Source organism: Dermochelys coriacea, chromosome 1, assembly GCF_009764565.3.
Source record: "Dermochelys coriacea isolate rDerCor1 chromosome 1, rDerCor1.pri.v4, whole genome shotgun sequence".
NCBI classification, from domain to species: domain Eukaryota; kingdom Metazoa; phylum Chordata; order Testudines; family Dermochelyidae; genus Dermochelys; species Dermochelys coriacea.
In genome coordinates, this window is record NC_050068.2 from 81378149 (window position 1) to 81449559 (window position 71411).

Sequence of the window (71411 nt, forward strand, 5' to 3'; positions counted from 1 at the left end):
ATGAAGTAAAACTTTCCTTCTTTTATAATTTCAACCTAACACAGGACAAGTTTATTACTATTTATGGGTATGTAGGAAGAGATTGCAATTGACATTTTTGAGCAAAAATCACCTGCTACCTCCAAAGCCTGGGGTCCTCTGGCTGCCATTAGTGAATTTTTTCTGGTGAACCCCCTGTAATAGGGGTTCATGAACCCCAGTTTGGGAATCACTGATTTAGTGGAATAACCTCACCCTTCCTTAGAGATCACTGATTTTTAACTCTGAAATGCTTGATTCTTTTGACATCAATTTCATTGTAAACCAGCTTGATAAATGAGTGTTTGTAGAGAAAGAAAGGTCAAAGAACATCAGTGAAGCAATTAAAATATTTTTATTGGTAATTCAGTTTTTTTACACTGTAGCAACCACAAAAGTTGCTATTTTTGTGACCATAAAAAACAAAATATATAATTATTTTACATGGTTAAACACGGCAATAAAGAAAAAAATGATTTTACATTTTCATGCAGGTACACACAACATTCCATTGCTAACCATCTATGTCTTGGTATAGCCAGTACATGTCTATTAAAAGCTGTTTGGGATAGTGAAATACCAACAACATACAATGGAGATTATGTACTAACACTGTATTTGCATTTGATTTTTCCTAAATGCAGTACCAGTGTATCAGTGCATTGACCCAGCATGAAACCCACTTCACTCGCATAAGGCACTATGTGGATGGAGTGCAGAGAAGATGAGGAGGTGAAATCCAACTGCTAACTCATGGCCAAAGCACAAAGCTCCTGCGTAGTTCCCATGGGTGGTTGGTATCAAAGGCCAGGGCAGGCTAAGCTTTCCCATCCCCAGGCCATGGCCCTACCCATGTTCCGCCATGAGGCCCCGCCTTTCTCCCCCTCTCCTCTGAAGCTGGCGGTGGCTCAGCTCTAGCTGGCAGCCTGGAGCTTGGGCTTGCCAGTGGCTGGTGCTCAGGCCAGTGGCTTGGCCCAGCGCTGAGGCTGGCCAGTGGCCTGGGGCTCGGGGTGGCTGGGGTAGGGCTCCTCCAGCCACTGGGGGTGGGAGGGCTTCGGGTCTCTTGCTAGGGAGGGGGTGCCGTGGGCAGAAGGGGTAGGGCTGGTGGCTTAGCCTCCCCGCAGCGGGGTTCACCTGCCACCCATGGTAGCTCCCTCTGAGGCTGTTAATCTAGCCTAGGGATTGAAATAGAGTTTGAAGTCTCTCTGTGGATGTTGCACAGATACCAGTGCTGAGGGATCTGGGATCCTTTCTCTGGCTCTCCGTCATGTTGGCCTGCTATGCCAGGCTGTGCCGGGATAGTGCACAGACCTTTTCCATGGTACCTAATGGTGTACAGGTGCCCCATATGGCTGATAGAGGATACACAAGACTTCTGCTAGCCTAGATCTTTACACCAGAGCTAATTTCACTCCCTTTCACCTCATCGTTAATATAGATAACTCTTCATGCTTGAAAACAAAAATTTGCATTTACTATTTATTCAAGGATGATAGGAAAGGTAGCAAATTGCAGATGGATACTTTAAAAGCTCCAAGTGGTGGCCTAATTGCTCTTACCAAAGCCAATAGATAAACTTTCATTGACTTGCCAACACTGAGCACTCTTGAAAATCCCATCCTTCATATCTTGGTTTCTAGCTAGAACACAGATTCTCTTGTGTTTTCCCTTGTATTTTTTTTAACCCATGTAAGCAGCAGGTTTTGTTATTACAGGGAAAATACAGATGCTGGAAAAAATTACTGCTTTGTAAATACTGGAAGTTACAAAAAGTTTTCTATTAAGTATATATTATTTTCTGAAAAGTAGGCAGTGCACATGCCCTTTGTCTAATACCTAAATGTCTGGGCCTATCAGGGTTCAATTTAACTAGTCCAGGAAAAACAAAAAAACATGTTACACAGTTGTAGAATACAACAGCTACATTTCACACACAAATAAAAATAATATAAATGTACAATATTGTAATGATATAACTTTATGAAAATAACACTGACCAGTATCAAATTTAGGATTTAGTTGGTTACCCATTTTTAATATATGAAATGCATTTCACAGAAATAATTGTTTTTCATTTGCATTGATTCACGTCTCAATGTGAAAACTGATAAAATAAACAGTGTGTTGAACATTCATAATATGTACATGGTATACTAGTCAAATTATTGACTTCTTGTGCACAAGAAAAGGAATTATTTTTACTTTAAAAAAACCTATTTTTCTACTTTAGGAATTGGCAGAACACATCTTGAATGACTTCTTTCTTTGTGTTTCTGTTTAAAGAAACAACCCCCCATGTAGTGCATTCCATTAAATTTATGGTAGTTGGGTTTATGGGCAAAGGGTGATGAAAACAGCTACCTAATGATGGACCCACTCACCCCCCAGATCCTCAGCTGGTGTAAATAGGCATAACTCCAGTAGTTTCCAGTGGAGCAACACCAATTTATACAGGTTGAAGATCTGATCCAAACTGTTTTGATCTTGAGAAGATTTAAGGCACTTTGTGGACAAGGTGCACAAGGAATTCTTATACTTGAAGGTAGGAAAATTCCTGAGTTTGACAAATACTGTATTATAATAAAGTATGGTGTGTGCTGAAAACATTTCTCACTTTCAAAATGCTTTCTGTTGATATTTGTAGGAAGAGCTCATGATTTGCTGCTTGAAATGCGTTAATAAGTTTTTTTGGGGAATCTGTGATAAATCAATTGGAGATGCAAAGCCAAAGAGTAATGCTTTTACTAACCCTAGTATTGGTAACTAGTACTAGCAAAAGATTTAACGCATGAGTTGCTTGGATTAAAATATTTAAAAAGACAAGCATTAGTCTGCTATGCATACACAAAATGTGAACTGCTCCTGGCAATACACATCATGTTTACCACCGACATCATTATCTCTATATTCTTATAGGGTCCTGCCCATATTTTAATATTTTACATTTAATTATACTTCACTAAAATATTTACAGAAGTAGAAACTAATCACACATGTTATTAACACATGGAAAGAAAAATCATTTATAACCATGTCAAGAATTACTGTATGACATAGTACTAGCCTTTTAAGTACAGTTTGTGAATATTTTCTTAAAGACCTAGCAGAACTAAATACAATTAGAACCCAAAATGCTCTGTCTACCTCTGTAACATTTTGTACTATCTGCTATATTAAGGGTTCTTTTCCCCAACCATCATTTAGATTGCTTCTGATTTTTCCCACGAGAAATCAATTTCATTTGTAATCTTTAGAAAAGTAAACTTGGCTAAACTACAGTCAATTACTTAAAGGCCCATTATTTAAAAGGGATGTTGTAAACTTGAGATCTAATCAATTTAAAAAAATCATTAATTTCAGCTACTATGCAGAATTTTTATGGTTCTGCAATCTTATTTTCCTCCATTTAAAAATGTTTTTCTCCTCTATTATGTGAAACACTATATCAAATAACTGGGTAAACAGTGAAATGGACTATTAAAAGTGCTGCCACAAATTCAAGATATAAGCAAACTGTTAAGGGAGAACAATATTTGTCGTAACCTTAAATGTTACTTGTAACAGTAGTAGGTAAAAATATTTAGACAGAACTGTGATTTTTAACTTGACTGTATCCCATTAGTATTGTTCTCAGCTAGTAGTGTAACATTCCTGATAAAAGCACTTTTTTTTTTGTTTAAACTGTGCTATGAAGTAGTTTGGATTTGATTTTTTAAAAAAACAATTTAGACACTCAATCTGCTTTACAAATATAATACGTTGAGTTATATACAATATTGGCTTTGATCCAACAAAAGATATGGTTTGCTATTTAGTAAGAATTGTGACTCCAGTTCCTAAGAAGTTTATAATGAATACAAATGACTGATATACTGGAAGTGAGGACGGTCTGGAATTGCTGACTCCAAAGAAGTTAAGTGCTTTAAGAATTAGTTGTTGTTTCTGCTGCTGTTCTTCGTGTTTTGCAAGTGGCTAATGATACCATGCATAATTATGAATGTTATGTAACTGTGGGGAATCAATTTTTTATTTACTTTTTGTGCAAACAGAAAACTAGATTTTTCAAAAGTTCTACTATCTTAATCTATAACAGCAATTGTCACTCAGACTCAAATAAAGGCACTGAAATTAATTTCACAGGATACACTTTTTTATGATGAACTGTACTTATTACTGGAGCGGAAATGATCATATCCATGATCATCAGCTTTGAACTTAAAGCAGGATTGTTTTTCCTCCAGGGACAGCATGTCTTTGGATTGGCACCAGCAACACAAACATGACTGTTTTAAATAAAAAGAATCATCATTTTATATCTTTCTGTTATGCACATTTTTGCACAATGCATTGAAATATTACCCAGCTCGACTGAGAATTTAGGGGTCATTATAACTGTTGTACAGTAGGAAGAACAATATGCAGCCCCCTGTAAGCCTGGGTTGAATGTGGCCTGCAATTTTTAATGTATCTGGAAATGGAATGAGAGATTTTGTATTTTCATTCTTCCTGTAATCCTTCTTTTAGTTTTATACCTACGGGTGTTATAAGACCTGAGTGCATCTCTCACGCTTGATTGTGATTTTTACCAAAAATTGTGTGATTTCCCCCTTTCTATTTCAATCTAAAGCTAGGAAAGAGAAATTATTCCATTATTCAATCCTTCTGCCAATGCAGGATTGGTCTGTGGGAGTTGGGGACAACTCGTAAACCGTGAAGAATTCGCTGCCTCATGGAATTTTTCTCTCCCACTATCCAGCAGTTTCCAAACCTAGGGCCTGATCCTACAAGTCTGTTCTGATGCTGCATGCTCTTAATTTCAATGGGTGGTCCATTTGTGGGGAGAGCTTTCAGAACTGGGCCATCATTATAGATAGGAACACAAGAAATTTGGAGTCTGACACTAAAATCTCATTAAGACGTAATGACAGTTAATCATAGAATATCAGGGTTGGAAGGGACTTCAGGAGGTCATCTAGTCCAATCCCCTGCTCAAAGCAGGACCAAATCTCCAATTTTTGCCCCAGATCCCTAAATGGCCCCCTCAAGGATTGAACTCACAACGCTGGATTTAGCAGGCCAATGCTCAAACCACTGAGTATCTGACATTATATTCTCTTGAATCAAAGGAGGGAAATGAGACGAGTGAGTTGTAATTTGTTTGACCAAATTAAATTTCATCAAACTAAAATGTTATGAACAAGGTTTTTTGGTCTGAGGGGGCAAGGAGAAGAAAGCAGGGAAAGAACTAGAGACCATGTAAGAAGAGCCAGGTGATGAGGGCACTCACATGGGATGTGGGAAATCCAGTAGCTTGGTAATTAGAGTGCTGACTTGCAGAACAGGGACTGAACCTAGGTCGCCCACATTCCAGGTGAGATGCCCTAACCATGTGGCTATTCTGAGGTGGGTTGCTCTCTTTCACACAAAGTTTTTGAAAGGCTCTGTTTTGTTCCCCATATGACTAAAAACCTTGACGTTTTTCGAAAACTTGAAACTTTTCATGAAACAGAATTGTTTTCTGACCAGCCCTAATAATTTGTCTTTGGACTCATGAAGTTTTAAGGCTCATTCTGTATGACAGGAATAAAGAAAAAAAAGTACACTCCTGAACTGCCCTAAGAAAATTATTTATCATGCATGAAACCCACATCAAACTATTGAGTGAGTTCTTGATCCAGCTCAAAAAGGGCAAATAGACAATAATTTATAGTTCACAAAGGGTGAAATGCAGCACATAAACAAGATGCATCTTGCAGGATCAGGTCCTATGTAGAACGCCTGTACTAGGCCTATGTATTTTTTAAAGTTCCATTTGAATCTGAAGGGGTAAGTCCTTGCTTAAGTGGCACATGTCCCTCTGCATGGAATGAATTTCATGCAAAGAGAATGTGTTTTTCTATGGGGTGAAAAGCAGCCTTAGATGGCCTCTTACCTTAAAGCAGTTTTTGAATCTTTTGCTCACCAAATACAGGGCTATTGGGTTAATGCAGGAATTCAGCGAAGCCATGTTAATACCAATGTAGTCCAATACAAGAAAAAAGCTGTGTGAAAATTAAAGTAAATGTGATTCATACACTACTTCCTAATAATGCTTATTGAAGGGTCACAGTTATAAACATCAGGCTCAACCCTGGCATGATTTACTACTAAGTATGGTAACAGTAATGCTGGCTAACTATGTGAATGGGTTATTCAGAGGAAAATATTGCGCCTCATAGCACATTTTTGGATAGGAGGACTCAGTCTTTGTTATGGTGATTACAAAGGGCCTGATCACCTCAACCAGTCAAAGGGAGATGTGGAGGAGAAAATCTCATGAGGTTTTCTTCATGGAGATTTATTGCCAGTTGTTCTAATGGGAAGAAAAGGGGAGGCAGGGTTTTTGCCTTGCAGAATCAGTAATAAGGCCCACAAATCCTACAGTATAGATTCCACTGGTTAGGGCCATCTGTGTAGAGGCCCTGTGTCCTTGGTGTACCTCTCCACAACCTTAATACACAACTTAATGAAGGTTTCAGAGTAGCAGCCGTGTTAGTCTGTATTCGCAAAAAGAAAAGGAGTACTTGTGGCACCTTAGAGACTAACAAATTTATTAGAGCATAAGCTTTCGTGAGCTACAGCTCACTTCATCGGATGCATCCGATGTAGCTCACGAAAGCTTATGCTCTAATAAATTTGTTAGTCTCTAAGGTGCCACAAGTACTCCTTTTCTTTTAACTTAATGAAGCTGTCCTGTGGGAACTTCTGCAAAAAGTGGACTCCTCTTTGAGGATTCCCCATAAAGGGGGAATTGCACTACTTTCTGCCTTGGACTGCACTAGTTCACCCTCCAGTAGCTCAGGGCAGCAATGAGGGGATGATATGCATCTCCCTGATCCCAAACCCAGCCTACCCTGTCCCTCTGCATGGATCTCTGGACTGACAGAATGCCCTTTGCAGGTTCCTGGGGAAGCAGGTGGGGGAGTGCTGCCACTGAGGCAGACAGACCCCTTCACATATAGATCCTGAGAATGACAGGGTCAGTCTCTAACTATGAAGTAAAGGATTATATTTATCATCAGATCACTGGAGCATTTCTTCTCCTCCCTCCCCTAGAGCCTTCCCGTCTAATGCCGCTGGCCTGGCTGCTTAGTAACAGTGCACTGCACAGTCACGGACAGTGTTCCCTCTAATTTTGCAGAATAATTTTGTTATGTGCACCAATATGAAGGTGATGTGTCACACATCATCTCCATATTGGTGCACATAATAAAATTAATGTGGCAGGGTGGGGCTGATGGGTTTGGAGTGTGGGAGCGTGAGGTCTCCGGCTGGGGGTGTGGGCTCAGGGGTGGGGCCGGGGATGAGGGGCTCAAGCCTGGGGCAGAAGATTGAGGTGCAGGGGGAAGGGGTGAAGGCTCCAGCTGGGGATGTGGGCTCTGGGGTGGGGCTGGGGATGTGGGGCTTGGGGTGCAGGCTGCCCCAGGGCTACAGAGGGGAGAGTCTTCCCCCCAGCTCTCATCTCTTCAGTAGCACTTGGGCTTGGGGGGAGAGGCACCTCTCCCCTGGCTGCAGCAGCTCTTCCCGCCGTGGCAGCTCCAGGGTTGGGGCCACAGGAGAGGTGCCTCCCCCTTAGCAGGTCTGAGCCAGGGCTGGTTTAGGGATGCATGAGAGGCGCCTCTCCCCTGCCTACAGCAGGTCTGGGGCTAGACTGGGGCTGGCTGGGCGTGGCAGGTCCGGCCCAGGTTGGGTTGGGGCTGGGGAAGGTGCCTCGTCTCCGGCTGCGGCAGGTCCAGGGCTGGGCTGGGGCCAGTGGGGAGAGATGCCTCTCCCGCTGCAGCAGGTCTGGGGCTGGGGGAGATGCATCTCTCCCCGCCACTGCCCTGAGCACCTGCATAGCGCTTAATAGGCTGCTCCGCGGCCACACAGCTTAGAGGGAACTTAGGTCATGGGAAAGACCTAGGCTATGTCTACACAAGCACTTTTGCTGGTAAAACTTTTGTTGGTCAGGGATGTGAAAAAAACACGGCTCTGACTGACATAAGTTACACCAAGAGAAGCATTGGTGTGGACAGCGCTATGTCAGTGGGAGATGCTCTCCTGCCAACATAGCTACTGCCATTTGTTGGGGTGGTTTAATTATGCCGGCAGGAGAGCTGTCTCCCATCACCATAGAGCAGCTGTAGGGGAGATCTTGCAGCTGCAGCAGTACAACTGTGCTGCTGTAAGGTCTCTAGTGTAGCCATAGCCCTAGGTTCAAATCCTGGGCCTAGTCTTTTGTTACCCTGAGGGAGGAGGGATTGCTTCATGTTGCTCATGAGTGGCTCCTCTGGCTTTATTCGAGAAATGAGTAAGGCCTCTCAAGGAAGCTCACTGTTGACAACAACTCATGATTTTATTGTGTGTTTCATGATATTTGGCTCTTCTCTTAGAACCCTGGCTCCAGGACTCATGTGAATATATAAGAATCTTGGCTTTCATTTTTTTTTTAAAGGGAAGTTTCTAGTCTTCAGGGTTGTGGAAAAAAACTTGAATATGTGACTCAAGCGTGCCTCAAAGGTTCAAAAACCAGAACACAAATCAACAGAACTGGAAATGTCATGTGTTTATAAAATCCCCTTATTTCTAAGACAGTCATGACTTTGAAGGGACTGGCTCATGATATTTGAAGCCTTGGGGTCAGCAATACTAGAGCTCTCTCCAGTCTTTATAAGCCAGGAAAAAATAGTAATGGCAAAATGTCCAGCGCTTAGGGGTAAAGCAGAGGGATCTTTAGCCACTGAGAGAAAATCCTTTCATCAGGAAAACCAAATACAAAAGCATGCTTAGGGAGAATACATAAAGTTAATACTAGGTGAGTATTTTCCTTACAAGCCTGTTATCTTATTCAGCCATAACAGTCTTACCTCAAAAGTTCACATCTATTGGGGTCTCTTTGATCATATATAGTGAGCTTCAAAATCCTACTTAGGTGAAGAGGGAGCCAACACAGGGCAAAGACAACCACCAGACAGAACACATTTTTGGCCACCTCACGTCTCTGGAAACAAAATTGAAAGGAACTGGGTTAAAGTGTCTCTCTTGATCTTTTATTATTTGCTTCTAAAACCAAAATATATGATACCATAGAAGTGCAAAAATAAATATCAATGTGGTACATAGGTGAAGTTCAGTGTTCCCTCTAATTTTGTACATCCATATGCGGAATGAATTTTGGTATGTGCACCAATATGGAGGTGATGTGTGACACATCACCTCCATATTGGTGCACATAACAAAATTCATGTGGTGGGGTGGGGCCAAGCGCTTCGGAGTGTGGGAGGGGGCTCAGGGCTGGGACAGAGGGTTGGAGTGTGGAGGGATAAGGGCTCTGGGTGCAGGCTCTGGTGTGAGACTGGGGATGAGGAGTTTGGGGTGTAGGATGGGGCTCAGGACTAGGGCAGAGGGTTGAAGTGCAGGGGGGTGTGGACTCTGGGGTGGGGCCAAGGATGAGGGATTTGGGGTGCAGGCTGCTCCGGGGTTGCGGTGTGGAGAGAGGACCCCCTTCCCCCCATCCTCTCTCACCACAGGAGCTCAAGGCTGGGGGAGAGGAGCAGCAGCTCTGGTGAGCCTGGGCCGGGCGAGGGGCTCCTCTCCTCCGGCCGTGGCAAGTCTGGGGCAGGTCCGCACTGGGGCAGGTGGAGTGGGGCACCTCTCCCTGCTGCTGCAGGTCTGCGCTGGGGCAGGTGGGGAGGGGAGCCTCTCCGTGTTGCTGCAGGTACGTCCTGGGGGAGACACACCCCTCCCCACTGGGGTAGGTCCGTGCTGGGGAAGAGGCACCTCTCCCCACCACAGCCATAAGCCTCTGTGCGGGGCTTAATAGGCAGCTGCGAGGCTGCACAGCTTAGAGGGAATTTAGGTGACATTTAGAGCATTGTAATTTTTTAAAATTTTAATTAATTTTGAGATCTTTAACTATTCTAGCTGCTGTTCACAAATTAATCATACCTATAACATATCTGATCATGTTCATGGATCAACTGTGAAAATTCAAGGGGTCAATACATACATTGACTTAAGTTACAGGTGGAAAAGAGGTTAGTTATCCAGTCCATCCCCCTTCAAAGTACAGATTTTTTTCACTTGTATATTATCTAGTGCTTTTCTCTCTGGTCTGCTTTTAAAGATCTCAAGAGACACAAATTACAAATATATTAATATAGGTAAACCTTTCTTATTTACACTAATGACATTGCAATTTAGTGTACAAGCTTACAAACAATTAAAAAAGCAAGGATTTCAAATATATTTTATTTTAAAAATGTAGTTTAGGTTTAGTTATTTATAATTTCTTTATAGTATGCTAGTAAACATTCTGTAATGTATTTTGGAATGAAGGTTTTTGCTAATATGATACCTGACTACCGCATTGCAATGTTGCCAACTCTCACAGTTTTATTATGAGTCCCACAATACTTGGTGTCTTTCTTAAATCCCAACTTCTGGAGTCATGTGAATGCATTGCAATCTCAGCGTTCATATAAAAAAGGTTTTAGCCCTCACAATTGCAGAAAAAAGCTTAAAAATGTGCACCCTACAGGCCCTAACTGCAGAAGACAAAAACAACTCAAAATTGAGTAAAGTCTCAGGATTTTTAAAACAATCTCATAATTTTTGAGGCCTGATTTACAATTTTTGAACAGTTGGGGTTGGCAATATTACTCATAAATGTCTCCTAAGAAGCAAGGTGAAGACTGCAATTTCAGTGTGCACTAATTATGTGGTGCTTGAATTAGTGAAGCTTTATTGTAATCTCATATAAAACTCAGCAGTGTTTTCATGTGCATATTTTTACCTGTTTTAAGTGGTCATTTAAAGCAATCTGCATTCCACTTTTCTTTCTTAACATCTCGCAGGTCATCAGAGTATAAAAAAGTGCTGTGATGGCCAACGGCAAACAGAAATAAAAGCTAAACAGCCACCAATCTTTAGCTGTCTTGTAAAACTAGGGGGGAAACAATAAGAAGTGTTAGGAGTTCAGTTTGTGGTGTAGTAAAGAGAACATTTATACATGAACAATGTGCAGCATTTTGCAAGGCTGAATTAATTATCTGTTAATCCTTCTAACAGCACTAATGAGATATAAGTATTATTGTCCCTTTTTACAGATGAGGAAACAGAGAGATTAAGGAATTTGCCCAAAGCCACACAATAAGTCAGTGACAGAGTTTCTGTACATCCTGCAACTAAACAATGAATTTAATAATTAAGAGAAGTAAAACTTAGTAAGTTTTGTACTTTCAGACTGTTGAGCAAACTAGAGGTATTGTTTAAAAGAAAGGACTTGTTTAAAAGAGAAAATATCTTACCTGCATAAAGGATGTTTTTTGTGTGGGATGAAGCATACAGATTCTAAGATGCTTTCCTTTATAGTCCATAACAATCATATCAAAACCTATAGCTTCAGGAACAGCTAAGACTACTGACATAACCCAGATCAATACAATTTCTACAGCAGTCCATTTTGGCACTCCAATTCCTTTGATGCGGCTCCAGGAAGCAACTGCTCGATACCTAAATATCAACAGTGGACACTTATTACATTAAGGACTAAGTTATGCCCTCTATTCAACTGATATAAACACGTCAATGCTGTCGTATCAGTTGAACAGAGAGCAGAAGTTGGCCTTATGGGTGTATTTCATATTATCTAAATAACTTTAAAAAAAAATAGAGAGTTGGTAACAATGAAACAGGTCTCACCTATCAATACTGAGGGCACACAAACTTAACACAGTGATGCCCACTGATGCCTTTTGAATGAAGGGTACCAGTTTGCACATTTCAACTCCAAAGGGCCAGTCCTTTGCAAGGAGCTGCGAAAAGAAAATACCAGGTATGATTAGCAATTTCAATGTTTATAATTACATTAATGTAACATGAACATTTCTCTGGGATGATTTTCTCTTAGTGTATTTAAGGTTCAATGAGGCCCTTTAGGAAAGGGAACTTATATATTTGGGAATCACTGCCTTAGAATATACCAACAAGATTTGTATGATCATTATGCAACAGTTCTACCAGGCAATCCAAATGGTACATTCTCTTGGCAGTCTTGATAGGAGCTGTGCTTAGTTGGTCTCAACTGAGCGTCTCCTTCTTCTGTTTGAATTAGCATGAATCATCATTGGAGAACTGGGATCAGAGGTGCCGACTCTGTGGGTGCTGCAGGGCTGGAGCACCCATGGGGAAAAAATGGTGGGTGCTGAGCCCCCAACGGCAGCCAGCTCCCCCCGCACTCCCCAGCATCTCCAGCCCACCAGTGGCCCCACCGATCAGCACCTCCCTAGCCCTCCCAGCACCTTCCACCTGCTGCGGAACAGCTCCACAGCATGGATGAGATGCTGCGGGGAGTGCGGAGGAGGAGGGTGCACTCGTGGGAGGGCTGCCTCCTCCCCCGGCAAATTAGAATGTTGGTGCTGCTGACTGGGATGTGCATTGAGGGTTCAGCCCTGACCTACTGGAGCCTCAAGGATCCAAGTCATTATCCTTCTGTTTTAACTTCTCCACCTTCATTTTTAATAGTAACCATCCTGCTGGTGGAGAAGGACCTTGGGATGTTGCTCCTTATTTGGCTTGAGTGTTCATTGCTTTCCCTCTTGCAAACGATCAGGACCAATCCCTATTTGGTAGAAATGCAGGAAATAATCTGAGATGAAACATAACTCAGAAAGTTCTATCACCAGATACAAGTGGTCTTTTGTTGAACATTTCTCCAGTGAGATTGTATATACCATACACCATCTCCAAGAGTATATTTAGAATAAGACAACACAGAGATGGTTTTTGATTTTTGTTTTGGTAGCTTTCCTGGGTCTCACACTTTGATATATTTTAAATTTCCTGCCAGGTCATATTAGAGAGGATTATTTATGTTACATACATCAGTCATAATAAATCTTAGGGGCACATTTAGGGTCATTGGGAAGAACAGGCCTACTACATGAATAAATAGCTTATGGATTCAGAGAGCGTTTTCAACATAGCTGAAATTGATGAGCTATTTGCTGCAACTTTAGTTTAACATGACCCGATGTATCTACTATATCAGTAGTTTTCACCCTTTTTTTCATTTGCGGACCTCTAAAAAATGTCAGATGGAGGTGTGGGCTCCTTTGGAAATCTTACACATAGTCTGTGGACCCCCAGGAATCCATGGACCACAAGTTGAAAAACCACTGTTCTATGGTAATGACAAACTTTTGCAGATCCTTTTTTGTGGACCCCCAGGGGTCTGTGGACCACAGATTGAAAACCACTGTACTATGCTGTAAGATGGACTGATGGCCCAGATTTATGTCATGGCATGAGCCAAATCTTTCAAATCCTCATTGAAGCAAGTCCATCCACAATAGAGGAAATACCAGAAAAGATAGTGACAGATGGTGTACAGGAAAAGAGACTCTTTGAGATTGGGTAAGTAATTGTGTTATTGAATCCTTTCTGAACAGGTCTAATATTCATAACTATCTACAAATGTCTTGTGGGCCTCTTGTAGATTGTGATCTACAAGATACAGAAGCTCAGGAACACGAAGCAGTCACTGCCAACAAGGAATTACATCCCTCCGTTATTTTTTTCTCTCTCAACTGAGTTGCAGAGTTAGGGATGTTTCCTTCAGAATCAGGCTTATAACCAGGGAATAAATCAAGCATTCTAGTTTGTAAATTTTGTGGTAATAGGGGGATCAAATTATTCTTAACTCAAATCCAGAGTAAACATTATTCAGGAAAATAATGTTTGTACATAACAGTATTTATTCTTAGTAAAGTAGAGCCCTATATGTACTTACTCCACTAAAAGTTTTATACTGTAATAAATAAAATGTTAACAAGATTTAAAATGCAATATTTACAAAAGAGAAGACTGTTTTCCTAAAGGAGATTTTCTTCAACAAACAGTTGAATATAGGAAGTATATTCCTGGGAATGGGAAAGAAACAGAAATACAGGGGTCTAAATATTTTCATGAGCCAAACTGAAGTGCAAACAAAAATAATTCATTACATGCCAAGTGGTCTCCACCAGCACTTTATATTCACCCAATTTATGCTGGTGATATTTTGATTGCCACATATTTTTTAAAGAATAAATTAATACCAAAAAAAAAGGAGAGGATGCAATACAGAATGATGTAAATCATACCTAAGAAACCTCGTTCTTTTAAACATGCCTTATTTGTATCTAAAGCGTTAATAGTAAATACATATTCAGAAAGGGTTAGATTGTGTATTTAGGTACAGAACTGAGTAGGGGGGTAATGTGTAAACTGCACAACTCCAGGGAGAGTCCCAACAGGAATTGTGACTCAGAGCCGCTTGTGAGTTATAACTCCTCCCCTGCATCCTCTTTGTTCTGTGTGGGGAGGAGGATGTTAGAAATTTGCTGCTGGTTATGATATCCCATATGTTGGCTCAGGTGTGCTTGCACACAATTAGGGGGTTGGTGCCAAGGCTCCGTCTATTCCTGTCTTCTTTCTCTGGCAGGATGCTAAGCAGATATGTAGTGCCTGCTTGCTCCTATGTACCTAGACCCAAGCTCTGACTAGCCCATGCAGGACTGTATATAGAAGAAATTCTTATTCTTATACAGGTGGGTAGCCAAAGGTACAAACTAACAGTTATTTTGCACTTGCTTTTCAAAACTTCAAAAGCCCAGAGCTATGTGCAAAAAAATGCATGCACCTGTGTGCCGAATTCGTGAACAAAATTGCACCTCACAATCCATGTACATACATAAATCTGAAAAGGCTCATATATTTCCATCTGATGTACTGAATACCAAGATAGACAATGAAGGCAAAGTCTTTCATAGGAAAAAGTGTTTCAAGTTATAGATTTTGCCAATAAACTATTCTTAATGATTGAGATGAGTTACACAATATTTAATTGAAGCACTTGTTTAATATTTTAAGTTTATTAAGATTTATTTAGCTGTTGGAAGCCAGGACTTGCTTTTTAGACATAGATGGGTTTCTTTTTCTCTAACCAAGGTGAGGATGTCTTATTTAGTCTAGCTGATGAGAAATGTAAATCTAGTCATGTTTAGAAAATCATTTCTTTTGTTTTAATTTCATTTTCTCTCTGTTTATAGTTCTTGTTTGTGTTAAGATTATTACTCTAAGGGTAATTACATGCAGACACCCCCAAAGAGAAAAGAACCCCATAAACTATAAGGAGAGGTGTTGAAAGGTAAACAGTTGTGGAACCTACATTCCCCTGGCAGTCTTGGACAAGAAGCATGGATGGATGTGTTGGCTCTCATTGAGTTGTGTTGCCATTAGGCACAAACACAAGAGGAGAAGCCAAAAGGCTAAGCAGGAGATGAGAATTGGTGCTGGTGGTGGTCACAGGCATATATGTAATGAGTGAATAAGTGTACAGATAAGCTGACAAAAACTTTACACTGAATTTACAAAATCTAATGATATTTTACAAATATAAATGACCCAGATTAAGTTCCTTGGAAAATGGCATATACACTGCATGGAGAAATGTCCCAAATCTGATATGTTAGAGACATAGGACCCAATTTTGCATCCACAAATAGGCCTTTGCTACATGGGGAAATTGACCAGAATAATTACTGTGGAATAAATTATTCTGGAATACCTGTTCAAGAACAGCTTCCCATGTGGCTACACTACTCCAGACTAAAGTCATTCTTAGAGCTAATCTACAGTACCACGCTGCACCAGTGCAGCTGCACTGATGTAGCTGCGCTGCTGTAGCACATCTGGTGAAGACATGCTATGCTGACATGAAAGCATCCTCCTATCAGCATAATTACTCCACCTCAGAAGATATGTCAGTGGGAGAGAGTAACTTATGTCACACCGAGGGGTGGCTTTTTCACCCTCCTGAGTGACATAACTAACATTCACTTAAGTGGTAGTGTAAACAAGCCCTTACTCTGGGACAGAGTGTCCATATGGGGGATATTCCAGAATAGCTACTTCAAAATAATTTATTCCACCATAGCTATTCTGGTCAATGTTCCTGCCTAGACCAGGCCACAGGTAAAACCTCCAATGAGCTCATAAAGAAGCCCGGGTTGAGCAGCTACACTTCAAGCCCTTAATTTGCTCTTATGAAAATATCTATATTATAGAGAAAGCAGCATAAAACTGTAGTCTTTGGATGCATAAGTTTTCCATGCTTGGTCTCTGTCTAGAGCTGAGGTTTGCAAAATCTCAACAGAATTGGTGCAGACATTGCAATGAGTGAAAATACTGTACATTTCCCATTATAGAAAAAAATGACAACTTTTTCTACACCTGAAATGACTGGGGGCTAATAGCTAAAATTTGGAATGGTAATAGTCCTCACTAATGAGAAGTACCTTGGCTTAGAGAAGTTAAGAAATGCCAAATTGATTATTGACCAGGCAACCTTAATTTAGGCTCTTTGTGTACATGCATTACGATTTTTAACTACATGATCACATACTAGATTTTCCATATGACCCCTGTGTCTTTCCGTGAACAGACTGGATGAAAATAGGGCTAAATTAAAGTTGCATGGCAACCATAAGCATGGTGTTTCCTATCTTTTGAGTGGTGCTAAAATAATCACAGAAAAGAGGATTATCATATACCAGGCCAGACTGAGCCTCGGCTCACTGGCTTGTGTAGTAAACCTTGTTGCCCCTTAGCTTTCCTGCCCAGGAAGAGCCCCAGAATGTTCTTGTGACTGAAGAGTGGCAATTGTTTTTCTACTCTTCCCCCACATTTGTTCTGGGAGGAAGTAATCTGTGACAGTTCCTTGCCAAGTGCAGATTTCTCCCCTGCCCCATGTTGGCTCAGTTTTGCCAGCCAGTGCATGATTGGGGAGGGCAGAGTCAAGGCTCCATCCCACCCCACCCACTTGTTTTCTGGGAAAGTAGCAGTCATGAAGAGTGAAGGTCCAGGAAGCTGCACGAGAGGTCCCTGTGCGGAAGACTAAATCAATAAAATCAAATGGAACATAATAATATTATGTAAGTATAAGAGAATGAATATTATAAACTACTACACATGTGTATTGAAAGTTGTAGAAGAAATTGTATGAGATTATATTATGGTATTTGTAAAATGCTATCTATGTAATTAAACATCATAATGAATACGCACAAGAGGTAGACTTAACATTGTGCATCCAACTATAAGTGTGGAATCTGTAGACTTTTGGGTGTTCCACTTTTCACTTAATGTTCTCTTAGCATCTTTTACAATTTTTTATCTATGAGTGCTTATCTGATAGCTGTCATCATAGCCAATGCTGGGGCCTGGCCTAGGAACCTCCAAAACTACAATCTTAGGTTGATAGCTGTCAGACTCATCCTTTGTGGATTGAGCACAGAGGGAGACACATAACACACATTGACCAGTGGGTTATACTTGCACCCAACTGCTCCCATTGGCCCACACTTTAAATGGCTCTGTAATTCCACAAACTTCTGTGTTTCCGTCATGCTCATGGACCAGGCAGAAGGATATCTCCAGAAGGCTCCACCTGGCACTTTGGAAAATTGAAAAGAGATATGGTTGGCACATCATAGTTCCAAAAGGCCAAACTGCTGCATAGGGCAGTGGTAGCCTCCCTGTACTCTGCAGTAATAGGTCTGCAACCACAGCCTTACTGTTCCCCAGGTCCTGCAAATCCCCCGTCTGCATTTTTTGTGCATATTTTCTTGTTTGCTTGAGCTGTGCAATGTTTTCCACTTTTCATAATGTCCCACTTTAAAAACTTAGCCAATATTCTATTATCAAGGGCAATATATTAATTAGTGCTTTACCCATTACATGTTACTTTGTCTCATAGCTTAGCTGATATTTGGTTATCTTTAGATAGCTTCAGGATAAGTTATTTGAATTTTCAAGACAGGCACAGGTGTCTGTGAACTTTTTGGCTTTTTAGGAACTTACTAGACAAGAATATCTCAACCTAACCTCACCAAGCTCATCATCAGAAGTAAGCTCCCCAGAAACCAGAAGACACCAATTCAAAGTGGCACCAGACCCTACCATAACAACCGATGCAAGACTTGCAGACATATCGCCACTGCTATGATGACCAACAGCCCCCACAACACACCTTTTAACATCCATTGGTCCTACGCCTGCCTATCGCAATATGTGTTGTACCTCATCTAGTGCACTAATACCTCCATAACATCAATGTGGGTGAAATCAACCAATCACTCACTCTTGAATGAATTCACGCAGAGAAATGATAAAACACAAAATATCACCTCTGGGCAAACACTTTTCGCAAAATGTTCACTCCATTTCTGACCTCCCAATCCTCATCCTCAAAGGAAACCTGTGTAACACCTTCAAAATATGAGCCTGGGAGATTAAATTTATAACTTTACTAGACACTAAAAATCATGCCCCAATAAAGACACTGAATTTATGGCATATTACAACAATCTGTAATCCACTAACCCCTCTTTTTTGTCCTATGACTGGTGAGGTGTTAACAGGTCACTTCACCTTGAATGGTTCTTACAGTGTGTTCATGTATCTGATAACGTGGGTTCTAGCCCACAAAATCTTATGCCCAAATAAATGTATTAGTCTCTAAGGTGCCACAAGGACTCCTCCTTGTTTTTGCTGATACAGACTAACACGACTACCCCTCTGAAACCTGTTAACTACTTATGTTAATCTGTTCTAACTTGTATTTAGTGAGTACCTTTCCCAGACCTGAAGAAGAACTCTGTGTAGCTCCAAAGCTCAGCTCTTTCACCAACAGAAGTTGGTCCAATAAAAGACACAGAACTGAATCACAGAATCACCCACCTTGTCTTTCTCATATCCCGGGACCAACATAGCTACAGCAACACTGCAAACGGTATCTTGAATTCATCATGCTGAGCAGCTCACACAAAATCTGTGCTTTGTGCAAACTCTGAAGTATCTATTGTGGATCTGTCTAGTTCTGCTAGGTACTTTTTTCATGCATTAGAGTGGTATTTCACTTTTACATTGGCTACTGTAAGCATTGTTAAGAAAGCTATTAGCAATGGTAGGTTTTTGAACACAGCAATTTCCTTCACATTATTTTCCAAATAGGTGTCCTCTTTGAATGTCACTCTAAAGGTCTGGGTCAGTGGTATTATAATTGCTCCAAATCATGAGTTAAAACTGATGAGTTTGCTGCCTTTACAAAAATGAAACACTTTGTTAGCCTCTACTTTTCTCATTCCACTAAGTGACAGGAGATTTTGATTACAGGTCATTTCACTATAATCTGCCTCAAATGTTACAAGGCTCTCTGCAACTGAATTAACAGGATTGTGAAGTTGGTAAACGGACACTGTCAACTCAGATTTGGCACATAATTTACATTATGTAAAATAAGCTTTTACCAAATCTCAGGCCAATAGAAATGTATGTTTCCATTAGCATTCATTTTAAAATTCCATTGGAGTCAATTGTTTTTAAACAAATAAACAGTACACTAAGGTGTTTGCAAATGCTGTGGCCACTAGAATCTTAAAGGGAAACTGACTTCAGAGCCCAAAATGAAAGAGGACAGCAAAAAGCATTCAAACACACAAAATAGTGAAGAATAAACTGGATTTTTAAAAATTCTCCATAGGGGTTAATGCTCTAAAGTCATTAGTCATATAGGTAAATGTGTTTATAATATAATTTTAAATATAGAGCATCACTTCAGTTTGGGAGCTTGCTTACAAAGCATGGAGTGATGGGTGAGCATCTCTTGACAATAGGAGGACCTTTTTGAAATGGCAAGTCCTGAATGTGCAATGTGCTTGGTATAACTTAGTATGCTCTCTGATCCTTCTGTCCTCCCATATGATAATATATTTCATGAAAAATCAATCAAGATAAGAATAATATATTATTGCTTGGGGGATGGGGGTGGGGTAAGCTGTGACAGCCCTTGCCAGGTGTTACTTCATTTCTGAAAATGTCAGTGTCACTAGAACATCAAATTCCTGGACCACAAAGTCATGTTACTGACAGTTTTTCTTGGATTTATACAGGGTAGTTGTCATTTTGTCCGTTCATAGTTTTTACTTTTCAAAGCAGTTTTATAAAAAAATTAACACCTATTGTTTAACACATACCACCTGCAGCCAGAAAACTACCACCCCTTATGTAGAAAGGCCGATAAATATACAGTGCAGTGATGGTCTAAAACACTGACTCAAATTCATCCCTGGTATAATTCTAATGAATTTGACTCTAAAGTTTACAACAGCCACTGAAAGAATACTCTAGTATGTCTAGAAAGCATGACCTATGAGGGAAGATTGAAAAATTTGGGTTTGTTTAGTCTCGAGAAGAGAAGACTGAGGGTGGACATGATAAGAGTTTTCAAGTACATGAAGGATTCTTACAAGGAGGAGGGAGAAAAATTGGTTTCGTTAACTAACCTCTGAGGACAGGACAAGAAGCAATGGTCTTAAACTGCAGCAAGGGTGGTTTAGGTTGGACATTAGGAAAACTTTAACTGTCAGGGTAGTTAAGCACTGGAATAAATTGTCCAGGGAGGTTGTGGAATCTCCATCATTGGAGATTTTTAAGAGCAGGTTAGACAAACACCTGCCAGGGATGGTCTAGTCTAGATAATACTTAGTCCTGCCATGAGTGCAGGGGACTGGATTAGATGACCTCCTGACTTCATTTCTAGTCCTACAGTTCTATGATTCTGTGTTTAGAAGAGTAAAGATTATGGGATTCCCTTCAACGACCTCTCAGAGTGAGCACAAATCATACCAAGGACTAACTTAAAAGCCCATCTTTTCAACATAGCGTTCCCAAATTAAAATAAGATCCAAGTCCAAAACTTCTAACCTGCTGGTAGGGAAAGGAGTGGAGAAAACATCTGCTTGTTTACTTTAAATAATCTCTGTAAGGTGTTCAGATATTTAGACTACAGCAACTATCTTTTGTATATTCACTGTCCAGCACAATGTGCCATGATCTTGACTGGAGACCCTGGATGGACCAGTAATATGAATTAATATTCAGACACTACACTGACTGGGGTAGAATAGAAAGATTTTTTTACACTCTCTACTATTTTTATTACAGCTTTATGTAAAAGTCATAAGAATGGCAGCAGCACTTGAAGTTCAGGTAGAATAGTCCCACTCAGAACAAGCCTTTCATTCCCTGCTCTCGGGCAGAGGTGGGAAAGAGAAAGGTGTAGAGGAGATCTCAGGCCAGGCCACTGGGCTTTGACACAGGGTGGGTCCTTTACAGTGCTAAGGGTGCACCATTCTCCTTCCAATTTGAGAGCCAGGGCCCAGATCCACATGCAGGTATTTAGGGCAACTGCCATTGCTACGTGCCTAAGCCAGGTTTTCTTTGCCCCTTCTCTCCAGAAGGAAGCCAACATTCAGCAAAGCACTTAACAGGTTGCTTAATTTTAAGCAGGTGAGTAAACCCATCCCTAATCAGCAAAGTAAGCCAATTAGATTATTCACCTGCTTAAAATTAAGCACCTGAATCCCTCCCCCCCCCCCATTTCATCCCTGGCTGAAATTCACCCTGGTGCACAGGACCAAGAGATACATTTAAGGAATACATGCTCTTTTTGGTACCCCTCTACGGGGGGGGGGGTGTGAACAAAATCAGCAGCCCCCTTCTTGACTGATTTATATTAGATCTAGGGTGATAGTTGTCCCTTGGAGACAGCAGGTGTTAAGGCACTTGCACTTTTATTTTTATTTTTTCTCCGGTTTTAGCACAGGGCGCGGTCCAGAGGGGGTAACCCTGTTGCTGTCGACCTGGCACTTTGTGGAACGACTTCTGCCCGCCTCGGCGGGGGAGAGGTACCGAGCCCGGGGGGCGGGGGGCGGGCAGGCTGCCTTACCTTGTACACGTTGACGGGGATGTCGATGGTGATGTGGAGCAGGTCCCCCAGGGCCAGGCTGGCGATCAGGATGTTGGGGCCGTTCCTCATGCACTTGTTCTTGTAGATGATGCGCAGCAGGGTGGCGTTGCCGATGATGCCCAGCACGAACACCAGGCAGGACACCAGCGTGTTGATGTACTTGAACGTCTCCCTCACCTCCGTCTGCCCGGTGCACATGGGCGGAGAGAGCGAGCGGGCCCGGCCGGAGCCGGACGCGTTGGAGGCCGGGCCCGGGAGGCCGGGCGCGCGGGCGGTGGGGGTCGCCGCGGCCCCCGGGGGCAGGGGGCTGCCCCGCGAGGCGCCCCTCGGGCGCGGGGGCGCCCCCTCCTCCCAGGCGGCGCAGCCGCTGAGCAGCAGCGCGGGAGCGAGGAGGCTCCAGAGGCCGGGTCGGTGCATGCCGCTGCCGGGAGCCGGGCAGAGCCGAGCGGCGCCGGGTCAGCCTTCAACAGAGAGACGGGAGACGGGGATCAGCCCGGCCGCCGCAGCCTGTCCACACGGCACGGCAGACAGCCCGGGCTGACGCCGGCTCGGGGCAAGGGGCTGGGGCCGTGCCGTGTAGACGGTCCGGTAGATCCCTCGCCGGATCGCGGGGGGGGGGGCCCTTCTCCCCGCACTGAGCAAGAGCCGGGGAGAGGAACATTTAACGCGGCTCAGAAGGAGGGGGGGGTCCCTCCTGCCAAACCGGGGGAGGCTTTAAAAGGAGAGGCGCCAGCCCTCCCCGCCCCCCCCCCCTTACAAAACGCACCGAGCCCCGCGGAAAGCCCGCTTCCTTTCCTCTCCCGGCCAATGCCCCTTTCAGAGAGGGAGCCAGCCGCGATCTCCCTGCCTTCGCCCGAGGTCTGGAAGCGGCGGAATACAGGCAGCGACTTTGCACCGACCTTAGTGGAAACGTCAATTGCGGCTAGCGAGAGGAAACCCCCCGAGAAACAATCGGAGCGGGGACTCCCACCGCATCGCCTCCTCCCCGCTCCCGCCTTAGCTGCCCGGGCTTGCAGCCCTCACCCCGGTCCCTCTCAGCGCCTCCACGTCCTTTAGCCCTTCAAAGAAAAGCCCCAAGGCTTCTTTTCTCCCCCCTCCCCGGGCGGCGGCGGGAGGGGGGGGGGAAGGGAAGAAAACGCGTGTCCAGTGCCTCGTCCTCAGCTTGCTATAAAAATCTATTCACCTTCCAAATCCTCCCAGCACAAAGCAGCTGCCAAGGGCTGGTTCCTGCTTCCCGGCGATGCCGCACCCGCGCTCCGGAGGACGCTGCCTGGAGAGCAGCTGCTCGGCGCTGCCGCCGCAGGAGGGAACTGGCTCTGGCGGAACGAGTAAGTGGATGTCGGCAGCAAAGCAGCCTCGCCTTGCTCTTGGTGTGCGCCGAAATCCAGGGAATTAGGCGAATCGGTTTTTTTGGGGTGTTTTTTTTCTTTTTTTTTTCTTTTTTTTGTTTAAATTGTCACATCTTTCCCATCAATCACTGCCAGACTCCACCCGGAGTCCCTCCTACAGAGCAACAACCTTGCGTCCGGTCCCTTTGCCAGACTCTGGCTCCCCCAGACGCCTGGAGAGCATCAACAGAAAGTTTCCCGCTAGCAAAGGCACGTAAGGGTCAGCTGTGGCCAAAGCTGCCAGCTAAACGGGCCGGTTAAGTGGTTGGTTTCGCGTTGGGGTTAGGGAGTTTTTAAATGATCTGGCCACATAAAAAAAAAAAAATTAATTCAGTTCTTCTAGGTTCCTAGAGGTTCCTGCAACACATTTTTTTGGTGGCCAACACGTGCTGGTGGCCAGTCTGATAATTTTTCCTAAAATGCTTAACTTTTAGGGAAAACAAATAAATATGCGCATATACATGTCCAAATCCTTGCCATTTATTTATGTAGGATTATTTATTTTTTGAAAACTCAGTAATAAAAATAATATGCAGTTGTCTCTATTCTTTACTGACCCTAAATAGAACGGAAACACAAATAAGGTGCTTTGCATTTTCTTGTCTTTTTTCCTTGTTGTTTCTTTTGCCTTTTTTGGTTGCTTATTTCTTTAAGACTTGCTAGCTACTAAGTCTGCTGTGAGAAGTGATATTAACAAACATACAAATATCACTTTTCACAGCAGACTTACGCAGCCCAGGCAAGCCCAGGGACAAATTGAGCCCAAGATGGGGAGGTGGGCACAGAGGCAGCAGGGGCCAGGGACAATGGGGTGTTGGGGGAGGCAGCAGTAGCCAAGGGTGATGGGGAGGGGGGAAGCTCAGGCCCAGGGCCTGCCACCCTGCAGCCAGGGAATGGAGCCCAGGGGGACAGGGCCTGGGGATGGAGCCTGAAGCCTTGTGCCTGGAGCCTGCCACCCACTGCCCCAGGGAAGGTGGGGAACTCACTGGCTACCTGTTCCTCCAGCTTGTGTATCTCCAAAGGGGGGGCAGGGCCCAACCACTGCTGATGGCCCTGAGGGAGGGGCCATTGCTTTTTCCCCCTCCCCCATCACCACCCAGGAGGCTGTTGTTGCATTTGCGAAACACTGTTGGTGAAACCAAACAGGTTGTGTTTTTGCAACTGGGTTCTAACGTAACCATATTGACAACCTGTCCTAAATATGCATATTTAATATTAAAGGATTAAATACAGTAACAACTAGTCTACCAGATTATGGGGCAAAATAATCAAATGACTCCTTGTTCTGGGTCTTTGAATGTATCTTTCTTGGTCTGTCTTCCTATTTGAGTCTTGGAATGACCTGAGCATGTTGTCAGCCCAATAATAATTTTATGAGTTTCTTTATTACTAAAAACTATCCCCTACCTTTGACTAGTGAAAAGGGGTCATGTTACCACTAGACTCCAGCTTTACCCAAATTCTAGTTTGAGTTTCTGCTGATATTCACCCGGCCTTTTCAGTTGAATATTTTAGCCTTTACTTTTGGTTCTAAATTGCTGTGTAGTATTGTGTGCTACAATAGCTCTCACGTGCCCCACATCCAACACCCCTTGCCCCAGTAGTATTTACTGGTAAGAGTAAGAACCTAAAGTGATGGGAGGTTTGCCTGAGAGGAGTGCAGGGCTAGTGCCATAGGTTTTTAAAGTGCTTTGTCAGATGACGGGTGTTATGTATGATGTTCTTATTAAAAGCAATTTTATTATGACTTACACTAAGTTACAGCCAGCTAATCTGATTAGCTCTTTGCCAGTTTAGGCAGCTTTAGAGACTGTTCTCAAATAGGGACTGGAATCACGGGACTCATTATTAGAGCTTAGGAGGCATATAGACTTATTCAATGTTTTCTTCCAAAAGTCACAAACAATCTCTGAACGTTAGAAGGAATATTGTGTTTGGTTAAAGAGACTTCAGTTTAAAAACCCTTTTCTAACATCAGTACTTATTTATCTAGGATCTCAGTTAAATCACACTGAAGACCAAATTCTGTTGTCATCAGCATGTGTGTGGAAACACTGTAATTTACGTAAGTGGCTTATCGCTTTCGCATAAATTATGATGTGTCAGGGAAAAACTGTATAAACTGAGTTTTTAAAGTCTCTCCATAGTCTGGCTTCAGACTGATTGCTCAGCCCCTCTTCTTCTCCCTCCCCTCCCCTCCCTGCCCCAGCTCCACATGCTGCTTCTGCTAATTTAGCACTAGTCTCAGGGCTCGTCTACATTACCTGCAGGATTGATAGGCAGTGATTGATCCAGCAGGGGTTGATTTATCATGTCTAGTCTAGATGTGATAAATTGACTGCCAGGCGCTCTCCTGTTGACTCTGGTCAGCTGTCGACTCACCCCAGTGAAGACACTGCAGTGTGTAGATCTAAGTATGTCAACTTCAGCTATGTTATTCACGTAGCTGAAGTTTCATAACTTGGATACATCCCTCCCCCAGTGTAGACCAGGCCTCATGTCTGTCCTTTCACACAACAAATTTGCCACTGTGAGTTAGAGATCCTCTTCACTGCTAGCTCCTGCTGTCTAGATCAAACTTCCCATACCTCACCCAACTATCTGTTTTCAAACCTTGCCTGAACATATAACTTTTATCCCTTAACTATAACTCTTAATTTATCCCTCATTCTTTCATTTTTTGTTTTGTTTTATATCAGTTGTAAAATAAAGTCTCAGGAATCAGTTCTGATTTGTACCAGTGTAAATGAGAGCAGCATATGGCCCAGCTGGATGGGATTCACTCCAGTAATGGTTTTCAGGATCAAATCACAATTTTGTATTTTGCAGTTATAACACCACAGGCCAAATTCCATTCTCTTTGACACCAGTGTAAATTTGTATTAACTCTACAGAAGCTTTGAAATCAGTGGAAATGCATTGTATTGTGCAAGTTAACAAACTTCATTATTTGTGCCTCAAATTTGTGGAGTTCAACAAGTTACCAACCTATCTGCTAGTGCAGCCAGGATTCCAAACAGTTGCTGGTACTTTAAGCACCATGTGGTCTGTCCAGCTTAGAGGAGGTTTACATCATTACATGGCATAGCATTTAAAATGCTGTTGGCCGCCAGCACCTTGCCTACAGTAGGTTTCCGCTGTTATCACTAGTGGAGCTGAATCAACAATGTTGGGAAATGTTAGGTGAAAAAAATCCTAGGTTAGACACAGCAAGAGTTGTTAAAAGGACAATCCTCCCTGCTCCTCTTCCTGGCTATTTTTACAGGGGAGAGAAAACTTGGGAAATAAAAAGAAAAATATGAAAGACATAATGTTACCCCAAAGTCTTAGGTAGCCAATGAATAGGTAAAGAAAAGAAACATGCTAAATGAATTGGGTGTGGGCATAAAAATAATACTTTGTCTCTGCATGTAACATCATATGATTATGTAGTACAGGGATCAGCAACCTGTGGCATGCGGCCCGGGCCAGTCTGTTTAGCTGCCGCATCCGCAAGTTCGGCTGATTGCAGCTCTCGCTGGCCGTGGTTCGCTGCTCCAAGCCAATGGGGGCTGCGGGAAGTGGCAGCCAGCACATCCCACCTGCCAAAGGTTGCCAATCCCTGTCCTAGAGGAACAATCCCCCCCCCTCAATATGTCATTACAACGTTTATTTTTCTTTTCCCCCTGATATTTAAAATCAACGCAGCCAGCACACTTTTATACATTTTAATTTTAAGCTGTCTTGTTTGAAATGTTGCATTTACAACATGGATGAAGATGTACGCACTTAAATCTTTGATGGAAAGTAATTGGAAAAACCTGAAATGCAATCTGTTTTTGTTTCAAAAATGAAGGTGACCATGTTTACTTTTGAATTCCAGATGCAACATAAGATTGTATCTTCTTCTTCCTGGAAGCCTAGATAAGGTCAGTGATAAAGAACCATTGGGAATGTATCTGTGACTGAGAAAAGTATGAGCTGGCTCAAGGGATGTGATAGCCAACCATCTATTGTTTATTTTACTACCTACAAATCACTTTAGGAGAGCCTACCAAGCAATGGCGAAATCTAGCAGACATCCTATGTCTGAGCTACCATGATTCACTTATTCCTGCTTTTCTCAAGTGTTGTAGAAAGCTTATTCTAACATGAACAGAACTGTCATATAGATGAAAGCATAGATGTGAGTGTATAAAGCTGAAATGATTCTCCTGAAAAATTCCACCCCAGTGAAATCAGATAGTTAAGGACAAACAAAACCTGGAATGCAGTACAAATCCCAAGTAGCCAGACTATTTGCTAGGGATGTCTGTTGGGGACGGATGGGAAATATCCGCATCTTCTCAAGACTCAGGGCTGCAATCGTACTCATGGCTGGTGCCTTTCCTCTCCATGAAGGAGAATTAATGATCGATCTGCATAATTAATGGGATTACTTACTCAAGTAAATTAGCAGGATTTAACATTAAGTGAAAAGGATTGCACAGGATACCTTAATGCAGAGGTGGGCAAACTATGGCCCACGGGCCACATCCAAACTGCGGGACCCTCTGGCCCAGCCCCGCCCCTGAGGTACTGGCTGTCCTCCCTGCTACACAGCCTCAGCTCACTGCGCAGCTGGCGTAATGCTCTGGGTGGGGGGGCTGCAAGCTCCTGGGGCAGTGCAGTTGCAGAGCCTGGCCTGACCCGGTGCTCTGTAGCGCCGCCAGCCATCCGTTCTCCAGGCAGTGCAGTAAGGGGGTGGGGGTGGGGGGTTGGATAGAGGGCAGGAGAGTTTGAGGGGGTGGTCAGGGGCTGGGCGTGTGGATAGGGGTCAGGGCGGTCAGAGGGTGGGAAACGGGGTTGAATGGCAGCAGGGGTCCCGGGAGGGCAGTCAGAAATGAGAGGAGGGGTTGGATGGGGCAGTGGGGGACAGTCAGGGGCGAGGGGTCTGGGGACGCTCAGGGGACAGGGAGCAGGGGGTGGTGGATGAGATAGGAGTCCCGGGAGGGCTGTCAAGGGGCGAGAAGCAGGAGGGTTGCATAGGGGTCAGGGGGCCGGGCCACACCTGGCTGTTTGGAGAGGCACAGCTTCCCCTAACCGGCCCTCCATACAATTTTGGAAACCCGATGTGGCCCTCAGACCAAAAAGTTTGCCCGCCCCTGCCCTAATGGGTATTACCCATTATGTACTATAACAGTTTACAGTGCTACCTAGACGGGTGTTTGAAGTATTGTTGTAGCTGTATTGGTCCCAGGATATGAGAGAAACAGGATGGGTGAGGTAATCTTTTATTGGACCAATTTCTGTTGGAGGAAGAGACAAGCTCTCCAGCTTCACAGAGCTCTTCTTCAGGTCTGGAAAAGGTAACCAGAGTGTCAGAGCAAAATAACAATCTGTCCCACCTTGTAGTTAGCTGTGACACTCTGGTTACCTTTTCCAAACCCAAAGAAGAGCTCTGTGTGAGGCCTGAAAGCTTGTCTCATCTACCAACAGAAGTTGATCCAATAACTTCACCCACCATGTTTTTACCCACATAGATTATTAGAAAATTGGTTCACATCCATTGGTTCACAAAACCCCAGAAAGGGTCACAAACCTTCATGATGTCCCTGTGTGCTCAATTTTTTTTGTTAGGTCTCTAAAATATGTAAAAATTGCATGTGGGCAGTCAGTTTCCTATTAATCAGACATCTGGGGAGGCTCCTCTGCAATGTATATCCCAGCAGATATATTGCACTCAAAAATGCACTCCTGATATGTTAGTCTCAGTCAGGAGTATGTAGATAACCTGTGTGTAATGCTGCAACCACGTCAGTTGTTGTCTTGGAGCTTACTAGCAATATACATGTATTCTGTATCTATCCTAATGCACTCTTTGGAAGGTGGCAGTATTCAGGGGAGAGGCGTGATAGTCTGTCACCTCTTTAGGACCCATTCCCATGCAGTGCTGAGCACCTCCTGAGCTCCATTTCAGTGGAAGTTGAGGTTGCTCACCTCTTAGGAGGACCCCAATATATCTGCTGAATCAGGACTATCGACCCATCCCATTTTTTTTTATGCTGTGTATGTGAAGGTCTAAGATCAGCTCTGAGCTCTACCCTTTGTTCTTTGTCAAATTCAGCGCATTTATTTAGTTTCTTGTTGAGTGTTACTTGAACTAAAAAGCCAACATCTCTTAAGATACTGCTAAAAGATCAGACTCTGAACATTTGTACTTCTGCATAGGCATTCTGGAGTTATTGTCACTGCAGATCCTCTAAGGAGCTCATCAGGGGCACGCAGTGACCAGTACTTAGTTCTTTTTTCTTTTTAGTTTATTGGTGTTGGACAGGTTTATAACACAACATAGTCTCCACCAGTTAAAAAAAAAAACAAGTGGTCATAGAGTAACACCTACTTCTCCCCTTATATGGTAAAGGCTCCAACTCCATGTGTGAATTGTACACACATCTATATTTAGTACCAGGGGAATACATACTATCAGCCAAAAAGAAACAGGAATTCTGTCTCCAGATGCTCTTTTTATAGAAAATGGCCTCTGGAGAGAGGCTCAAAATCATGACTCTGTTTTTGACAGTACTAAGATGATTCTGGCTTCAAAATACTGAATTACATTATTTTTCTAAAATTAGCTTGTGTTGCAAATACATAACACTTCTACCAGAATATATTTTGTATAGACTAAATATTGTTTACTACTTGGTGGTTATGACGTAATAGGATTTTGTCATATTTTTTAAAAAAATGTGTTGCTTTGTATGATTGTCATTTATTTAGTAGGCACTTGATAAATGTTTTCCTTGTAATGTTAAGTGTGGGTCTATTCTGAAATGTGGTTTTAAGACTACATCGGGGCGGAGGGATGTATATTGTGTCTCACTGTTTCCACGGCAAATGTTCTCAGTAGGCAAGTGAAAATATGTTTTCTCTAATTGCTAGCCCTGCAATCAACATACAGTCTGAGGAGCAGCTCCTTACTCTACTACATCCCCTTTAAAGGCAGCTGTGAATTCCCCTCTGTGTGTGGGGACTGCAGGGTGGTTTAAGACCAGTGTAGTTGGCTCTAAACCCGGGGAGGCATGCTGAGGGCAAGTGAGGGTATGAGCAAAGTCCAGCAGTAGGGGGCTATTTTAGACTAGCACAAGCTACAGCAGCCGTGAGGATGCTCTAACTTTTATCAGGGGCCAGAACTGGCCCCCAGCTGCAAACCGGATTGGGAGAGCACAAAGATAGTATTGGCCAAGATGGCTTTGACCTTTCTCTGCCACGTGAGCCCAACATTGCTTTGGCATGCCTGAGGATCTGATCCTATAGCCAAGCTGGGCACTTTCGCTGATGTGCATCAGTAAAAAAGGTTCTGTAGGCAAAAGTAGGCTTTAGTTACATCTTTGCAAAAACATTATCTTCAAAGCAATTTGTACAAATGTGAGCCACTGGTTCTCTCACTGGCCCAGGAAGGTTCGGTAAAGAATCGCACAAGTTCTTCTCAGGCTCTAGGCTCAGGACACATGATGTTGTTTAAACATCTACCTTTCCCCTTCAGTGCTTTCAGCCCTCCTTCCTTCCATGTCTCTGAAGGATGATCTCTCTTCTGGCCATCTATCTGGGAGTCCATTGTGAACTGCTTTCTCTCCATTTTAACCATAGGACTAAATAAAATGATTTGGTGCTCTGGCTAAATCTCCATTGGGGTAATCAAAATCCAAAGGAAGGTACCAATCTTCAGTCCTGGACTCATGCCATATTTAGGCTTTACTAGTCCTCGGTGACATGCTCTGCATCAGGAATGTCTAATTGTGAGAGAGCAGAGGGAGGGAGGGAGGGAGCTGCCTGTAGGAGACTTGAAGCCTGGAGCAGGCTTGCTAAAGGAGCCAAGCAGCTGGCTCCCTATAAGAGAGCTGAAGCAGTGCTTGAAGGGAGCTGACTCTGGGAAGTCTGCAAAGAGGTCAGCTTTGAGCAGGTCAGCTGCAAGTGGAACCCCAGAATTGGGCGCCTCCTAAGAATTTACCTAGATTTCAGTAAGGCATTTGATACCGTGCCACATGGGGAATTATTAGTTAAATTGGAAAAGATGGGATCAATATGAACATCAAAAGGTGGATAAGGAATTGGTTAAAGGGGAGACTATGATGGGTCCTACTGAAAGGCGAAATATCAGGCTGGAGGGAGGTTACCAGTGGAGTTCCTCAGGGATCAGTTTTGGGGCCAATCTTATTTAATCTTTTTATTACTGACCTCGGCACAAATAGTGGGAGTGTGCTAATAAATTTTGCAGATGATACAAACCTGGGAGGTATTGCCAATTCGGAGAAGGATCGGGATATTATACAGGAGGATCTGGATGACCTTGTAAACTGGAGTAATAGTAATAGGATGAAATTTAATAGTGAGAAGTGTAAGCTTATGCATTTAGGGATTAATAACAAGAATTTTAGTTATAAGCTGGGGACGCATCAATTAGAAGTAACGGAAGAGGAGAAAGGACCTTGGAGTATTGGTGGATCATAGGATGACTATGAGCTGACAATGTGATATGGCTGTGAAAAAAGCTAATGCGGTTTTGGGATACATCAGGAGAGGTATTTCCAGTAGGGATAAGGAGGTTTTAGTACCATTATACAAGGCATTGGTAAGACCTCACCTAGAATACTGTGTGCAGTTCTGGTCTCCCATGTTTAAAAAGGATGAATTCAAACTGGAGCAGGTACAGAGAAGGGCTACTACGATGATCCGAGGAATGGAAAACTTGTCTTATGAAAGGAGACTTAAGGAGCTTGGCTTGTTTAGCGTAACTAAAAGAAGGTTGAGGGGAGATATGATTGCTCTCTCTAAATATATCAGAGGGATAAATACCGGAGAGAGGGAGGAATTATTTAAGCTCAGCACCAATGTGGACACAAGAACAAATGGGTATAAACTGGCCACCAGGAAGTTTAGACTTGAAATTAGGCAAAGGTTTCTAACCATCAGAGGAGTGAAGTTTTGGAATAGTCTTCCAAGGGAAGCAGTGGAGGCAAAAGATCTATCTGGCTTTAAGATTCTACTCTATAAGTTTATGGAGGAGTGGGTATGATGGGATAATGTGATTTTGGTAATTAATTGTTCTTTAAATATTCAGGGTAAATAGGCCTAATCCCCTGAGATGGGATATTAGATGGATGGGATCTGAGTTACCCAGGAAAGAATTTTCTGAAGTATCTGGCTGGAGAATCTTACACATACGCTCAGGGTTTAGCTGATTGCCATATTTGGGGTCGGGAAGGAATTTTCCTCCAGTGCAGATTGGAGAGGCACGGGTCACTTGAGGGAGGATTCTCTGCTCCTTGAAATCTTTAAACTACGATTTGAGGATTTCAATAGCTCAGACATAGGTGAGGTTTTTCGTAGGAGTGCGTGGGTGAGATTCTGTGGCCTGCGTTGTGCAGGAGGTTGGATTAGATGATCAGAATGGTCCCTTCTGACCTTAGTATCTATGAATCTATAAACTGATAAAAAGACCCTGTGAAGGAACCCTTTTGCTCCTCCAGGCTCTGAGGTAAGAGCCAGTCCTGGGACAGACTTCTGGGACTTTGTTTTACTATTCAGTTCATTTTGTTTCAGTCAACCCTGTGATGAGTTCCCCTCAAGGTGCCTCCTGGAATTGGAGTACCACTGAGCCCCCTAACCCACCAGCTTGGGCTCCCTCTCATACTGTTCTGCTGTGACAAACTGCAAAGCCTTCCAGCCTGCACTTTAACCAGCATTCATACAGGTAGGGACACACCAAGCTAGAGTTACACACAGGATCTTAACCACCAGGCTCCCAGCCTGGGACCCTCAGAGCAGTACCGTCCTGCCCTGGTCAAATCTGGCCGGTATATGGGTTTAATACCCAGTTCGCCTCTCCCTCACTGTGAAGAGAACAATGCACACTTGTGGTAACCAGAGAAGAGCAGAGATTTTCCCGAAGCACTCTAGTCAAAGCTCACTGGTTTAGATTAAAATAAAAACAAGTTTATTAACTACAAAAGATAGATTTTAAGTGATTATAAGGGATAAAAAAAGATCAAAGCAGATTACCTAGCAAATAAATAAAAAATACAAACTAAGCTTATTATACTAGATCGATTGGATATGAATTAGCAGATTCTCACCTTAAGAGATGATACAAGCAGGCTGCAGATTCTTAAGGTGTCTCACACAGGCTAGAAATCCCTTTAGCCTGGGTCCAGCACTTCCCTCAGTTCAGTCTTGGTTCCTCAGATGTTTCCAGGAATCTTCTTGTGTGGGGAATGAAGAGCACCAGATGATGTCATTCCCTCCTTTATATAGCTTTTGCATATGGCAGGAACCCTTTGTTCCAAAGCTTGGTACCCAGACCAGTTTGTGGAAAAATACTGACATCTCAAAATGGAGTCTAGTATCATATGGCCTAGTCACATGTCCTTGTAGAATCATAGCAGCCATCACTCACAGGCTGTCTGTAATGTTCTCAGGAAGGCTCACCAGGTGGGAGATAAGCTTCTCCTAAGGCCTGTTGTTCTTTCTAATGACCCATTGTTCTGAATAGGCCCTTCCCCACCAGCTATCTAGACTGAAAGCATCTTGTCTAGTGGGCATTACCCAGCTGTAACTACATTTGAAATACAGATACATAGTCAATATTCGTAACTTCAGATACAAAAATGATACATGCATACAAATAGGTCAGTCATATTCAGCAAATCATAACTTTTCAATGACATCTCGCATGACTTATCTTGCATAAAATGGATCAAAATTATGCTATAACCATCTCGTATTAATATCACTATGAAGAATATGGGGTGTAGTGTTTTTAAAAAAAAAAAAACCCTCCCCAGTAAGGAGTTTGGTGTGGAGTCTGTGTGAAAAGGGTCCGGAAGAGGGAGAATAAGGAGCAGTGTAGTGCAGAAGCATCTCAGGCAAGAGGCATGGGGATGGCCAACTCATTTACACTGCAGTCATCAAGACTGGATTTTCACCAGAATGAAATGAGTGCAGTGCTAGCTCTTTTGCCTGCAGCCTTTGAGGTATAGGATATCCCTTATAAGGTCTGTTTCATTGCCTGGATTCCCCCAACACTAAGACTCGCAGCCCCATCCTTGCAATTTCCATTGTAGCCTGTAACAAACCCCACTTCTGTTCCTCTTCTACCCATGAAACTTCCTAAATAATTATTCTGAGCCAGCCCCCATCCTTGGGCAGACCCATTTTCCTTTCTGTACATCTGTCTTAAATGTGTCCCAGATGGGCTTTGCCTTACAGCCTCTCCACTCCTGCTTACAGATGGGGCCCTTGCTTCTTCCCTTCACAACTCTTCTGTGCATCATCCTGGGCTTCTCTATTAGGCACACAATGGTTCTTCTGTTTGGTTGGTCAGTCTGCCTATCACCACAGGCCCTGTCTTCTGAAGTACCTCAGTGCTCAGTTATTTTTCTTAAGATAGCTGCCTCATCCTCAAGGCTCTCCAACTTCGCATTCTTTTCTGTAAAGAGCTCAAGAGGATTTCAGAAAGGCACCTAATCAGCTCATCTGCCTGCAGTAAGATGAAGCAGGACAGTTTTTACTCTGTCTGCATGGCTTGTGCCAAAACCTAATCCCTTGAGTTTGTGTTTCTTCCAGCTCTTGGAAGCACTGTGTAAACTGACTCTGTAAATTGTTAAGTTATGAGGGATTTCAGCCCAGTTTCTGTAGGCCTTGGCAACCTTCTCTTCTAGATCAACCAAGTGAAGAACTAGAGAGGTTAGTTGGGTGGCTGTAGGGGCTACTGTCATCACTCCTACCTCTACCGTGCACACAACATCTGTGTTTGTTTTGTCTGATAACCACTCCATTGGTGGCCTTCCAGTTCTTTGAACATCTACACAGTGACACAGTTGGTCTCTAGGTACTTCTGACCCCAATCTCAGAATTGCTCTTGTCTTGATTTCACAGCCTTATTGCACAGCTCCACAGATGCTTCTGTGCTCTGTTCGCATACCTTTTCTCAGTTCTGGGCCAGCATTCTCGGCACTGGGGCCTTCAGATGCCTCTAGTTGCCATCTATTAGTTTTCACTGCCAGGTTGTATGACCTTGCTATCTCTCCAATGAATCTCTGGAGCCTGCTGGCCTCAGCCTCCAATTTCCCTTTATCTCTGCTACCTCCTGCTCCAAATACACTTGATTTATTCAGCTCAGAAATATGCTCCCAAACCAAGCTTCTGGGTCTGACAGGAATCTGTAACCAGGCTATACAAGTCATTCATGGATTCCTAGGATGACAGCAGATTTGGGATTTCTACTCTAGCCAAATGGGAGTTCAAACTTTGCTGCTATCCTCCCACTTTTAATTCTAGACCACAGGGGCTGCTTCCTGATTTGCTTATTCCTGGGACCTTAGACTTCCCCTTGTTCATTTTTCCCCAGAGTCCAGGCTCTTCCTAGGTAGTGATTTTTAATGTGTTCTGTTTTTTCCCCCCCATCCCCCCCAAAACCCCAACTCCATACTTGCCCTTCCTTGCCCCATCTTTCCCCTTGCTTTATGCCAGGCCTCTTTTGAGTTCCCTGTCAAATGTGGGGGTCTTCCTAGAGTTTTGCTTGGGTTCAGTCACTGTATACAGGATAGGCTGTACTTCTGTAGCCAAGGGTGCTGTCCTGGGTGAGACCTGTGTCTTTAATTTCAGAGATGGAACTTCCAGCTTCCGAAAGACCCTGAAAATCAAACAGAATCCTAAACCCTGGGTCCAGTCCAGTTGAGTTCCTCGTGCCACAAACTCTCTGTTCAGGGAATTAATTTCTCCAGTTCCCCAGGACTTTCCACATAAAGGTACCTAGAGTTTCCCATGTTCTTAAAGGAGCAGGTCATCTTACAGGATCCAGAAACTCTGCAAGTAAAAAAGACCTCTAGTTTAGGGTTCCCCAGTCTTACATCACTTCTGTCACTCCCTGTCTGTGTCCACTGCTGGGCATCCAGCTTCCATTCCCCAATTTGCCAATCTTCCTGCAGTCTCAAAAAACTGGGTGGGGTGTGCCTCAATTTACCAGCATCCCCAGTTTCTTCTGCACTCTTTGCAACAGAGAAAGCTGTAAAGTCACATTTTTATGTCTGCAGTGTAGTTTAAATAATAAAGTGTTCCCAGAGCCAAAAGCCTGTTATGAACTCAGGCTGACCAAATGTAGCTGATTGGAGCTTAGTAATCAGTTCTGGAGAAACAAGGTGTGTGAGGTAATATCTTTTACTGGACAAACTTCTGGTGGTGATAGAGACTAGCTTTCGAGCTCCACAGAGCTCTTGTTCAGATGTGTCTCTCTTACCAACAGAAGCTGCTCCAATACAATATATTACCTCACCCACCTTTTCTCTCTAATATCCTGAGACTGACATGGCTACAACTACACTTCATACAATTCTGGGAAAGATGAACAGGAATGGGAAGGAATAGAATCCAGTTCACTTTCTGTCAGCTAAATTGACTCTGCCGTGCTCACATAAGTAAAAAGCAGTACAACCTTGTTTTTGTCCCTGAGTCCAGCAGGTATGATTCAGAATACACATAGGGAGCAGATCTGCTGGAGAATATGTGCCAGTGTTACACAGTCACTTTTCAGAGTAAAATCACATTAATAAAGTTCTGTTCATTTTGGGTAAGCAACCAAAGCTTAGGAAACTTTTCTGAAACATCTTGAACCCATTGGAAAAGTAGAAGCTCATGAAAATTAGCTGCTGTCTTGTTAAATTTCCAGTACTCTGCTTTTGGCCAGGATAGAAATGTCACAATAGTAGCCTTTGATCATTTCTGTTGGAAACAGTACAGAAAAATGATGATAATAATTAATAATAAAAAATAAGTGCAAATATTTTAAAATCAAAAGATTCCATGTGGATTTGGCTCAAATAGAGGTGAAGAGTCAGTGAGGATCTCATTTTATCTGAGATACTTTCCCCATTCATACTGATTAATCTCCTGTATGAACTAACTGGTCACTAATATATTAAAAATAAAGTGAAAGAATGATAACCCATGTTCTCTTCCTATGAATTAGTTTGTTTGACTTCTGCAATGACGTGAGCGTGTATTGCTGCTTCCTCTTTCTTGGCTACAGAATGGAAACAAAATGCTTTTTTTTCAATGGGAATTTCCTGGGTAAACATTTTAAATAAATTAATAAAATGAAGGAGTTTGCAAGTTATATCCTTTCTGACACAATCCCTGGTGTCTTCAGATTGATGTGACCCTTCCTGTGAATATCTTGAATGCAGTCTGGGATGTGCATATCTTTCATACTTGCATTATGCCAAAGGGCATAAATGCCATGAGAATTAGGCCAATGAAGATAAGTGATGACCCCATAATATTTAAGAGTGTAGTTCTAAGTTTCTCTGCTGTGATTGTGTAATAACAGCTAATTTGCCCAAATATCTCAGGGTCGATGTATGCCTAAGGACATTGGGCCCAATTCTTATCTCATTTACACCAGTGTTATGGTGTCATAAATTTGTAGGGCCAGATTCATCAGTGCATTCCAGTGGTGCAAAGCAGTGAAGATGGGTTTATGGCTGCTCAGAGTCACCGGAATATACCAATGAATCTGGCCCATTAACTTCAGTGAAGTTATTCCTAAATTTTTGCCAGTGTAATTGGGCCTAATTCTGATCTCAGCATTTTATTCCAGTGCTTGCTTTTACTCTTAAGAAAAAGATTCTAGTTCTTTAATGTCATTCCTTACCCAGTGGCTAATCCAAGAACTATGATGCTTTCATCTTGTCTCAGATTTTGGACTTGCAAATGCAATTATCCAAACGTAAAACCAATACACACACTTTTTGCCTTTAGAACAGACAGGAACAGTGCAGCTAGGAAACCAAATTCCCTCTCTAACACTTTTCTATGTTCAGTAGGAGCATAAGTGTCTGGTTTCCATCACGTATGTATTGTTGAGTACAGTACGTTTTCTTAAGAAGATTTCATGTAGGTGGGGTTAAGCATAATTTTTATGTTCTACTTCCCTCCTCCCTCATGACAGGTGGTGATTTTCAGTAGCATGGAAAGAAACTAAGCACTATGCACACCTACATCGCTAAATACTACTACTACTATGCAGATGCAAGATGTTGTAAGCAGAACAAAATTATTTTTGCAAGATTGCTGTGTGTTCCTTATTCAGTGCAAAACTGGTGAAATTCACCTCTCTTCAGAGGGTAAACACAACTTCTATGTACCTCTTGAATTCCGCTTAAGCCTTGAGAATAGGGTTTCAGTAGTGCATAGGCTTTGTGCTCACCCTCTGCACAGGGTTGAATTTCCCTAAATTAGAGTAGCTTACCACTGTGGGAGTCAATTCAACCTGTTTTGTAGCTCTTATCAACTTCATTAGGAGTTGCATCTGCTTATGCCCCGTCATGAACTTCTACATTCCCAGTGGGTTCAAGATGTCTCAGGAAAGTACCCTGATCTTTGGTTGGTTCTCCAAAATGAACACCACTTGCTGTATCTCTGTCCATATGCCAGGCACATTTACTGTGTGGTTTTACTCTGAAGAGTGACTGTGTAACAATGGCACATATTCACCAGCAGATCTGCTCCCTGTGTGTATTTTGAGTCATAGCTGCTTGACTCAGTGTTAAAAACAAGTTTGTACTGTTTTTTACCCCTTATATAGAGGAAAGTCACGGGAGAGGGCCAGATGGACAAGAACCTTGAGGAATTGAGGAACCTTGAGGAATCTTAAAAAGAAAAGGAGTATTTGTGGCACCTTAGAGACTAACAAATTTATTTGAGCATAAGCTTTCGTAAGCTACAGCTCACTTCATCAGATGCATCCAATGAAGTGAGCTGTAGCTCATGAAAGCTTATGCTCAAATAAATTTGTTAGTCTCTAAGGTGCCACAAGTACTCCTTTTCTTTCTGCGAATACAGACTAACATGGCTGCTACTCTGAAACCTGTCTCTAGATCTTGGGGACCTTCTCAGATTCACAAGGGTCCAAATGTGTGGATGTCTTGCTGCTGCTCCAATGGCCCTTCTCGCTCTGGCAGCATGAGTCTATAGGAGCTCCTATAGTACCCATGCTGCCAATGATTGGGTTTCCATGTACCTAGTGGGACCCAGCACACATTAGTATAGCTCTGAGTAGGGGAGGTGTCCATTCTCAGGCTCCTGTCCCTCGTTCCTGGCTCTGCTGCCAGAACTCTGCAGAGCTCCTTGGTCATGGAACACCTGCTGGAGGACATCTGTGCGGTGCTGGGGAGGGGCTACAGTGGCAGCACATGCACATATGAAGGGGACTCTCTATGACTGAATTTATCCTTAAAAGTGTTTGGGACAGTGCATGCATAAGTTTAAAGAGCGAGCAGCTTTTTTTTTTTACACTTACTAGCTGCTTTTCCTGATACTCCCCACCTTCTTCTGTCCCCTTGGCGTGTAAGTTGCACTAATCTTGCATACCCGTGGGATGCCAGATACATCCAAGTTACACTATTTTATCACTTTCATCCACCTACATCTGTCATCTAATCAACACCCAGTGTGTATCTTGCACCACTATTTAAGCTACCAGTGAATTCAGATCACTGACTCTAGACCATGGCTGCTTGTCCGCCTTCAATATCCAAATTCTGCTTCCATCTCCTGAATCATATGCAGAATATAACAGATATTTTTATTCAAATGGGTTAATATTCCCAGTTCATGACCAAGAGGAAACACTTCTCTGATCTCCATTTTGTGTGTGTGTGTGTGTGTGTGTGTGTGTGTGTGTGTGTGTGTGGTAACAACCGACTCTTTCTTGGCTTTGATTTCAGGTTATTTAGGGCCCAATTTTGCTCCCCTGGAAGTCAATGGGAACATCACATTGACTTCCTGATGAACGGAATAGGGTCCTTAATCATGAAATGGCTTTGCCAAGTTCCATTCTCTTACACTTAAAAACAGTGAAGCTAAAAAAAATAAATCAGTGTAGGATTCATAACTTCTGGAGAAAAGCCAGGTATAATAAATAACTCATAAGTAAAGGATTCTCTAGATTAAGGAAACAAACTTTGATGTTTTGCCAGACATTAATACTTAAAAAAAAAATTGTAATATCTTTTGCTAGACTGTGGTTGTTTAAGTAATGCTGAAGACATCAGTTGTATTTTGAACACCCACAAAAATACCCCCCCAAAGATTGAAAAAATGTAAAAATATTGAAACTAAGTTGAACATCTGATATCTTTGTTTGTTTGCAAAGCAGTTACAAATTTAAAAATGCACTTTGACCCAAAGGAAGCTTGATTGACTTGAATGGGACATTGGGGAAGTTTTTCCCTTCTTTTGTTTTCATATGTGTAGCATTTGCCCTTGTGTTTTAATAGCCATGTTTCTTTATAATACGTCAAATCCAAAATATAATTCTAGCTATTTGGTACAATTATGGGACAATATATAATTAGTGATGGGCCTAAGACACAAATTTGGATCCAGATTTGGACTTCTCCAAAGGCTGGAAACATTTGGGCCCAACGTTTGGTGGATAGGCTTGTGTCGAATAACAAATGTCTGATGTATTTATAGTTATACACATGGGGGAAAGTTCCACCCACAGTTTCACCTGTGCTACCCTACCACCATCACTAAATCCAAACAAGTTCTGGCTCTGGCACTGAAGGGAAGTTGAATGAATTTGACGACCTTTATTAAACTGCCTTCACTGGGAATGCACAAATGGCACTGAGGGCAGGATTTGACCTAAGAACTTTTAAATTCATGTGAGAAGGCTAGATTGAACCTATAGGCTCAGCCCTGTGTATGGGGCAGTACGTAGGCATGCTACCCTGGGTGGATCAATAGGAGGCAGCGTCAGTCAGAGCTACCCTGCTACACAGTGTCGCCTGTTCCCTTGTTGCACTGGAAGAGTGTATTTTGCAACCAGTATGTTTTCAGTATGTAGCTTGGTCTCCAGCTACATGGCCAACTAGTTCTGCTCGTCAGCTTGTGGGGAGTGGGATGGAGCTATTGTGTAGTCTACTTTTGACCACTCCCCACCCAAGGTCTCCCTAGAGGGAGCATTTGGAGCACTGCATCCCACACATAGAGCTAAACTGTGGGTCTAACATGGCTGTGCGAGGCAGGGAGGGGAATCCTTACTACTTCCTATTCTCTTGCACAACTGCCTTAGGGTGGCTAGTCACAGTTTGGCCCATAGTTAACGATACAAGACATGACAATTTACATCAGTTTTGGGGGCAATTGGCCAAATTCTGCTCTCAGATGCACTGGTGAAATCCCTTTCAAAGCACTGGGGTTACACCAGTGTAAAAAAGTGAAAAATTTGGGCCAATCCAAATGAGAAATCTAGCTCATTCTGAATGAGGTGAAGTTTATTATTTTATGTAGGACAGATTCATAGAGGAAAGGTGCTGAGCTCCCTTCCACCACAAAATCCATCTTCATTTGCATTGATCTCCCTCCTAAGAGTAGCTGTTCAGTAACATCTTTCTTTTTCCTTTTTTAAGGCAGGTATTTAATAGTCTTTGTAGGTTTGTTCACTGTTGTGACTCTGGTATGCCAGGGAGAGTAATCCCAGCACAGGGAGCAGACTTTACTCCCTGAGGAATTATCTATAGTCTCTGCTGGCCCTGTGATCAAAGAATGCAAGTTTTGACTCAAACTTGCTGACTTAGTGAATTGGAAATATAAACAGTACCATTACTGGTGTTGAATGAAGTTTCAGATCTGGTTCATGACTTCTCATTGATCTTCATTTCAGTGTCAGTGTTGGAACTTGTTTCAGTTTCATTTGTATTTGCTTTTTCTCTTATCCAGGCTAATTGTAATACTGGCCAAAATTCAATCCTTGTGTACATATATGCAATTCCCATTGGCTTCAGTTTATGCCTGTGGTTGAGTTGTTCTCTTGGCCACAAATTAGATGTGGTGGGCCAAATCCTTACTTCGCTTAACCCCATTGGCTTCACTGCAGTTACCCAGGAATGGCTATGTCAAGTAATGGCGATTTCTACACTAGCACAGTTTTTTTGCTGCAAGTTTCACCAGTGATAGGGAACTGATGAAAGTAGAGCGCTGGTTTGTGTACTCACTTAACTCCTCAGGCATCAGAGACTGTTTGCGTTAGCAGCACATCCATCATGGATGAGAGCAGTGCTCTAGGCCAGCTATCCCACAGCGCAGTTCTCTCCAGTTTGACAATGGGTCTTGTGGGAAGTGGAGGGGGCGTGATCGCTGGGCATCCTGGGTCCCTGCACAGCCTCCTCTCCCCAAACACTGATCAGGTCCAGTAGCTCAGCATTGCTCCAGGCAGGGGATCATTAGCTCCATGGAGCAGGCATTTCCACCTGGCCAGATAATTGAGCACTTGCCAAGAAAACAGGAAGGGGAGTTTCAAAGTTCCCGGGGCTTTACAGGGGGAGGGGTGGATGTCTGTTTACCTGGCAACAGAGCAGCAAAGCTGCTGGATAGAGTGGTCACCTAGGCACTGCTGGATATCCTCTGGAGGATAAAAGCTGGGTAAACAGGAAGAATGTGTCTTCACTTGCACATCACTACAAAAGCATCACTGGTAAGAGCTGTATGTCTCTCCTGGAGGTGGTTTTCTTTTCGTTTCACTGGGAAAAAGTCATTGGCAATTGTAGACGCTCCCATGGTTTTTGCGTAAAAAGGGGACTTTTTTCCACTTTAAATGGCAAGGGTAGACATGCCCTAAGTTTTATATAGGAGCTAGGTGGCCCTGAATTATTTAGCTGCAACCAGCTTCCTACCTTCTCACCCCCAAGAGAGATCAGAGAATCAAGGCCATTGTTTCTTAAATAAGTGTTCTGATTTTTCAGAGTTAGTGTTTTCAATTCCCTTTGATTGTAGAAGGAGCTGTGAGGGCTCAAGACCTGTAAAACTCAGCTCGTTTTTATTCTGGTGTCTAAATATGGGTTAGGCGGTTGTGGTAGAAGGTTTCTGGATAAATGTTGGGGTGAAATGGGTACATCTGATAAGCTCTGCAAAGCTAAACTGTGACCTGGATTAGGTCCCAAGTGAAATTCATTGTTGGCACCGATTTTAGAGTGTACTGGACATTTGTCAAGATAACAAATCCACATTACAGTTTGGTTGAATTTAGCTTAAGGGGCATTCTTGGTTTAGAAGTGCAGTGTATAAATAATAGGGGTGTTTTGTAGGACAGGATTGAGATGCGTAAACACAAGTGAGAACTAATTGCTATCCTACTGATGAACAAATTTTCAGGATTTGGTTTGGGGTAGCATCTGTACCTCTTTTGGTCTACAATTTAAATTACAAATCTCATATATGAACCCATTCTGTGGTGAAATTTCCATTTCCTGGATCTAGTTGGGCAAGAAAATATAGGGCCCCAGCTGAGTTTACAGGGTCCAGAACAAGATGGTGCAGCAGGGCCATTTTTTTGTTGCTTTCCTCTGGACTCTCTCCAATTTAGGATAGATGTGGACAAACTGGAGACAGTATGGACACCAACACAAGTGATAAAAGGTTTTAAAAGCCTGACCTGTGAGGAAAGATTTAAAAAAACAACAACCAAAAACTGGATATGTTTAGTCTTGAGGAAAAAAAAGACTGAAGGGGGACCGGATAACAGTTTTCAAATATGTTAAGGGCTGCTATATAGAGAATGGTGATCAATTGTTCTCCACGTCCATTGAAAATGGGCCAAGAAGTAATCGGCTTAATCTGCAGCAAGGGAGATTTAGGGTGGATATTAGGAAAATCTTTCTATCTATCTAGGGTAGTTGAGTTCTGGAATAGGCTTCCATAGGAGGAGTCCTTTGATTGCCTTTTGCTTGTTGCTACTCCTACCCAGTATTTATTTCCCTTCTACAGTCGGACATTCCTCCTCCACCAGATGTGCACTCCCTATGCCCACTGGCTCCTACACATGTGTCCAGAGAGTAAACCATGTGGGGTTACTATTGGCAGAATGACCTGGGCAGGCACCCATATGTACTTTCCACTTCCTCTTGACTATGAGCCAGAGGAGGTTGAGGTCTGGCGGGGCCTGAGGAGTGACGGTAGAGAAGCCTGTCCTCTTTTTAGGCATAGGGTGAGGGGCACAGGATAGGGAGCCCCAGGGCCAAGAATAATTGCTCCTTTGCATGGGTCCGTCAAAAAGGGCATATAGAGCTGTTTATTATAGCAGCTTATATTACCTTTTTTAATCTAAGACTGTAACTCATTTGTGTATGTATGTTTCCTGTTTTAACCTTGTAAATAAATTTATTTGCTTAGTTAATAAAACTTTAGGTAATTTATTACAGGATTGTCTTTGGTTTGAGATCTGAGTACAATTGACCTGGGATAAGTGACTGGTCTTTTGCTTGACTCCTTTGGGACTGGGAGTAACCTGAATATTCTTGTGATTTTTGGTGTAAAGTGACCATCTATGAAATAGTTCAGCTTGCCTGGTGGCAAGATAGACTGGAATGCCACAATATCACTAAACCTTTGGTAATAATTGGCCAGACCAATAATTGGCTAGACCTGTTTCTTGGTTTGTGGGGCAACCCAACCCTGAGTAGCTTCTACTTTTAAAGGGTGAGGGCGAACAAATCCACTGGCCATGCTATGTCCTAGATAAGATACCTCTGCGGCCCCCATCTTGCACATGGACACCTGACAGCGAGGTTGGCTTCTCTAAGCTTCTGTAACACAATTCCCACATGGTTTAAGTGGTCTTGCCAGGGGTCAAAAAGGAAGCTCATCTACATAAGCCCTGGCATTGGCATGTAATCCCTGCAACACTTCATTGACAAGCCTCTGAAAAGTAGCCCCTGAATTAATTAATCAGAAAAGGCATATTCTTAAACTTGTATGGGCCAGATTCCACTACAACTGCTGATTTTTCCTGGACATCAGTATATAAGGGAATTTGCCAACACATTTGAGTCAAATCCAGTGTGCTTATGAATTTTGCACCCCCCAGTATATTCAGCAAGTCATCAATTTAGGATGTGGGATATGAGTCAGGTTGATTGATAGCATTTAACTTCCTAAAGTCTATACAAAATCTCATGGTTTTATCCCTTTTAGAGACCATCATAATAAGAGATGCCCGGGGGCTTTTTGATTTAGTAATCACCCCTATATCCAGCATGCTTTCTACTTCCTCATGAATTTATTTCTGCATTTCTCCTATAGTATGATATGCTTTGCTAGGAGTAGGAAGGGGCTCTGTAGTTTCAATGGAATGTACTGTCTTGTCAGTTAAATTTGGTTGGTTGGAAAACCTGCCCGTGATTCTTGAAAAGGGCTAACATCTGCTTTTGGGTGGGGTTTAAACCCTCTCACATCTCAATGCTCTCCAGAGAAATTTCTTCCTTACTCTCGCTGACCAAATCAATTACGGGGACAGTACAAGTTCCCTTATCAGCACAACAAATCATATTCACTCCCATCTCCCTTTCATGGTAAGCTTTCAATCGGTTGACATGTGCTGTTTGCAGAGCTCCCCCACCATGCGGCTTCCTTATATCATATGTGACCGCATTTGCTCTATCATCTCTAAAGGTCCTTCCCACCAATCTGGCATTTTATTCTTTCGCACTGGAATAAACTCTAACATCAAATCTCCTATGTCAAAAGATCTTTCTTCAGCATACCTGTCATACCAAATCTTTTGGATCACCTCACTCCTTTCATTGTTTTTTCGGTACTAAATCCATCAAAGCCTTTAAATTCTCTTTTAAATGAGTGTCATACTTGCCCACAGGCTGTCCTGTATCCTCTGTATTACCCTCCCATGAGCCTCCAGTCAAATGTAGCGGTCCCCTCACATGTCTCCTGTAAAGTAGATCAAAGGGGGGGCAAAGCCAGTAGATTCTTGGGGAACCCTGCTATATGTGAATAACAAATAAGGGAGCAACACATCCCAGTCATTCTCACCTGGTAACATACATCTTCAGTATAGCTTTCAATGTACCATTTAATTTTCCCACCAGATCATTAGTTTCTGGATGATAGGGGCAGCCTTTACGTGCCTCACTCGCACAACTCCCATAACTTTTTGAAAACTACAGGCATGAAATTTGCACCACGGTCCAACAAGATTTCCCTGGGAAAAACCTACTCTGCTAAAAATGGTGAATAGGGCAGTAGCCACAGTCTCAGCTTCTATATGAGACAGAGCTTTGGCTTCAGGGTACCTGCTAGCAGAATCCACCACAAGTATATATTTCTTTCCATTCCTGGAAGGTCCAGTGAGAGGTTCTACATATCTATAGGCAATTTGGCAAATACCTCTTTGATGATGGACAATGACTGCAAAGGTTCCTTTCAAGGTCCCTTTAATCTCTTATGCTTCTGACATAAGACACACCTCTGATAGTAATTTTTTACTGTCTCAAACATGAGGCCAATAGAAATTCTGTTTAAACCTGTCACACATTCTCTCCACTCCTAAGTGTCCAGCAAATGGGCAATCATGGGCTAGCTGCAGCAATTCTGTTTTGTACTTACCAGGCACAATCACTTGCATCACACCTCACCAAGACATCTCTTTTTCCCAAGCCTCTCTATACAACAGACTTCCTTCTATAAAAAAAAAAATACAAAATTTTTTAAAAAATCAACCCTTCCCTTCCCCAGCTGGGGTATTATTCTGAGCTGCAACCCTCTCTTGGTCCAGGGTAAGATCAGCCTGTTGACCCTCAATAAACTCCTTCCGAGTTCCACTTAAGTTGAAAGAAGGCTCTCGCAAATCAGTGGAATATTCAAATTCCTCCTCTGAGCAGAAACTGCTACTCTCAGCTTAGAAAGGACTGCAGTCATTCTCCTCATCCTGCAGCCCTCCCTGCTCTCCACAGACAAAGCAGGTGAGTTAGAGCCATACTCTTTCTGGCTGTGGGTAATGCCAATAACCCGCTTAGACATGATTAAAATATTATTACCTATTCAAATATCAACAGGAAGCAGGTTTCTGATGTCCATAATGGCATCTCCATTAAAATCCTACAGTTGGAGGTGGATCTTAGCCAGAGGTACAGTTACAGAGAATTCAGCCAAAGGTCATATATTTAAACGCTTACCAGGGAGGAGTTCTTCCTCCCTTACCAAACTTTCCTTGACCAAAGTGACTTGGGATGCTGTGTCCCTCTAGCCCTTACAATCTATGCCACTTACCTTAGCATCCTTAATAAATTCTTCACTTCTTTCCTAAGACTCAGTCCTAATATAGCTCACTGGGTTCTTCACATCCCCTTCTGCTATCTCAAGGTCCAGGGTAGCAGCATTCCCATTGAGGGTTGTGTGTGTGGATCATGATGTGACCTTAAGTTTTGGACAATTTTTGGTTTTATATATTTTGGAGGGAGGGATAGCTCAGTGGTTTGAGCATTGGCCTGCTAAATCCAGGATTATGAGCTCAATCCTTGAGGGGGGCATTCAGGGATCTGGGACAAAAATTGGGGATTGGTCCTGCTTTGAGCAGGGGGTTGGACTAGATGACCTCCTAAGGTCCCTTCCAACCCTGATATTCTATGATATAACTGGGAGGCTCACAGTGATGGCAGACTACCTGCCTTACCTTGGGAATTGGATTTTAAAACCTGGGCTTCCTTGGGTGTTTTTATTAAAGTTGGGGGTAGGTTTATTGCCAGACCCCTCCTACCACTTATCCTGCGGGCCAGAGGGATTTCCCTTTCCCTGGGATTTATGCCCACCACGAGCCCTTGACTCAACATATTCATCAGCAATTTCTGCCTCAAAAACTTTGGAAAGTTTTTTTTTTTTTGTCACAGATGGCTGCCTTACAGTCACCTCATCTGTAACTACTGTGACAAAGCTCTGTTCTTGCCTCCGTGGATCCTGCGTTTTCTGGCAGATTTCGCTAGCCTCAGAGACTCACTGTGATTCTCCATGTAACCCTTCTTTCTCTAGAGACAAGGGTCACAGTCTACAAGAGCCATTTTCATCATAAGCCAGCGAAGGAGGTGAGGAAAAGTTATCCTTCCTTGCACAGTCTCTGTTGTCTCCCAGTCTCAGTGATTAATCAGGGGGCCCACCCTCTACTCTGGGCTCCAGCCTAGGGACCCTAACAGTTTCAGCTATGGTAGCTGACCTTTTAGAAACATGAAATGTACAATTCCCTGGGCTACTTCCCCCACAGCAGCCCTCACTTCCTCAAGCTCCACTTCACCCTTACCTCAGGGCCTCCTTCCTTGTGCCTGATATGGTGTGTACTACTCAGCCTCTCCAACCGCGCAACTTCCCAACAGCTCCTGACATGCACACCCACCTGACTAACTTGGAGGCTTTTAACTAGTTTCAGCCAGCCCCAGATTGGCTTCAGGTGTCCCAATCAACCTAGCCTTCTCCCTGCCTTCTGGAAAGTCCTTAATTGGCCCCAGGTGTCTTAATTGACCTGGAGCAGCTGCTATTTCACTTACCCTAGTACCAGGGATCTGTTTAGCCTGGAGCGAATCTCTCCCCCCCTCCCACTGCTCTCCCATAGCCTTCTAGCTTGGAGGGAGGTGGGAAGCTGCTACTCCTGCTGCTGCTAGAACCTAAGCTCTCCCTGCTGCTCCAGCTGCTCCCCTGGCTGGGCCAGACCCCCCCCTTCTCTGCTACCTGGTTGCTGGACCCCCCACACTTGGGTGCTGCTACTGCTGCAACTGCAGCCCCGGGGGGGGCTGCTAGCCCACTCCCCAGAGAGGAGGAGTGAGGGACCCCAGCCACTGCTGTTGTGGATACCACCACCACCACCACCACCACCACCTGAGAGGGGTCCATTCTGCCTACCTGGACGACCACCTGGAGTTCCTGGAGCTGCTGCTGCTGCTGCAGAGGCCGCTGCCTGGAGCTGCTGAAGCCCGAGGAGGAGAAGAAGAGGATCATCTGCCAGTGGGGCAGCACCTAGAGACTTTGCAGACCACCGTGGAGGGGGCCCTAAGACTGAGTAATTTTCAAACTGTGCTCTTGTGGTGGGGGTTTTGACTGTGTTTGTAGGGACACCGGGGGTGTGGCGTGGAGCTGCCCCCTGATCCATCTGTGTGTCCCCCCCAACCCCCACCACTATTACTACCACCGCTGCCCCCTCCACCACCCCCACTGGCTGTATACCATCTGCCTCAGCTCCTGCCTCTGGACTCAGCTGCTTGCTTGGCTTGCCACGCCCTATTTCCACCCTTTGGGCCAGAAGCAGCAGCAAGCTAAAAAAGACTTGTGCAAGTGCACATGGGCACATGTGCCCCCCCTGGACTGCCTACCCCCCAGCTTTGCCCTTTACTACCTGCCCCATTTGCCACTTGCTTTGCCTCCTCTTTTGCTCCAGCCCCCCTTACTAGCTTCAGTTTGTTTGCCTGCCCCGCCCATTTCCTTCTGCAGCCTTTGTTTGTTTGCCCCGCCCCAGCCTTTGAAGCTAGCCCCTTGGTTTCCCTGTTGTACCTCCAGACCGCTTAACCCCTCGCTCCATGTGCCCATGCCCCCTCCCATGCGCTTGTGCAATTCCCCATTTCAGTTGCAACCCTCTTCACTGCACCTTCAATGTTGTTGAATCCTGCCCCCCATAGTGCACCAAGAGGAGCCGGAATTTCCACCTTGTGTCGGTGACTGACCCCTAACCCCTGATTGCCCCCCGTCCAGCCCACCCCTTTTGGCGCCCTCCTCCCCTGCCTGCAGCCTAGCGGGGAGGAGTGGTCGACCTGCTTCCTCTCTCCCCTCCTCCTTTTGATGTCCTCCCTTTCCTCCTTGCTCATGATGGCGGGGGATGAGACGGGTGAGACCTCTCCAGTAGCCCGAGCTCCCCCACCCCCGCCTGCCCCTCTGTCACCCCCCCAAGCTTCTACCTCTGCTGCCAAACCATCTGCCATCGCCCCCGTTGGGGCACCAGCAGCGACGGGCACCGGGGTGACCTCCACTGCTGCCACGTCTATCACCCCCTCAGATTTGCGGGGAGTCCTCCCAGCCGGCGGGAAGGGCCAGGGGAAGAAGAAGGGGAAGGGCCCCGCTAAAAAGACCAGGCCCTCCATTGCAGGGGCTGCCCCCAATGCCCCGGCCCCATCTCCAGCTGGGGCGCCCCTCCCCGCTGTTCCCTCCACGAGCTCTGCAGGTGTCCCTCCCCAGGCCCCCAGAGCATACACCCAGGTGGCGGCAGCCCCCTCGCCTGCCGCTACGTCATTTCTCCAGCCCACCGCCTCCCCTACCATCTATAGCGGCCGGGGCCCCTTTCCCACGATGACCAGGAAGCACGGCGTCCGTTGCCTCCTGGTGCCCGCCTCACCCCACGTGGAAACCTATGTGCGGGCGTTGGCGAGGGTGGTGGGACCCACGGCCATTGTGGCGGCCTCCAAAATGTATGGCAAGGTCGTCTTCTTCTTAGCATCGGAGGCCGCCGCCCAGGAGGCGGTAGAGAAGGGCCTGGCGGTGGGGGGCGTGTTCGTCCCTTTAGAGCCGCTAGAGGACCTGGGCGTCCGCCTGATTCTGACCTCCGTCCCTCCCTTTCTGCCCAATGCCGCCCTGTTACCTGCCCTTTCTGCCTTGGGAAAGCCCATCTCTGTCATCAGCCCTCTCCCATTGGGCTGCAAAGACCCCGCCCTCCGTCACGTCCTCTCCTTCCGCCGGCAAGTGCAGCTTCAACTGCCGCCGGCGGCACGCAACGGAGAGGCACTGGAAGGGTCCTTCCTAGTCCCCTACCAGGGGGCCCGTTACAGGGTGCATTATTCCACCGGGGAGGCCCGGTGCTACCTCTGCCGGGCGATGGGGCACGTCCGGAGGGACTGCCCCCTGGCCCGGGAAGAAGGGCCATCCAGGACCCCCGAGCCCCGGCAGGGCACCGGCCCCGTCATCGCCGACGCCCCTGGCTGCCCGGCGCCCGAAACCACCCCTCCTCCTTCACAATCCACCTTTGCTCCCGCTCAGGCCCAAGGGGCACCTCCCCCACTATGCCCAGACGAGCGGGAGAACCCCGCCCCCGCTGCTTGCAATCTGGCGAGGCCTGTGGAGGAGGGTGCGGCAGGGACAGCGCCAAGCATGGGAGAGGGCCCGCCCCAAGGGGAATCTTCCCTCCCTTGTGCTGCCCCACCGTTACCCCCTCGAGTCCCTGAGCCATGGCCTCTGCCCCCTGACACAACCCCTGCTAGCCAGCCCCCGGATGATGCCATGGAGGGCTGGGCCCTAGTCCAGGGGAAGCGGGGCAAGCGGAAGGCTCGAGCTCCGCTCCTCCCATCTGATGCGGAGGCCCCCCGGAAGACCAGGAAGGGGGGCACCGATGCCGAGCCTTCCGCTCTACCCACGGGTGTGTTCCACCCACCAGAGCCGGCTGGGGAAGACGTGGCAGCACTAGAAGGCGGTATCTCCCCTCCACGGGAGTCCCTCCCCTCCAAGACCCCCGAGGCACCATCTGAAACCCCAGTGTGCCCCAAAGTAACCATCGCGTCAGGTGCCGGCGGGGAGAATCCTGGGGTAGCGGAAAACAATTTCCCCTCTATATATGAGGAGATCGAGGCCCTGGGTCTGACCCCGGTCACCCAGGGGGAGGACGATCCTATGCCAGCGGGCCTCGATCTGGGCGACTTCTTTCCAGCCCCCCTTTCCCCATACTCCCTCCCCCTAACCGTCGCTTCTGCTCCCACCTCCGAGGAGCCCCTGGACTCCTCCATCAACCCGGCTGCAGAAGGCACCCTGCTGAGAGCCACCGAGCCAGTTGAGGCGACGGCCAGTGCCACGCGGCTGGAACCTGAGCCACCAGGGGCATCCCTCGCTGGTGAGGAGCATTCGACCTCCTTTCCGGGAGAGGACCCTACAGAAGAAAGTCCACCTCCTGATGCCGTGGCTGCCAAATCCACCAGACAGCTTGCGCCCGGCATCGGTGAGAGCCCTCTCCCGACCCAGAATCTCATCTCTACCCCTGCCCCTGCCCTTCTCCCGCCCACCTCCCGAGTTATTATTGCCACCCCCTTTCCAACAGATGACTCCCAGGGAATGGCCTTTGTGTTTGCCCGTCCCGACCCACCAGGGGCTGCTATCCTCCCTCCGCCGCCCCCTATCGCCCCAGCATTCAGGTCAACCCATCAAGAGCCCCGTCGGGGGTCCGCACCCTGTCTGCCCGTCTCGCTGGGCCAGGGGGCTGTACCAAGGGCCCCATCGGGAAGCAACCAGACCATAACCCCAGCCCCCCATGCGCTGCGAGAGGAGTTGCGGGAGTTCCTAGAAGACGTCCGTGGCTCCCGCAACAAAGTCCAGCTTGCCCTCCAGCGATGGGGGGACTTTAATCAAATCCTCCGGGCCGCAAGGGCCCTCATGGGGGAGGGGAAAAGGACCGGGAGACAGGGCGCCGCGGCCTACCAGCGGGTTCGCCACTTCCGTGACTCCTTACTCACCTACGGGGTGGGTCACGGACTGCTACGCGGCCCGCCGGGAGCCACGAGCATCCCTGCCGGCGAGGATCCCCCCCAGCCCTCCTCATGGCACCCTTTACCATCGCAACATTGAACACCCGTGGCTGTAAGATGGGTCTCCGCAGGTCCCAGGTGCTCTCCTTCCTTCGAGAGGGGAGGTACTCTGTGGTTTTCCTGCAGGAGACCCATACGGATCCGACCGCCGAAGACAGCTGGCGGCTGGACTGGGGGGACAGGGTCTACTTTAGCCACCTCACAGTTCATACGGGTGGAGTGGCGACCCTGTTCTCCCCCGACCTACGGCCCGAGGTGCTGGGGGTCGCCGAGGCTGTGCCGGGTCGCCTGCTGCACCTCCGGGTCCAAATGGAGGGGCTCGTAGTCAACCTCGTCAACATCTATGCCCCAGCAGCGAGCCCGGAGCGGCTGCAATTCTATCAGCAGGCATCCGCCTTCCTCGGCACCTTGGATCCTCAGGAGTGCCTGGTCCTGGGAGGGGACTTTAACATCACCCTTGAGGAACGGGACCGCTCGGGGACCGAGAAGAGCCCGGCCGCCGTCGCCGTCCTCCAGGAGATAGTCGAACACCACTCCCTGGTGGACGTCTGGCGCGACCACCACCCGGATGACACTTCCACGTTCACCTTTGTCCGGGTGGAGGCCCATCGGTCGCGCCACTCCCGGTTGGACCGCATTTATTTATCACGCTTTTATCTTACACGAGCCCACTCCTCCAGCATCCGGCCGGCCCCATTTTCTGACCATCACATAGCCACCGTGACAGCCTCCCTCTGCGCGGAGAGGCCGGGGCCGGCCTATTGGCATTTTAACAACAGCTTGCTGGAGGATGCGGGCTTCGTGGCGTCCTTCCGGGAGTTCTGGCTGGCCTGGCGAGGGCAGCGGCGTGCCTTTCCCTCGGCACGGCGGTGGTGGGACGTAGGGAAGGTGCGCGCTCGGCTCTTCTGCCGTGACTACACCCGGGGCACCAGCCGACGGAGGGATGCAGCGATAGAGCAGTTGGAACGGGAGGTCTTAGAGCTGGAGAGGCGTCTGGCCGCCAGCCCCGAGGATCCACCCCTCTGCGGAGCGTGCCGGGAGAAGCGGGAGGAGCTCCGGAGCCTCGAGGACCATCGGGCCCGGGGTGCCTTTGTTCGATCCCGCATCCGTCTCCTTCGGGAGATGGATTGCGGCTCCCGCTTCTTCTATGCCCTGGAAAAAAAGAGGGGGGCTAAGAAACATATCATCTGCCTACTGACTGAGGATGGCACCCCCCTCACGGATCCGGTGGAGATGTGCGAGAGGGCGAGAGCCTTCTACGCAAGCCTTTTCTCCCCGGAGCCGACCGATCCTAACGCTTGCAGAGTGCTGTGGGAGGAGCTCCCGACGGTCAGCGTGGGCGACCGAGACCGGCTAGAGCTGCCTCTCACTCTGGCCGAGTTCTCGGAAGCCCTCCGTCGCATGCCCACCAATAAATCTCCGGGCATGGACGGGCTGACCGTGGAGTTCTACCGCGTGTTCTGGGACGTCCTGGGCCCAGACCTAGTCACCGTCTGGGCCGAGTCTTTGCAGAGCGGGGTCCTCCCTCTTTCGTGCAGGCGAGCCGTGCTCGCCTTATTGCCGAAGAAGGGGGACCTCCGCGATTTACGAAATTGGCGTCCCGTCTCGCTCCTCAGCACGGACTACAAAATCGTGGCAAAAGCCATCTCCCTGAGGCTAGGGTCCGTGCTGGCGGACGTGGTCCACCCAGACCAGACCTACACCGTCCCGGGCCGCAGTATCTTCGACAACCTATATCTGGTCCGGGACCTATTGGAACTTGGGTGTAGGGATGGTCTGTCGTTCGCCCTCCTGTCTTTAGATCAGGAGAAGGCGTTCGACAGGATGGATCACGGGTATCTCCTGAGCACTCTGCAGGCATTTGGCTTCGGACCCAGGTTTGTGAACTTTCTCCGGGTGCTGTACGCTTCCGCAGAGTGTCTGGTAAGACTCAACTGGACCCTGACCGAACCGGTCAACTTCGGGCGAGGAGTACGGCAGGGGTGCCCCCTCTCAGGCCAGCTCTACGCTCTGGCGATCGAGCCCTTCCTCTGTCTCCTCCGAAGGAGGTTGACAGGGTTGGTGCTGAGGGAGCCGGAGCTGCGGCTGGTCCTGTCGGCGTACGCTGATGACGTGCTCCTCATGGTCCAGGACCCGGGCGACTTGGTGCGAGTGGAGGCTTGCCAGGCCATCTATTCAGCAGCCTCCTCTGCGCGGGTCAACTGGGTCAAGAGCTCTGGCTTGGTGGTAGGGGACTGGCGGCAGGCGAGCCCCCGCCCACCCGCGCTTCAAGCCATCCGGTGGAGCACGGGTCCGCTGCTCTATCTGGGCGTTTACCTTTCTGCCACGCATCCCTCTCCGCCGGAGAACTGGCAGAATTTAGAGGGCGGGGTGATAGAGCGGCTCCGGAAATGGACAGGACTGCTCCGGTGCCTCTCCCTTCGAGGGAGAGCGTTAGTGCTTAATCAACTAGTCCTGTCCATGCTTTGGTACCGGCTCAACACCCTGGTCCCAGCCCCGGCTTTCCTGACCAACCTGCGGACATCGATTCTGGAGTTCTTTTGGTCAGGACTGCACTGGGTCCCTGCAGGGGTTCTCCATCTACCTGTGGAGGAGGGAGGGCAGGGCCTCAAATGTCTGCTTACTCAGGTCCATGTCTTCCGCCTCCAAACCCTGCAGAGGCTCCTTTATGGTGCAGGTAGTCCGGCGTGGAGCATACTGGCGCACGCCTTCCTGCGCCGCTTCCGAGGGCTCCGATACGACCGACAGCTCCTTTATCTCCATCCGAGAGGTCTTCCGCGAGACCTCTCCGGGCTGCCGGTCTTCTACCAGGACCTCCTCCGGACCTGGAAACTCTTTACAACGAGCAGGTCCGTGGCGGCCACCGAGGGGGCAGATCTCCTCGCGGAGCCCCTGCTACACAACCCCCAGCTCCGTTTGCAGGTGGCGGAGTCCCGCTCGGTGCGCCAGAGGTTGGTCCTGGCAGAGGTCACAAGAGTCGGAGACCTCCTGGACTATGACCGGGGAGACTGGCTGGATCCCCTAACCTTCGCTCAGCGCATGGGGCTTTCCAGACCTTGTACTCCCCGATGCATACTTCAGGAGGTGAAGGCCGCTTTGCCGCCCGCTGCTCGGGTTTATCTCGACCGGGTCCTGCACGAGGGCACGCCCCGCCCACCCACTACCCCAGGCCCGCCGGACCTTTTAATTGGACCCCTCCCCCGTGGACCCAACCGATCCCTTCACCCCTTCACTAGAAGCCGGCTGCACGAGATGCAGCCGGTCTGTTTTCAAACCGCGCCAAGAAAACATCTCTACACGCTCGTGTTCCACACCCTTCACGCCCGCACCCTCGTGTCCCGCCCCGATACAAAATGGCGGGACCTCCTGCCACCTTTGGAGGGTGAGGAGCCCCGGTGGGCCAGCCTATATTCCATCTTAGTCCCAAAGCCCGCCGGGGATGTCAGTTGGCGGCTCCTTCACGGAGCCGTGAGCACGGGCGTGTACTTGGCGCGGTTCACCACAATCCCAGACACCTGCCCCTTTTGCGGCGTGAGGGATACCCTGGCACATGTCTACCTGGAGTGTGCCAGGCTGCAGCCCCTATTCCGGCTCCTCACCAATATCTTATTACGTTTTTGGTTGCACTTCTCCCCTCACCTTCTCATTTATGCACTCCCTATCCGTGGCCCCACAAAGTCCCGGGATCTCCTGGTCAACCTCCTCCTGGCCCTAGCTAAAATGGCCATCTACAAAACCAGAGTGAGGAGGTTGGCCGATGGAGTCTCCTGTGACTGTGGGGCCTATTTCCGATCCTCGGTCCGTTCACGTATCCGGGCAGAGTTCCTCTGGGCGGCGTCCTCTGACTCCCTTGACGCCTTTGAGGAGCAGTGGGCTCTGTCCGGGGTTCTCTGCTCGGTGTCCCCGTCCGGTTCCCTTCTTTTGACCCTTTGACCGCACTCCTGTCCCTGTTATTTTATTAGTTGTCCCCCGGAATTTTTTGGGTATCTAGGTCGTGTGGATCCCCCTTTTAGGCTAGGGGGGACCCTTTAGCAGTGGACGGGCTTCGCCCGCCCACTTCCCGGATCCCAGTAAGACTGCTCTCTCACAGCCTTCTAGCTTGGAGGGAGGTGGGAAGCTGCTACTCCTGCTGCTGCTAGAACCTAAGCTCTCCCTGCTGCTCCAGCTGCTCCCCTGGCTGGGCCAGACACCCCCCCTTCTCTGCTACTTGGCTGCTGGACCCCCCACTCTCAGGTGCTGCTACTACTCCAGCTGCAGCCCTGGGAGGGGGGCTGCTAGCCCACTCCCCAGAGAGGAGGAGTGAGGGACCCCAGCCACTGCTGTTGTGGATACCACCACCACCACCACCACCTGAGAGGGGTCCATTCTGCCTGCCTGGACTACAACCTGGAGTTCCTGGAGCTGCTGCTGCTGCAGAGGCTGCTGCCTGGAGCTGCTGAAGCCCGAGGAGGAGAAGAAGAGGATCATCTGCCAGTGGGGCAGCACCTAGAGACTTTGCAGACCACCGTGGAGGGGGCCCTAAGACTGAGTAATTTTCAAACTGTGCTCTTGTGGTGGGGGTTTTGACTGTGTTTGTAGGGACACGGGGGGTGTGGCGTGGAGCTGCCCCCCGATCCATCTGTGTGTCCCCCCCAACCCCCACCACTATTACCACCACCGCTGCCCCCTCCACCACCCCCACTGGCTGTATACCATCTGCCTCAGCTCCTGCCTCTGGACTCAGCTGCTTGCTTGGCTTGCCACGCCCTATTTCCACCCTTTGGGCCAGAAGCAGCAGCCAGCTAAAAAAGACTTGTGCAAGTGCACATGGGCACATGTGCCCCCCCCGGACTGCCTACCCCCCAGCTTTGCCCTTTACTACCTGCCCCATTTGCCACTTACTTTGCCTCCTCTTTTGCTCCAGCCCCCCTTACTAGCTTCAGTTTGTTTGCCTGCCCCGCCCATTTCCTTCTGCAGCCTTTGTTTGTTTGCCCCGCCCCAGCCTCTGAAGCTAGCCCCTTGGTTTCCCTGTTCTACCCCCAGACCGCTTAGCCCCTCGCTCCATGTGCCCATGCCCCCTCCCATGCGCTTGTGCAATTCCCCTTTTTAGTTGCAACCCTCTTCACTGCACCTTCGATGTTGTTGAATCCCCCCCCCCGTAGTGCACCAAGAGGAGCCGGAATTTCCACCTTGTGTCGGTGACTGACCCCTAACCCCTGATTGCCCCCCGTCCAGCCCACCCCTTTTGGCGCCCTCCTCCCCTGCCTGCAGCCTAGCGGGGAGGAGTGGTCGACCTGCTTCCCCTCTCCCCTCCTCCTTTTGGTGTCCCCCTTTCCTCCTTGCTCATGATGGCGGGGGATGAGACGGGTGAGACCTCTCCAGTAGCCCGAGCTCTCCCTCCCCCGCCTACCCCTCCGTCACCCCCCCAAGCTTCTACGTCCGCTGCCAAACCATCTGCCATCGCCCCCGCTGGGGCACCAGCAGCGACGGGCACCGGGGTGACCTCCACTGCTGCCACGTCTATCACACCCTCAGATTTGTGGGGAGTCCTCCCAGCCGGCGGGAAGGGCCAGGGGAAGAAGAAGGGGAAGGGCCCCGCTAAAAAGACCAGGCCCTCCATGGCAGGGGCTGCCCCCAGTGCCCCGGCCCCATCTCCAGCTGGGGCGCCCCTCCCCGCTGTTCCCTCCACCAGCTCTGCAGGTGTCCCTCCCCCGGCCCCTAGAGCATACGCCCAGGTGACGGCAGCCCCCCCGCCTGCCGCTACATCATTTCTCCAGCCCACCGCCTCCGCTACCATCTATAGCGGCCGGGGCCCCTTTCCCACCATGACCAGGAAGCACGGCGTCCGTTGCCTCCTGGTGCCCGCCTCGCCCCACGTGGAGACCTATGTGCGGGCGTTGGCGAGGGTGGTGGGGCCCACAGCCATTGTGGCGGCCTCCAAAATGTATGGCAAGGTCGTCTTCTTCTTAGCATCGGAGGCCGCCGCCCAGGAGGCGGTGGAGAAGGGCCTGGCGGTGGGGGGCGTGTTCGTCCCCTTAGAGCCGCTAGAGGACCTGGGCGTCCGCCTGGTCCTGACCTCCGTCCCTCCGTTTCTCCCCAATGCCGCCCTGTTACCCGCCCTTTCTACCTTGGGAAAGCCCATCTCTGTCATCAGTCCTCTCCCGTTGGGCTGCAAAGACCCCGCCCTCCGTCACGTCCTCTCGTTCCGCCGGCAAGTGCAGCTTCAACTGCCGCCGGCGGCGCGCGACGGAGAGGCACTCGAGGGGTCATTCCTAGTCCCCTACCAGGGGACCCCTTACAGGGTGCATTATTCCACGGGGGAGGCCCGGTGCTACCTCTGCCGGGCGATGGGGCACGTCCGGAGGGACTGCCCCCTTGCCCGGGAAGAAGGGGCACCCAGGACCCCCGAGCCCCGGCAGGGCACCGGCCCCGTCATCGCCGACGCCCCTGGCTGCCCGGCACCTGAAACCGCCCCTCCTCCTTCACAATCCACCATTGCTCCCGCTCAGGCCCAAGGGGCACCTCCCCCACTATGCCCAGACGAGCGGGAGAACCCCGCCACCGCTGCTTGCAATCTGGCGGGGCCTGTGGAGGAGGGTGCGGCAGGGACACCGCCAAGCATGGGAGAGGGCCCGCCCCAAGGGGAATCTTCCCTCCCTTGTGCTGCCCCACCGTTACCCCCTCGAGTCCCTGAGCCATCGCCTCTGCCCCCTGACACAACCCCTGCTAGCCAGCCCCCGGATGATGCCATGGAGGGCTGGGCCTTAGTCAAGGGGAAGCGGGGCAAGCGGAAGGCTCGAGCTCCGCTCTTCCCATGTGACGCGGAGGCCCCCCGGAAGACCAGGAAGGGGGGCACCGATGCCGAGCCTTCCGCTCTACCCACGGGTGTGTTCCACCCACCAGAGCCGGCTGGGGAAGACGTGGCAGCACTGGAAGACGGTATCTCCCCTCCACGGGAGTCCCTCCCCTCCAAGACCCCCGAGGCACCATTTGAAACCCCAGTGTGCCCCGAAGTAACCATCGCGTCAGGTGCCGGCGGGGAGAATCCCGGGGTAGCGGAAAACAATTTCCCCTCTATATATGAGGAGATCGAGGCCCTGGGTCTGACCCCGGTCACCCAAGGGGAGGACGATCCTATGCCAGCGGGCCTCGATCTGGGCGACTTCTTTCCGGCCCCCTTTTCCCCATACTCCCTCCCCGTAACAGTTGCTTCTGCTCCCACCTCCGAGGAGCCCCTGGACTCCTCCATCAACCCGGCTGCAGAAGGCACCCTGCTGAGAGCCACCGAGCCAGTTGAGGCGACGGCCAGTGCCACGCGGCTGGAACCTGAGCCACCAGGGGCATCCCTCGCTGGTGAGGAGCATTCGACCTCCTTTCCGGGAGAGGACCCTACAGAAGAAAGTCCACCTCCTGATGCCGTGGCTGCCAAATCCACCAGACAGCTTGCGCCCGGCATCGGTGAGAGCCCTCTCCTGACCCAGACTCTCACCTCTACCCCTGCCCCTGCCCTTATCCCGCCCACCTCCCGAGATATTATTGCCACCCCTGGGACAGTCTCCTTCCCCTTTCCAACAGATGACTCCCAGGGAATGGCCTTTGTGTTTGCCCGTCCCGACCCACCAGGGGCTGCTATCCTCCCTCCGCCGCCCCCTATCGCCCCAGCATTCAGGTCAACCCATCAAGAGCCCCGTCGGGGGTCCGCACCCTGTCTGCCCGTCCCGCTGGGCCAGGGGGCTGTACCAAGGGCCCCATCGGGAAGCAACCAGACCATAACCCCAGCCCCCCATGCGCTGCGAGAGGAGTTGCGGGAGTTCCTAGAAGACGTCCGTGGCTCCCGCAACAAAGTCCAGCTTGCCCTCCAGCGATGGGGGGACTTTAATCAAATCCTCCGGGCCGCAAGGGCCCTCATGGGGGAGGGGAAAAGGACCGGGAGACAGGGCGCCGCGGCCTACCAGCGGGTCCGCCACTTCCGTGACTCCTTACTCACCTACGGGGTGGGTCACGGACTGCTACGCGGCCCGCCGGGAGCCACGAGCATTCCTGCCGGCGAGGATCCCCCCCAGCCCTCCTCATGGCACCCTTTACCATCGCAACATTGAACACCCGTGGCTGTAAGATGGGTCTCCGCAGGTCCCAGGTGCTCTCCTTCCTTCGAGAGGGGAGGTACTCTGTGGTTTTCCTGCAGGAGACCCATACGGATCCGACCGCCGAAGACAGCTGGCGGCTGGATTGGGGAGACAGGGTCTACTTTAGCCACCTCACAGTTCATACGGGTGGAGTGGCGACCCTGTTCTCCCCCGACCTACGGCCCGAGGTGCTGGGGGTCGCCGAGGCTGTGCCGGGTCGCCTGCTGCACCTCCGGGTCCAAATGGAGGGGCTCGTAGTCAACCTCGTCAACATCTATGCCCCAGCAGCGAGCCCAGAGCGGCTGCAATTCTATCAGCAGGCATCCGCCTTCCTCGGCACCTTGGATTCTCAGGAGTGCCTGGTCCTGGGAGGGGACTTTAACATCACCCTTGAGGAACGGGACCGCTCGGGAACCGAGCAGAGCCCGGCCGCCGTCGCCGTCCTCCAGGAGATAGTCGAACACCACTCCCTGGTGGACGTCTGGCGCGACCACCACCCGGATGACACTTCCACGTTCACCTTTGTCCGGGTGGAGGCCCATCGGTCGCGCCACTCCCGGTTGGACCGCATTTATTTATCACGCTTTCATCTCACACGAGCCCACTCCTCCAGCATCCGGCCGGCCCCATTTTCTGACCATCACATAGCCACCGTGACAGCCTCCCTCTGCGCGGAGAGGCCGGGGCCGGCCTATTGGCATTTTAACAACAGCTTGCTGGAGGATGCGGGCTTTGTGGCGTCCTTCCGGGAGTTCTGGCTGGCCTGGCGAGGGCAGCGGCGTGCCTTTCCCTCGGCACGGCGGTGGTGGGACGTAGGGAAGGTGCGCGCCCGGCTCTTCTGCCGTGACTACACCCGGGGCACCAGCCGACGGAGGGATGCAGCGATAGAGCAGTTGGAACGGGAGGTCTTAGAGCTGGAGAGGCGTCTGGCCGCCAGCCCCGAGGATCCACCCCTCTGCGGAGCGTGCCGGGAGAAGCGGGAGGAGCTCCGGAGCCTCGAGGACCATCGGGCCCGGGGTGCCTTTGTTCGATCCCTCATCCGTCTCCTTCGGGAGATGGATTGCGGCTCCCGCTTCTTCTACGCCCTGGAAAAAAAGAGGGGGGCTAAGAAACATATCATCTGCCTACTGACAGAGGATGGCACCCCCCTCACGGATCCGGTGGAGATGTGCGAGAGGGCGAGAGCCTTCTACGCAAGCCTTTTCTCCCCGGAGCCGACCGATCCTAACGCTTGCAGAGTGCTGTGGGAGGAGCTCCCGACGGTCAGCGTGGGCGACCGAGACCGGCTAGAGCTGCCTCTCACTCTGGCCGAGTTCTCGGAAGCCCTCCGTCGCATGCCCACCAATAAATCTCCGGGCATGGACGGGCTGACCGTGGAGTTCTACCGCGTGTTCTGGGACGTCCTGGGCCCAGACCTAGTCACCGTCTGGGCCGAGTCTTTGCAGAGCGGGGTCCTCCCTCTTTCGTGCAGGCGAGCCGTGCTCGCCTTATTGCCGAAGAAGGGGGACCTCCGCGATTTACGAAATTGGCGTCCCGTCTCGCTCCTCAGCACGGACTACAAAATCGTGGCAAAAGTCATCTCCCTGAGGCTAGGGTCCGTGCTGGCGGACGTGGTCCAGCCAGACCAGACCTACACCGTCCCGGGCCGCAGTATCTTCGACAACCTATATCTGGTCCGGGACCTATTGGAACTTGGGTGTAGGGATGGTCTGTCGTTCGCCCTCCTGTCCTTAGATCAAGAGAAGGCGTTCGACAGGATGGATCACGGGTATCTCCTGAGCACTCTGCAGGCGTTTGGCTTCGGACCCAGGTTTGTGAACTTTCTCCGAGTGCTGTACGCTTCCGCAGAGTGTCTGGTAAGACTCAACTGGACCCTGACCGAACCGGTCAACTTCGGGCGAGGAGTACGGCAGGGGTGCCCCCTCTCAGGCCAGCTCTACGCTCTGGCGATCGAGCCCTTCCTCTGTCTCCTCCGAAGGAGGTTGACAGGGTTGGTGCTGAGGGAGCCGGAGCTGCGGCTGGTCCTGTCGGCGTACGCTGATGACGTGCTCCTCATGGTCCAGGACCCGGGTGACTTGGTGCGAGTGGAGGCTTGCCAGGCCATCTATTCAGCAGCCTCCTCTGCGCGGGTCAACTGGGTCAAGAGCTCTGGCTTGGTGGTAGGGGACTGGCGGCAGGCGAGCCCCCGCCCACCCGCGCTTCAAGCCATCCGGTGGAGCACGGGTCCGCTGCTCTATCTGGGCGTTTACCTTTCTGCCACGCATCCCTCTCCGCCGGAGAACTGGCAGAATTTAGAGGGCGGGGTGATAGAGCGGCTCCGGAAATGGACAGGACTGCTCCGGTGCCTCTCCCTTCGAGGGAGAGCGTTAGTGCTTAATCAACAAGTCCTGTCCATGCTTTGGTACCGGCTCAACACCCTGGTCCCAGCCCCAGCTTTCCTGACCAACCTGCGGACATCGATTCTGGAGTTCTTTTGGTCAGGACTGCACTGGGTCCCTGCAGGGGTTCTCCATCTACCTGTGGAGGAGGGAGGGCAGGGCCTGAAATGTCTGCTTACTCAGGTCCATGTCTTCCGCCTCCAGACCCTGCAGAGGCTCCTTTATGGTGCAGGTAGTCCGGCGTGGAGCATACTGGCGCACGCCTTCCTGCGCCGCTTCCGAGGGCTCCGATACGACCGACAGCTCCTTTATCTCCATCCGTGAGGTCTTCCGCGAGACCTCTCCGGGCTGCCGGTCTTCTACCAGGACCTCCTCCGGACCTGGAAACTCTTTACAACGAGCAGGTCCGTGGCGGCCACCGAGGGGGCAGATCTCCTCGCGGAGCCCCTGCTACACAACCCCCAGCTCCGTTTGCAGGTGGCGGAGTCCCGCTCGGTGCGCCAGAGGTTGGTCCTGGCAGAGGTCACAAGAGTCGGAGACCTCCTGGACTATGACCGGGGAGACTGGCTGGATCCCCTAACCTTCGCTCAGCGCATGGGACTTTCCAGACCTTGTACTCCCCGATGCATACTTCAGGAGGTGAAGGCCGCTTTGCCGCCCGCTGCTCGGGTTTATCTCGACCGGGTCCTGCACGAGGGCACGCCCCGCCCACCCACTACCCCAGGCCCGCCGGACCTTTTAATTGGACCCCTCCCCCGTGGACCCAACCGATCCCTTCACCCCTTCACTAGAAGCCGGCTGCACGAGATGCAGCCGGTCTGTTTTCAAACCGCGCCAAGAAAACATCTCTACACGCTCGTGTTCCACACCCTTCACGCCCGCACCCTCGTGTCCCGCCCCGATACAAAATGGCGGGACCTCCTGCCACCTTTGGAGGGTGAAGAGCCCCGGTGGGCCAGCCTATATTCCATCTTAGTCCCAAAGCCCGCCGGGGATGTCAGTTGGCGGCTCCTTCACGGAGCCGTGAGCACGGGCTTGTACTTGGCGCGGTTCACCACAATCCCAGACACCTGCCCCTTTTGCGGCGTGAGGGATACCCTGACACATGTCTACCTGGAGTGTGCCAGGCTGCAGCCCCTATTCCGGCTCCTCACCAATATCTTATTACGTTTTTGGTTGCACTTCTCCCCTCACCTTCTCATTTATGCACTCCCTATCCGTGGCCCCACAAAGTCCCGGGATCTCCTGGTCAACCTCCTCCTGGCCCTAGCTAAAATGGCCATCTACAAAACCAGAGTGAGGAGGTTGGCCGATGGAGTCTCCTGTGACTGTAGGGCCTATTTCCGATCCTCGGTCCGTTCACGTATCCGGGCAGAGTTCCTCTGGGCGGCGTCCTCTGACTCCCTTGACGCCTTTGAGGAGCAGTGGGCTCTGTCCGGGGTTCTCTGCTCGGTGTCCACGTCCGGTTCCCTTCTTCTGACCCTTTGACCGCACTCCTGTCCCTGTTATTTTATTAGTTGTCCCCCGGAATTTTTTGGGTATCTAGGTCCTGTGGATCCCCCTTTTAGGCTGGGGGGGACCTTTTAGCAGTGGACGGGCTTCGCCCGCCCACTTCCCGGATCCCAATAAGACTGCTCTCCCACAGCCTTCTAGCTTGGAGGGAGGTGGGAAGCTGCTACTCCTGCTGCTAGGCCCTAAGCTCTCCCTGCTGCTCCAGCTGTTCCCCTGGCTGGGCCAGACACCCCCCATTCTCTGCTACTTGGCTGCTGGACCCCCCACTCTTGGGTGCTACTACTGCTGCAACTGCAGCCCTGGGGGGGGGGGCTGCTAGCCCACTCGCCAGAGAGGGGGAGTGAGGGACCCCAGCCACTGCTGTTGTGGATACCACCACCACCACCACCACCACCTGAGAGGGGTCCATTCTGCCTGCCTGCACTACAACCTGGAGTTCCTGGAGCAGCTGCTGCTGCTGCTGCAGAGGCCGCTGCCTGGAGCTGCTGAAGCCCGAGGAGGAGAAGAAGCGAATCATCTGCCAGTGGGGCAGCACCTAGAGACTTTGCAGACCACCGTGGAGGTGGCCTAAGACTGAGTAATTTTCAAACTGTGCTCTTGTGGTGGGGGTCTTGACTGTGTTTCCAGGGACACAGGGGGTGTGGTGTGGAGCTGCCCCCCAATCCATCTGTGTGTCCCCCCAACCCCCACCACTACTACCACCACCACTGCCCCCTCCACCACCCCCACTGGCTGTATACCATCTACCTCAGCCCCTGCCTCTGGACTCAGCTGCTTGCTTGGCTTGCCACGCCCTATTTCCACCCTTTGGGCCAGAAGCAGCAGCCAGCTAAAAAAGACTTGTGCAAGTGCACATGGGCACATGTGCCCCCACCGGACTGCCTACCCCCCAGCTTTGCCCTTTACTACCTGCCCCATTTGCCACTTGCTTTGCCTCCTCTTTTGCCCCAGCCCCCCTTACTAGCTTCAGTTTGTTTGCCTGCCCCGCCCATTTCCTTCTGCAGCCTTTGTTTGTTTGCCCCGCCCCAGCCTCTGAAGCTAGCCCCTTGGTTTCCCTGTTGTACCTCCAGACCGCTTAACCCCTCGCTCCGTGTGCCCATGCCCCCTCCCATGCGCTTGTGCAATTCCCCATTTCAGTTGCAACCCTCTTCACTGCACCTTCAATGTTGTTGAATCCCCCCCCAATAGTGCACCAAGAGGAGCCGGAATTTCCACCTTGTGTCGGTGACTGACCCCTAACCCCTGATTGCCCCCCGTCCAGCCCACCCCTTTTGGCGCCCTCCTCCCCTGCCTGTAGCCTAGCGGGGAGGAGTGGTCGACCTGCTTCCCCTCTCCCCTCCTCCTTTTGATGTCCTCCCTTTCCTCCTTGCTCATGATGGCGGGACCCTCCAGCAGCTGGAGCTCCCCCTCCCCCGCCTACCCCTTCGTCACCCCCCCAAGCTTCTACGTCCGCTGCGAAACCATCTGCCATCGCCCCCGCTGGGGCACCAGCAGCGACGGGCACCGGGGTGACCTCCACTGCTGCCACGTCTATCACCCCCTCAGATTTGTGGGGAGTCCTCCCAGCCGGCGGGAAGGGCCAGGGGAAGAAGAAGGGGAAGGGCCCCGCTAAAAAGACCAGGCCCTCCATGGCAGGGGCTGCCCCCAATGCCCCGGCCCCATCTCCAACTGGGGCGCCCCTCCCCGCTGTTCCCTCCACCAGCTCTGCAGGTGTCCCTCCCCCGGCCCCCAGAGCATACGCCCAGGTGGCGGCAGCCCCCCCCGCCTGCCGCTACATCATTTCTCCAGCCCACCGCCTCCGCTACCATCTATAGCGGCCGGGGCCCCTTTCCCACCATGACCAGGAAGCACGGCGTCCGTTGCCTCCTGGTGCCCGCCTCGCCCCACGTGGAGACCTATGTGCGGGCGTTGGCGAGGGTGGTGGGGCCCGCGGCCATTGTGGCGGCCTCCAAAATGTATGGCAAGGTCGTCTTCTTCTTAGCATCGGAGGCCGCCGCTCAGGAGGCGGTGGAGAAGGGCCTGGCGGTCGGGGGCGTGTTCGTCCCCTTAGAGCCGCTAGAGGACCTGGGCGTCCGCCTGGTCCTGACCTCCGTCCCTCCCTTTCTGCCCAATGCCGTCCTGTTACCCGCCCTTTCTACCTTGGGAAAGCCCATCTCTGTCATCAGCCCTCTCCCGTTGGGCTGCAAAGACCCCGCCCTCCGTCACGTCCTCTCGTTCCGCCGGCAAGTGCAGCTTCAACTGCCGCCAGCGACGTGTGACGGAGAGGCACTCGAGGGGTCCTTCCTAGTCCCCTACCAGGGGACCCCTTACAGGGTGCATTATTCCACGGGGGAGGCCCGGTGCTACCTCTGCCGGGCGATGGGGCACGTCCGGAGGGACTGCCCCCTGGCCCGGGAAGAAGGGGAATCCAGGACCCCCGAGCCCCGGCAGGGCACCGGCCCCATCATCGCCGACGCCCCTGGCTGCACGGCGCTCGAAACCGCCCCTCCTACTTCCCAGTCCACCATTGCTCCCGCTCAGGCCCAAGGGGCACCTCCCCCACTATGCCCAGACGAGCGTGAGAACCCCGCCCCCACTGTTTGCAATCTGGGGAGGCCTGTGGAGGAGGGTGCGGCAGGGACACCACCAAGCATGGGAGAGGGCCCGCCCCAAGGGGAATCTTCCCTCCCTTGTGCTGCCCCACCGTTACCCCCTCGAGTCCCTGAGCCATCGCCTCTGCCCCCTGACACAACCCCTAATAGCCAGCCCCCGGATGATGCCATGGAGGGCTGGGCCCTAGTCCAGGGGAAGCGGGGCAAGCGGAAGGCTCGAGCTCCGCTCCTCCCATCTGACGCGGAGGCCCCCCGGAAGACCAGGAAGGGGGGCACCGATGCCGAGCCTTCCGCTCTACCCACGGGTGTGTTCCACCCACCAGAGCCGGCTGGGGAAGACGTGGCAGCACTGGAAGGCGGTATCTCCCCTCCACGGGAGTCCCTCCCCTCCAAGACCCCCGAGGCACCATCTGAAACCCCAGTGTGCCCCGAAGTAACCATCGCGTCAGGTGCCGGCGGGGAGAATCCCGGGGTAGCGGAAAACAATTCCTCCTCTATATATGAGGAGATCGAGGCCCTGGGTCTGACCCCGGTCACCCAGGGGGAGGACGATCCTATGCCAGCGGGCCTCGATCTGGGCGACTTCATTCCAGCCCCCCTTTCCCCATACTCCCTCCCCCTAACCGTTGCTTCTGCTCCCACCTCCGAGGAGCCCCTGGACTTCTCCATCAACCCGGCTGCAGAGGGCACCCCGCTGAGAGCCGCCGAGCCAGTTGAGGCGATGGCCAGTGCCACGCGGCTGGAACTTGAGTCACCAGGGGCATCCCTCGCTGGTGAGGAGCATTCGACCTCCTTTCCGGGAGAGGACCCTACAGAAGAAAGTCCACCTCCTGATGCCGTGGCTGCCAAATCCACCAGAGAGCTTGTGCCCGGCATCGGTGAGAGCCCTCTCCTGACCCAGACTCTCACCTCTACCCCTGCCCCTGCCCTTATCCCGCCCACCTCCCGAGATATCATTGCCACCCCTGGGACTGTCTCCCTCCCCTTTCCAACAGATGACTCCCAGGGAATGGCCTTTGTGTTTGCCCGTCCCGACCCACCTGCTATCCTCCCCCCGCCGCCCCCTATCGCCCCAGCATTCAGGTCAACCCATCAGGAGCCCCGTCGGGGATCCGCACCCTGTCTGCCCGTCTCGCTGGGCCAGGGGGTTGTACCAAGGGCCCCATCGGTGAGCAACCAGACCATAACCCCAGCCCCCCATGCGCTGCGAGAGGAGTTGCGGGAGTTCCTAGAAGACGTCCGTGGCTCCCGCAACAAAGTCCAGCTTGCCCTCCAGCGATGGGGGGACTTTAATCAAATCCTCCGGGCCGCAAGGGCCCTCATGGGGGAGGGGAAAAGGACCGGGAGACAGGGCGCCGCGGCCTACCAGCGGGTCCGCCACTTCCGTGACTCCTTACTCACCTACGGGGTGGGTCACGGACTGCTGCGCGGCCCGCCGGGAGCCACCAGCATCCCTGCCGGCGAGGATCCCCCCCAGCCCTCCTCATGGCACCCTTTACCATTGCAACATTGAACACCCGTGGCTGTAGGATGGGTCTCCGCAGGTCCCAGGTGCTCTCCTTCCTTCGAGAGGGGAGGTACTCTGTGGTTTTCCTGCAGGAGACCCATACGGATCTGACCGCCGAAGACAGCTGGCGGCTGGATTGGGGGGACAGGGTCTACTTTAGCCACCTCACAGTTCATACGGGTGGAGTGGCGACCCTGTTCTCCCCCGAACTATGGCCCGAGGTGCTGGGGGTCGCCGAGGCTGTGCCGGGTCGCCTGCTGCACCTCCGGGTCCGCATGGAGGGGCTCATAGTCAACCTCGTCAACATCTATGCCCCAGCAGCGAGCCCGGAGCGGCTGCAATTCTATCAGCAGGCATCCGCCTTCCTCGGCACCTTGGATCCTCAGGAGTGCCTGGTCCTGGGAGGGGACTTTAACATCACCCTTGAGGAACGGGACCGCTCGGGAACCGAGCAGAGCCCGGCCGACGTCGCCGTCCTCCAGGAGATAGTCGAACACCACTCCCTGGTGGACGTCTGGCGCGACCACCACCCGGATGACACTTCCACGTTCACCTTTGTCCGGGTGGAGGCCCATCGGTCGCGCCACTCCCGGTTGGACCGCATTTATTTATCACGCTTTCATCTTACACGAGCCCACTCCTCCAGCATCCGGCCGGCCCCATTTTCTGACCATCACATAGCCACCGTGACAGCCTCCCTCTGCGCGGAGAGGCCGGGGCCGGCCTATTGGCATTTTAACAACAGCTTGCTGGAGGATGCGGGCTTCGTGGCGTCCTTCCGGGAGTTCTAGCTGGCCTGGCGAGGGCAGCGGCGTGCCTTTCCCTCGGCACGGCGGTGGTGGGACGTAGGGAAGGTGCGCGCCCAGCTCTTCTGCCGTGACTACACCCGGGGCGCCAGCCGATGGAGGGATGCAGCGATAGAGCAGTTGGAACGGGAGGTCTTAGAGCTGGGGAGGCGTCTGGCCGCCAGCCCCGAGGATCCACCCCTCTGCGGAGCGTGCTGGGAGAAGCGGGAGGAGCTCCGGAGCCTCGAGGACCATCGGGCCCGGGGTGCCTTTGTTCGATCCCGCATCCGTCTCCTTCGGGAGATGGATTGCAGCTCCCGTTTCTTCTATGCCCTGGAAAAAAAGAGAGGGGCTAAGAAACGTATCATCTGCCTACTGGCAGAAGATGGCACCCCCCTCACGGATCCGGTGGAGATGTGCGAGAGGGCGAGAGCCTTCTACGCAAGCCTATTCTCCCCGGAGCCGACCGATCCTAATGCTTGCAGAGTGCTGTGGGAGGAGCTCCTGACGGTCAGCGTGGGCGACCGAGACCGGCTAGAGCTGCCTCTCACTCTGGCCGAGTTCTCGGAAGCCCTCCGTCGCATGCCCACCAATAAATCTCCGGGCATGGACGGGCTGACCGTGGAGTTCTACTGCGTGTTCTGGGACATCCTGGGTCAAGACCTAGTCACCGTCTGGGCCGAGTCTTTGCAGAGCGGGGTCCTCCCTCTTTCATGCAGGCAAGCCGTGCTCGCCTTATTGCCGAAGAAGGGGGACCGCCGCGATTTACGAAATTGGCGTCCCGTCTCGCTCCTCAGCACGGACTACAAAATCGTGGCAAAAGCCATCTCCCTGAGGCTAGGGTCCGTGCTGGCGGACGTGGTCCACCCAGACCAGACCTACACCGTCCCGGGCCACAGCATCTTCGACAACCTATATCTGGTCCGGGACCTATTGGAACTAGGGTGTAGGGATGGTCTGTCGTTCACCCTCCTGTCCTTAGATCAGGAGAAGGCGTTCGACAGGATGGATCACGGGTATCTCCTGAGCACTCTGCAGGCGTTTGGCTTCGGACCCAGGTTTGTGAACTTTCTCCGGGTGCTGTACGCTTCCGCAGAGTGTCTGGTAAGGCTCAACTGGACCCTGACCGAACCGGTCAACTTCGGGCGAGGAGTACGGCAGGGGTGCCCCCTCTCAGGCCAGCTGTACGCTCTGGCGATCGAGCCCTTCCTCTGTCTCCTCCGAAGAAGATTGACAGGGTTGGTGCTGAGGGAGCTGGAACTGCGGCTGGTCCTGGCGTATGCTGATGACGTGCTCCTCATGGTCCAGGACCCGGGCGACTTGGTGCGGGTGGAGGCTTGCCAGGCCATCTATTCCGCAGCCTCCTCTTTGCGGGTCAACTGGGTCAAGAGCTCTGGCTTGGTGGTAGGGGACTGGCGGCAGGCGAGCTCCCTCCCACCCGCGCTTCAGGCCATCCGGTGGAGCACGGGTCCGCTGCTCTATCTGGGCGTTTACCTTTCTGCCACGCATCCCTCTCCGCCGGAGAACTGGCAGAATTTAGAGGGCGGGGTGATAGAGCGGCTCCGGAAATGGACAGGACTACTCCGGTGCCTCTCCCTTCGAGGGAGAGTGTTAGTGCTTAATCAACTAGTCCTGTCCATGCTTTGGTACTGGCTCAACACCCTGGTCCCGGCCCTGGCTTTCCTGACCAACCTGCGGACATCGATTCTGGAGTTCTTTTGGTCAGGACTGCACTGGGTCCCTGCAGGGGTTCTCCATCTACCTGTGAAGGAGGGAGGGAAGGGTCTAAAATGTCTGCTTACTCAGGTCCATGTCTTCCGCCTCCAGACCCTGCAGAGGCTCCTTTATGGTGCAGGTAGTCCGGCATGGAGCATACTGGCGCACGCCTTCCTGCGCCGCTTCCGA

At 49.4% G+C, this 71411-nt stretch overlaps 1 protein-coding gene across 3 annotated transcripts; it reads right to left on the reverse strand.

Moving 5' to 3' along the window:
• Positions 1–353: 353 nt before the first annotated feature.
• Positions 354–23501, reverse strand: EDNRB (endothelin receptor type B). Of its 3 annotated transcripts, none has more exons than XM_038384735.2 (8): positions 23073–23501; positions 21869–22350; positions 11740–11852; positions 11346–11550; positions 10832–10981; positions 8904–9037; positions 5951–6059; positions 354–4301 (listed from the first exon to the last, which is right to left on the reverse strand). In XM_038384735.2, exons 2-8 carry the CDS (start codon positions 22304–22306, stop codon positions 4170–4172), a joined length of 1281 nt encoding a protein of 426 aa, XP_038240663.1. In that variant the 5' UTR covers positions 22307–22350; positions 23073–23501; the 3' UTR covers positions 354–4169. The 3 variants fall into 3 exon arrangements, with proteins under 3 accessions (XP_038240663.1, XP_043360581.1, XP_043360582.1); XM_043504646.1 differs by lacking the exon at positions 23073–23501 and adding an exon at positions 22789–22880; XM_043504647.1 differs by lacking the exon at positions 23073–23501 and adding an exon at positions 22656–22771.
• Positions 23502–71411: the final 47910 nt, after the last annotated feature.

Coding starts and splice junctions, on each gene's coding strand:
- EDNRB (XM_038384735.2), bottom strand. CDS start 22,306: ATGCACCGACCCGGCCTCTGGAGCCTCCTCGCTCCCGCGCTGCTGCTC. Junction 11,853..21,868: donor TCCCCGTCAACGTGTACAAG/GTAAGGCAGCCT, acceptor TTCTTTTCGCAG/CTCCTTGCAAAGGACTGGCC. Junction 9,038..10,831: donor TAAATGACCACTTAAAACAG/GTAAAAATATGC, acceptor TTTTGTTTCCAG/AGACGTGAGGTGGCCAAAAA.